Raw genomic sequence first — 71,710 nt, 5'->3', positions numbered from 1 at the left:
TATCAGGGGAAAAAATAAGCCTTGCTTTGGATTTGAATATCAGTGCTCTGGCTCTGCCCTGGGGTGGGAGCCAGAGCTGCCAGGGCTGCCACTACTGCTTGCAGCTATGCAGTCAGCACTAATCTGGTGAGTGTGGGTCAGGAACCAGGGTTAGGGTCTGGGATTAGGTGGCAGCACAGGTGGGTAGGGCAGGGGATGGGCAGCAGTGTGGGCTGGGGATTGGGTGGGAGGTAGAGTGGCAGCATGTGTTGGGATGAGGAAGTACAGCACGTTGCTTCCCTACACCCTGACCCCTACTGTTGTCCCATCCAGACCTGTGTTGCTGATCAGGCAGCAGTGTGGGTCAAGGAATGGAACAGCAGTATTCTGAGGATGGGGCAACAGCATGTTCTGCTTTTCTATCCCTTGACCCATGCTGATTCCTTTACCCACTTGAACTGCTCCTGCATCCCCTGACCTATGCTGCTGCCTGATTCCTCAAATGCACTGTTGTCAATCAGACACATGGGTAAGGGTGGCAGCATACGTCAGGAGATGCTGCAGCAGTACATTGGGGAATGGGACAGCAGCCCTGTGGGGGATGGAGCAGGGGCTGGGTTAGCAGTGGGAATGGATCAGCAACAGCAAGGGTTGGGGATGAGGGGGCAGGGGTTCAGGCAGGGGAGCAAGTGGCAGGGGAGATGGGCACAGGTGGCAGGGGCTCAGGTAGTGGGGGGTAATTATGGTGGTCAGGCTTCCTGCTCCCTACTGTGGTTGGGGACCAATTTATTAGAGGTGTACTGATACATCGGTCCAATATGGGATCAGTACCAATATGAAGAAACTGTCTATATTGGATATTGGCCCTATGGGGCTGATAAATGCCTGTGCTGTGCAGAGCTGCAGAGCAGCACAGAGCAGAGCTGGCAGCATGGATTCATAGATTCATAGATGTTAGGGTCGGAAGGGACCTCAATAGATCATCAAGTCCGACCCCCTGCATAAGCAGGAAAGAGTGCTGGGTCTAGATGACCCCAGCTAGATACTCGTCTAACCTCCTCTTGAAGACCCCCAGGGTAGGGGAGAGCACCACCTCCCTTGGGAGCCCGTTCCAGACCTTGGCCACTTGAACTGTGAAGAAGTTCTTCCTAATGTCCAGTCTAAATCTGCTCTCTGCTAGCTTGTGGCCATTGTTTCTTGTAACCCCCGGAGGCGCCTTGGTGAATAAATCCTCACCAATTCCCTTCTGTGCCCCCGTGATGAACTTATAGGCAGCCACAAGGTTGCCTCTCAACCTTCTCTTGCGGAGGCTGAAAAGGTCCAGTTTCTCTAGTCTCTCCTCGTAGGGCTTGGTCTGCAGGCCCTTGACCATACGAGTTGCCCTTCTCTGGACCCTCTCCAGGTTATCCGCATCTTTCTTGAAGTGTGGCGCCCAGAATTGCACGCAGTACTCCAACTGCGGTCTGACCAATGCCCTATAGAGGGGAAGTATCACCTCCCTGGACCTATTCGTCATGCATCTGCTGATGCACGATAAAGTGCCATTGGCTTTTCTGATGGCTTTGTCACACTGCCGGCTCATGTTCATCTTGGAGTCCACTAGGACTCCAAGATCCCTTTCCACCTCTGTGCCGCCCAGCAGGTCATTCCCTAGGCTGTAGGTGTGCTGGACATTTTTCCTCCCTAGGTGCAGCACTTTGCATTTCTCCTTGTTGAACTGCATCCTGTTGTTTTCTGCCCACTTGTCCAGCCTATCCAGGTCTGCCTGCAGCTGTTCCCTGCCCTCCGGCGTGTCCACTTCTCCCCATAGCTTTGTGTCATCTGCAAACTTGGACAGAGTACATTTGACTCCCTCGTCCAAGTCGCTGATGAAGACATTAAAGAGTATCGGTCCAAGGACCGAGCCCTGCGGGACCCCACTGCCCACACCCTTCCAGGTCGAGACCGACCCATCCACCACGACTCTTTGGGTGCGACCCTCTAGCCAATTTGCCACCCACCGGACTGTGCAGTCATCCACATCACAGCCTCTTAGCTTGTTCACCAGTATGGGGTGGGATACCATATCGAAGGCCTTCCTGAAGTCTAAGTATACGACATCCACCCCTCCTCCTGTGTCCAGGCGTTTCGTAACCTGGTCATAGAAAGAGACTAGGTTGGTCAGGCACGATCTGCCCGCCACAAACCCATGCTGGTTTCCCCTCAGCATAATCTGCCCTGCCGGGCTCTCACAAATGTGAGCCTTGATGATTTTTTCAAAGACTTTACCAAGGATGGAGGTGAGACTGACTGGCCTATAGTTGCCCGGGTCCTCCTTCCTCCCCTTTTTGAAAATGGGGACCACGTTAGCCCTTTTCCAGTCTTCTGGGACTTGGCCCGTGCGCCACGAGCGTTCGAATATTCCCACCAGTGGCTCTGCAATGATGTTGGCCAGTGCCTTCAGCACCCTCGGATGGAGCCCATCCGGGCCTGCTGATTTAAAGGCATCCAGTTCTTCCAAATGACTCTGCACCACCTCAGGATCTACGTATGGAAGTCTGGCGCCTTGCTGCTGCCTCTCTACAACCCCAGTGAGAGACTTGTCGTGCCCCTCACTTAGGAACACTGAGGCAAAGAACTCGTTGAGGAGTTCAGCCTTGTCCCCCCTATCTGTCACCAATTGTTTCTGCCCATTTAGCAGGGGTCCTATTCCTCCCTGGGCCTTCCTTTTACTCCCAATATATCTAAAAACCAATTTCTTGTTGTCTTTTACTTGGGTTGCCATCCTCAGCTCCATGGTAGCTTTGGCCCGCCTAACTGCCTCCCTACAAGCACGAGCAGAGGAGGTATATTCATCTTTAGTGATCTCACCCTGTTTCCACTTTTTATGTGCTCCCCTTTTGGCCCTTAGGCTGCCCTGGATTTCTCTGGTCAGCCATGGAAGCCTCCTGGCCCCTTTCCCTCTTTTGCCTCGCTCGGGGATCGTCTTGCTTTGTGCCTGAAGGATCGTTTCCTTTAGGCACAGACACCCTTCTTGGGCTCCCAACCCATCAAAACTCCTACTCTGCAGTGCTTCCTTGACTAATCGCCTGAGTGCATTGAGATCAGCTTTCCTAAAGTCTAGCACTTTCACCCTACTAGTTACCTTACCCACTCGCCGTCTTATGTTGAATTCTATTATAAGGTGATCACTGTCTCCCAAATGGCTACCGATCTGGAGGTCCCCTATCATGTCATCTCCCGTTGCCAATACCAGATCCAGTATGGCATTCCCCCTAGTGGGACCATGCACCTCCTGTGTCAGGTGGAGGTCCTCTACACAGGTTAGAAACCTGCGTGAGCGATGGGACCTTGCTGTCTGCGTCTCCCAGCAGATGCCCGGGTAGTTTAGGTCCCCCATGACTACCGCCTCTTTAGCTTTTATGGTCTCCGAGAGTTGCCTCAGGAGCCCCGCATCTATTTCTTCCCCTTGGTGTGGGGGTCTGTAGCAGACCCCTACCACCAAATCCCTTTCTCCTTGCCCCCCATGTAGCCTAACCCACAATCCTTCTACTTCCTCAGCCTCAGATTCCATCTTGATGAGGGTTGATGTATATTGCTCACTGACATAAAGTGCAACCCCCCCCCCTTTCTTCCCCGACCTGTCCTTTCTATACAATCTATAGCCCTCCATATGTACCGCCCAGTCATGGGATGAATCCCACCAGGTCTCTGTTAGCCCCACTAAGTCATAGGTGTTTAGTGCAAGCAGGAGCGCTAATTCATCCTGCTTGTTCCCCATGCTCCTAGCATTAGTATATAGGCACTTGAGCCCTGCGACTGGTGCCCTTGCCGCCCCCCTGCTCCGAGTCCCAAGGGGCCCTTTGATTCTTACCTTCTTGTTTCTTACCTGTTCTGTAGTGCTGGCCTCCCCATGGCTTTCAGGTTCCCAATGTTCTCCTTCTTCAGGCTGGGCTGTCCTTGTGGGTGCCACATGGTTTGGTGGTCCACAGCTTCCCCTGCCCTCGTACTCCCCTCCCCCCGATGAGCCTAGTTTAAAGCCTGCCGGAGGAGATCCGCCAACCTAGTAGAAAACACACGCTTACCTTTGGGGGACAGGTGAAGCCCATCCCAGCTGAGCATGTCCCTCGTCATGATGTGCGAGTCATTGTCCAGGAAGCCGAAGCCTGCCTCAAGACACCACTGCCGAAGCCGCCAGTTGGTCTCTCTGATGCAGTTCTCCTGCCGTCTTCCTCGTCCGGTCACTGGTAGGATGGAAGAGAAAACCACCTGGGCACCGAACTCCTTCAGCACGCCACCCAGAGCACAGTAGTACGCCATCAGGTGATCAGGGATTCTCCTGGCCGCATCATTAGTACCCACATGGACTAGGACCATGGGGTAATAATCGGTGGGCTTGATCCTGGCCTGGATTACCTCCGTCACATCCCGAATCTTTGCTCCAGGGAGGCAGCATACCTCTCGTGCCGAGGGGTCCTGGCGACAGATGGGTCCTTCCGTACCTCTCAGGATGGAGTCGCCTATGACGAGCACTCGTCGCCTCCTCCTCTGGGTCCTCGTGGATCTCTTGATCTGTTTGGAGTGTGAAGAACGTGGTGTTTCTTCTTGCCCAAGGGTTTCCTCCTCCCCTTCCATCTCCTGCAGGGTCGCCAGGGCCTCGTACCTGTTCGCCAGTCGGACTGGAGAAGCTGGTACCGGTTCGCTGCGTGCTGCTCCGGTCCTGGCTGTGACCGTCTGCCACTCTGCTGTGGAGGGTATTCCCCGGGGTGCTTCTTCCTTTGGTGCCTGGGCCTGCAGGGAAAGGAAATAACTATCAATTTCATCCTCCGTGGAGAGCATGGAGAGCTGCCTCCAGCTGGTAAGTCAGAAGGGGAGGGGGGAGGCAGATCAAGGTCCCCCACAGTGAGGGAGGGGGCAGGGGCAGGGGCAGGCACTGCCCAGCCAGGTTGGGGTGTGGGGGTGTGTGGGATGAAGTTGCAGCTCATAGGGTGGGGTCAGCTCCCACCACTGCTTACACCCTGGGAGGGCAGGGCCAGGGGGTGTGTGCCCCATGGGGCGCAGGGCAGGTGGCAGCTGTGGGGAGGAGCAGGAGCTGGCACTGCATGGGGCTTTTCTTGGTGGGGGCTGGTCTGGGAGTGGGCTCTGGCAGCGCTGGGAGGAGACTGCAGCCACCCCTAATTTTACTGCAGCTCCGCTCCCAGACCCATGCCACTGCCTGCCACCCAGCACAGCCCTGGTTGAATGCCCTGCCTCCACCCAAGCACTGGGAAAAGTCTCTGCTGTGCCGGGAAGTGGGTGGTGGTACGGGCCTGGAAACAGCTGTGGCAAAATTTGGGGTAGCTGCAGCCTCCTCCTAGTGCTGCCGGAGCCTGCTCTGAGTCCAGCCCCCGCCAAGAAAAGCTCTGCGCAGTGCTGGCTCTGGCTCCATCCTGCAGCTGCAGCCTGCCCCACAGGTTGTGGGGCACATGCCCCCACCTTCCCAGGGTACAACCAGTGGCAGGAGCAACCCCCACCCCACAAACTGCTGGTCCATCCCCTGCCGCCCCTTCCTGGGCAGTGCCTGCCTCTGCCCCCTCCATCACCATGGGGGACATTGATCTGCCCCCCATGCCCCTTCTCTCCCCCCTCCCTTTCCATCACACTGGACTTACCACCTGAAGGCAGTTGTATCAGATATTGGATAGATATTGGCCAATATGACTCCTTAAATATTGGCTATCGGTATTGGCCCCCAAAATCTCTATTGGTGCACCCCTAAAATTGATGACAACCCTCCAATAATTACATTCTATAAATGGTAAATTATAACAAATTTATAATTTTCCATTTATGGAGTTCAATTATTGGGTGGTTGTCTTAAATTTGAAGTTGTCTTGGATTCAGGTATATATGGTATTACCAAAACTACACAACCAAACTTGTTGCACAGCTTGTTGCCTAGCACTCTAACTGGCCACAGTTAAAGCAGGGGGACAATGGTGATCAGTGTCCTGCTGCTGCAAGCTTTGTTAAAATGCAATCAAGAGATCCAAGGAAAAGGGCCATGACCTCGCTACAGAGGAAGGCAAAAGCCACCAGGCTATATCAATGTGGCCAGGGGGTACAATCATGATGCAAAATGTTGTAATCACTATGACCCTGAGCAGAGAGGGGCAAGACTCTCTAGCTAGGAACATCTGGGTTTAAGTCCCAGCAGAAGCATTGGCATATGCCAGTCAAAATACCCAGATTTGGCTTCAGCCAACACCCAATGCTTCTGAAGGTGAACCTCTACTCCTACCACCTGGCAGCAGCGGGGGCATGGCTGTGGCAAGCAGCGTGCTCCCGCAGGTAGCCATGGTGGTCTCAGTGGCAGGGGCAGACCAAGCAGGGAGCTCCTGCAGGTGGCCACAGTGGTGTCAGCAGTGGGAGGGTGGCAAGCAGCAAACACCCACAGGTGCTGCTGGCAGTGTTGGTGGCGCTTTTTGCAGGGGGTACGCTGCTAAGCTCAGGGGGTGCATGTGCACCCGTGTGCACCCCCTACGCATCACCAATGCTTAGTTCCATCATCCAAATCATTACTGAAGTTGTTAAAACATACTGTACCCAAGACAGACCTCTGGGTAACCTTACTTAAATATCTTCCCAGCTAGATGTTGAATGATTGAGGACAACACATTGATCAAAATATTACAGTAGGTATTATCATGTGTGCCATGAGATATACATTGATTTTCACTATCCTGTCCTTGCTTTGCTTTGCCTTCCTTTTCCTGGCACAGCAAGAAAACCAATGAAGATTAACTGAGTTTCTACTTCATTAGGTATCTTACCTAACCTAATATAATTATTGATCCTTGCTAATAAGCATTTTGACATATCTCTTTTTCTGAAATAAAGAGCAATCAGTGAAACATTATCCACTTACAAGTGGATCCTCTTTAACCTCTGGCTGACATCCCATACCTTTGCTCCCATGAGACAGAACACCCTTCTGATCTTCTCTTATGTTGAGTCTATGGTGGGCTTGCTGCTTTTGCCTGGCAAGCCTGGCTTGGAGAAGGACTCTTCGGATTGGTGGAACATTTCTACCAATCAGGTAACAGCTGGGAGGGGCTTGCCCTGCCCCTGCTTGGTGGGGGGCAGGGGGATGGCAAGGAGACCCTGGACCTTTTTCAGGTCTGGCAGACTTCAGGGGTGGGGCCTCTGTCCCAGCTGCCTGCAGTGGGTTGGTTCGGGATTGAGAGAGTGGCCGGGATGAAAAGGTAAGAAAGGTTTATTGATCTAACAAACACGTAATTACGCAAAGCTTAACAACACAACAAAGACACACGTTAAATCTCCGAGTCGGCAACTTACCAGCAGTCCCCTTTTCTGCCTGGTATACGACAAGCCTCTCGAAATCCAGTGAAGTCAGGCATCCCCAATCTACACTGTCCAAAGGGGTACTGGGAAGGACCCTGGTATTCAGTCTTTGGGCTTCTCCGGACCTACCACCCCACCGAATCCAGGTCTGCAGTTTCTCTTTCACAATGATAGCTTCCTTTACCATGCTGTGCTTTCCTTCAGCCAATTTCTGGATGCACCAGCAAATTTATAGACTTTTTGAAGTACGCTGTTGGCTTGCAGCCAATTATAGGTTTTATGCTACAACTTTCCTTATATGACTAACCAATAGCAGTACAAGCCTTTGCGTTTTCCTTATATGATTAATTTGAGCTGCGCCATTGCTAATGAAGTTGGCTTTAAGCTATGGCAAAAGGCATTAACAAAATACAGGAAATGCTTAACTACAACAGCTTCCTTTTATACTCTTTCTTCTAGCTATAAGCATTCTGTGATACATAGAGAAGCAGCAGAAAACCAGGTTTAACCCTCAGAAAGCCGGTTTAGCTGTCGCAGGATGCCTCAGCAATCACTCTTTTAAGCAGACACTATTTGTTGTCAAGAGACATGACCAAGTCACTGCCACATTCTAACCCTTGCTTGTTGAAGCATCCTGGGACATTTACAGCTAAAATGTCAAAGCTACATAAACTTTATTAGGGAATGGGAGGGATAATTGGGGGAAACTTGTGGATACAGCTTCTTTTTAGTTGTAGTAAAGTAGGTACCATTCTACCACGCCTCTGTGTAGGTATGATTTACAAACCATGTCATAACTTTGTTCCAACCTGTAGCACACCCTCCTACCTGGTGGGTTTTACACCATCGCTGGAGACTGTTGTCAGCTATAGGAATGGGAGAGGGTAGATTTTTTCATGAACACAGTGGCTCGAGAGACTGAACAGATGCAGAATGCTCTGGTGGAGGCAAAGACTTAGGGATGTTAAGCTTAATGGGGTTTCCCTCAGGAAGTATGTAACAACAAATTCATAGACGAGCAGAGCTACAACAATTACTTTCTTTCCCACAGTTAGCCATTCCAGCTTTCATGTAGGGAATGAACTCAAGATAATAACCAGTGCCACAGGAGCACTGACAGTTACCACCTTGCTGATCAATTATTCTGTTCCTCTTGCTCAGTGGACAGGATTTTATTTGTTCCGGAGTGGTGGGTTTTTTCTAATATGGATACTGTAGCTGGACCACGTGAAGGTCATCGGAGCATGTTTCTGGGGGATGTTCTTCAGGGTCAGGCCACTCTTCTTAATCTTCAGGAGTAAGTTCATTAATATATGGATAATAGGAAGGGTAGTAGACACGCCCTACCCAAGAAACACAATAAAGCATTAGGAAGAAGAACACAATTATAACAGTCTACCCCTCCATGGTGCCAGCTGATTTAGACAGATAGGATAGGACTTGTCTTTAGTAGCAGGTTCAATTAGGAATGGCTACAGTCGTGCTTGCGGACAGATCCAATCTGTAGGAACAAGACAATAAGGAGCTTGGCTCCAGTTAGATGAATCTAACTTACATACCAACCAAGTATTATGCACACCTTTTGCCAGTAATGTTCCCTCCTATTTATCTCCCTGAGTATGTTTCACTACCACTTGATACCCTGCCTGGAGCTTTCCTGGGTCACCACCCCAGGTCGCTCTACTGCCGGCTCCCGCGGACCACCCAATCCAAAGGCCTGTTGCATAGGGCTACCTCCCGGATGAGGTCAGTTATTGGCTCAATTGATAGCTCAATCCAGGTGCAAGTCCCAGTCTTTGAGAGTCAGGCCAGCGGCCAACCACAAATTGTATTTGAGGATGCCCTTGGCTCACTCTATCAATCCGTTAGACTGCGGATGGTAAGGGATGTGATATGTCCATAACATTCTATGTTTTGCAGTCTAGTCATATACAAGATGATTGCAGAAATGAGGGCCATTATCACTCTGTAATTCAATGGGTGGTGGATATATGGCTAGCAAAGTTTTCAGTGCTGCACAAGTGTCCACGGCAGTAGCTCTTGCTGAGGCTTGGGCGAACGTTATTTCCGTGATAACTTCTATAGCTACAAACACGTGCTGTTGCAACTTGTTTTTGATATTAATAGATCTCATCCACGCAGGCCCATAACACCAGATGTCTTCTGTTAAGGCAGGCAGAGACAGGACAGCAGCCATCATAGCCGTTTCTTTTGTTTTTTTGGTGAGACACTGCACACCTAAATTGCCAATTTTCTTGCTCAAGGGCAAACCGCTGTCTTTTAGTACGTTTAGTCCCAGTAAGTTTGCCCCACTTTTAAGTATTACTGCTGCTGCCATTACCTTAGAGCCATTAGGTAATGCGAAGGTTGCTCGACTAGATATCCTGAACTAGAATTCTTGATAAGGGGTTCCTTTTTCTCTTTTCCAATTTGTGGAATCTAAAATGCAAATCTGGGCACCTGTGTTTAATAGCATATTGATTCACTTTTTGCTTTTACTTAATTGAATCTGTATGGGTATCCAAATTAAGGAGCCAATATTAGATGCCGGTCTTTGGCCCATTACCATCCCCATGGTGGCCCCTTCTCTTGGGGGTCAGGCCAGCTGGACTTCCTAGGCCAGGTGATTAGAGGAGGTAAGTGGTGGTGGCCTTGCATGTGCCTAGGAAAGTGTTAACAGTTTCGCCTTTAGAGCAGAAAATTCCTCCGGTGACACTGTTGGTGCTCATTGGCAGAACCTCCTCCAGTACAGTTACGACTTCTTCATCTAGTGTGTGAGTGCAATTTCCTGAACGAACGATGTCAGTCAGCGCTAATTGATATAAACAGTGGACAGCCTCCTCTAAATTGGCCCACGCCTGAATGGTGGGGTTAAGCTCTTCTTCCATATTACCACAGCTGTTGGTGGTTGCCTGTAGCACAGCAGAAACAAAGTAACATTTTCACCAGCTCCTGCAAATTGATTCAACTGGAGCTCAGGGCACAGAATTAGTTGGGCTGCCTCAGCACGACTCACAGAAATTGCTGAAGCCTCTTCAGTATACATTAGAACTAGCCAGTCTATTAGTGGCTCCCCCGCCTTGGACTTATGCTGTTCCTGTATATCTCGTATTTCTGCATGGGTAAAAGAATGTAGCTCTGCTTGGGGGTTTTCCCCTTGAGGCCCTGGGTGAGTTACTATTACAGGAAATGTCTGGCTGACTTCTTCTCTCTGGACAGGGACATACGGGGGCGGTTCAGCATAAGTTCAGCATCAATCTCCTCCCCCTCCTTTTCCCAGAGCTTTACTTCCTGTTTCTTATCATACAAGCACTGTTGTACTTTCTTGAAAGGAGTCTTCACAACCTGTGCTAACTGAGCCTTCTTCTGAAGGGAAGCAGCTGCCCATGCAATCATAACCTTCTCCTCCTTTTGTTCTAATGCCTCCAAGCGACTCTGAGCTGCTTTTGCTGCTTCACACGCCACACTGTTGGAATTCTTTACATCTTCTAGCTCTTTACTTAATTGGGTGTTCTCTTCCCAGAGCTGGACAATCTCTTCAGCCCCCAACTGCAGACACATGGCCAGCAGCCATGACAGACACATCTTCTTGGGTTTACCCCAGGTGGCAGAGGCAAACTTAGCCCACTGATCAGGTACGGTTTCTGGGTCACTCCAGGCAGATCTCACTTATCCGTATTCTACCCAGGATTCTCTGTTCCTGTTACTTCCTCAAGAAAAACCACCAACAGAGCCCACCCAACTTCCTCCATTTCCACCTTTCTCTCTGGACCAGAATCTCTCAATCCTGTTCATGACACCAATTTTTGTCCCAGCTGCCTGCAGAGGGTTGGTTCAGGATTGAGAGAGTGGTCGGGGTGAAAAGGTAAGAAAGGTTTATTGATCTAACAAACACGTAACTACGCAAAGCTTAACAACACAACAAAGACACAAGTTAAATCTCCGAGTCGGCAACTTACCAGCAGTCCCCTTTTATGCCCAGTATACAACAAGCCTCTTGAAATCCAGCGAAGTCAGGCGTCCCCAATCTACACTGTCCAAAGGGGTACTGGGAAGGACCCTGGTATTCAGTCTTTGGGCTTCTCCGGACCTACCACCCCACCGAATCCAGGTCTGCAGTTTCTCTTTCACAACGATAGCTTCCTTTACCATGCTGTGCTTTCCTTCAGCCAATTTCTGGATGCACCAGCAAATTTATAGATTTTTTTGAAGTACACTGTTGGCTTGCAGCCAGTTATAGGTTTTATGCTACAACTTTCCTTATATGACTAACCAATAGCAGTACAAGCCTTTGCGTTTTCCTTATATGATTAATTTGAGCTGCGCCATCGCTAATGAAGCTGGCTTTAAGCTATGGCAAAAGGCATTAACAAAATACAGGAAATGCTTAACTACAACAGCTTCCTTTTATACTCTTTCTTCTACTATAAGTATTCTACAATACATAGAGAAGCAGCAGAAAACTAGGTTTAACCCTCAGAAAGCCAGTTTTAGCTGTCACAGGATGCCTCAGCAAGCACTCTTTTAAGCATCTATTTGTTGTCAAGAGACATGACCAAGTCACTGCCACAGGCCTCCACCTGGGCAGAGATGGTGAGGGATGCTAGAGAGGGAAGAGCCTCCACTGGGATCCCTTCTTTGCTCTAGCAGTGTGCAGGCTGGTGCACGGGGCTCAGGCTCTGGGAGCTGCGTCAAGGCAGCTCAAGCCTGCATCCTTAGCATAGGGCTGGATGGAGCAGTGTGCAGACCAGCACAAGGAGAGCTGGCCCTGGGAGCAGCTTAAGACTGCTCGGGCCCCATGTGATATGTAAACCGGCACAGAGATCTGGCCCTGAGAGCAGCTTGAGGCTGCTTGGGCCCACATGGTGTGCAGTCTGGCACATGGAGAACCTGCCCTGGGAGCAGTTTGAGGCTGCTCAGGCTAACCCCAGCATAAGCCGGATAACCAGAGCCCTGCAGTGTGGCCCGGCCAAAGAGCTAAAAGAACCCCAGAGCCTAGAGCAGGGCCTGGGAAAGGGCAGGCCTAGGCATAAGGCTAGGTAAACCCAGCCACTAGGTTCCCCCCTACAAGACCTGGAAGGACCCTTAGTGCCCAAAGCGGGACACAGGGCCAGGAGGGGAGGTCTAGGAGTGATGTAGACAATGCTGGTGGGGCCTCTGATTGAACAAAGGGCTCTGAGGCCCAGTTGACGGATCCTTGAAGAAAACTGAAAGTTGCTGGTGGAGTTGTGTCCCACAGGGAAGGCATTCCTGAAATAAAACAACCTCTCCCCTCCCTGCTCCCCACCCCTGAGGGAAGCCCCAAGTGAAAGTTTCCCTCCCAGCTTAGACCCATAGAAGGGGAAGCACCCCTTGCTAGCTGGGATCTGGGGTAAACGTGCCTTATATTGTGTAAAACTGTGCCTCATATTTTGTATAATTTTTATCATTATTATGAATATGTTGTACAAAATGTTATGGAATTGGGTTAGTTTTGTATACTGGATTTTTAGCTTATCCTATTGTAAATATTTATCTGTATGCCTTTGGTGTTGTTAAAAGATATTGCTAAGAATATTTCTGGAAACTTTTCCTTTGTTACCTATTAGAATATTTACCTATATATATATTGAATAAGAAATAATATGTATATTATAATTCAATAAACTGTAAATAGTTAAGAGCATTGGCGTGGAATTGACTGTATAGAGGAAAAAGGGACCTGCGCTCAAATCACCGGTGTCCCTCTCACAGCACTGCCACCTGCCTCATCTATCTCTTCCAATTGAGGACGAGCATACCCTTGGGTGTTCCTGGGTTACAAGTCTGTTTATTCTTCTCCACAGTAAGTTCCCACCACTTCCTTCTCTATCTGCTTTGACTTGTCTTTCTTTCCACAAAGTTTGTCTTTTTGTTCTCCCTCAAACATTGTGCCAGCCTTCTTGGGCCCGAGTCAGTAATTTAGCTCTGTTCTGTCTTTCTTTTTGTCTTTTTCTATGTCTGTGGTTTATTAGTTAGTTGTGAAGTCTAGTCTATTCTTTCCACCATTATTTGTTCAAAGCCCTGCCTATATTCAGTCATCACCTTTAGTTACATTTCCAGCTTTTTCATCTTGTCCTTCAGGAATGCCATCAAGTGACATATATGGCTTATGCTAGGCATCCACTTGAGGATGATATACATCCTGTAAATTTCAGACCGTCATCCTTTCCCTCTTACACATGGAGACTCCTTGATTAGTGTCAGTGGGTACATCTAAACATGCTATAAAGTGACGCAATAAAATCGGCATGCAGTTAGTGCTGGAGTCAGCTACTTCCAGGCACAGCATATGCATGTGTGCCCAGGACTGCAGCAGTTTGAGCTGAGGTGGAGCAGCCCTGTGCTGGCAGCAGGCTCAGGAGGTCAGTCCTGGGCTTTGGATGGTGATGTTGAGCAGTAAAGGGGCTAGCTGGGGCACAAGAATGCAAAATTGTGGGGCTGTGTGGCAGGCAGCCCCTGCATTTTAACACCATCATGCCCTAACCAGCCCCTATCACCATCTACACATGTATTTTGGCTCAGTAAATGACTCCTCCATAAGACAGTACTGTCCCCAACATTTTACTGCGGAACTAATTAGTCAACTTGGCAGTAAAGTGCATGTGTAGATGTACCCACAGTTGCTTTCTTTTATTTATTGATAAAAGGAAATAAATGCAGGAGAATAATTGAGATGGCTTAGACAAGATGTTAGGGAAAATAATTTTTTACACATTTTTGGGCAAAGCACTTAGACATGAGAAGTAAACGGTCTTCATTTAATTTTTTAATTTAAAATGCTAGTGTATTTAAACTTCATTCTTTTATAATATTTACTCTGTGAGAGGCTACAAGGAAACGAAACTGAATTTACTCAGAAGCTGATTCTGTTCAGTTTTGTTTCTCGTCGTTGTCTTGTCCAAGTGAAATTTGACTCCCCAGAGTATTTAAGTTTCCTTTCACAGCAGTTGAAGATATCGTACAGCATCTAGCACTAGTATCTCAAAGAAAGCAAGAGACGAAATCTGTGGTAAGCGAACTTTGCTTTGTATTGTTGCCTACATTAATCAGTGCAGTAAAGTATGAAAAGAAATGAGGGAGCATTTAAATGTAAAAAGTGCCATTAAAATAAGTGATACTAAAGTCCACAGAGGGACTGAGGAAATCCTAAAACTTTTCAACAAATGAAAAACAAGACTGCAGTTTATCCAGATAAAATATGGGGTTTTAAATGTCTGCAGAATTTGAGAGATACTCCTACTAAAAATTCAGTAGGTGTTTTGGGCTCTCATGTCAGTGATCACTTCATTATGACTGCAATAAAAGAGCTAAGTGGAATTTTTTGGGTCATGGTGTAGCACAGTGTGCCATAAGATAAAAACAAAGGGGTTAAATACATTTACTTATACCCTGAGAACAAGTTAGAGAAGCACATAGATGATCAAATATTGCTACTGGATTTTTCAAGGCTGCTGGATAATTTTGACCATCAATAATAAGAGGTGGGACAAAACTGGGATCTCAAATCCCCAAATACTCAAATTGTGGCTACTAGGGGGCCAGCCTGAGGCACTGAGAATGGCCCCAGGCTGGCCCCCTAGTAGCCCACGTGGGGCTAGGTTGGAACTGTGCTCAATACCCCAGGCTAGAATGCAGTGAACCCTGCTGGCACAGAGCATGGGTAATGAGGGGAAGTGGATCGGCGAGGGGAGGAGGGAGGTGGAAGGCAGAGCAGAGCTTGGAGGGGAGGCAGGAAGGGGGACCAGAAGATGCAGGAGAGGGGAAGGGAGGGGAGGGAAGGGATGGGGAGGGGAGGGGGAGAGCAGAAGCTGGGGGAGGAGGGCAGAGGTGGGAGCAAACACTGGAGGTGAGGGGAAAGTGGGGAGCTGAGGCTGGGGAGGAGGAAGCAGAGGTGGAGGCAAAAGGGGGGGCCAAATCTGCAGGGGGGGCAGCCAGGGGGAAGAGATGGCAGGGGACAGGCATAAGTAGAGGGCAAGCTGCTTGACCTCCCCACACCACCTGCCCCCCACTCCCTACCCCCCTGCAGTGGTGGTGGTGGTGGTGGTGGATTAAAGATAACCCCCCAGTAATTAGATTCTGAGTCCATGTATATGAGCTAATTACTCAGGGGTTGTCTTAAATTGAGGGTCATCTTAGATCTGAGTAAATATGGTCTGAGAAGGAGGTGAGTTAGGAGAGATGTGCAAGAAAGGGGAAGAACAAACGCTGAGGGTGGATATAAAAGCAATGAGGTTGAAGCCAGAGCCCCTTGGGTGAGAAAATGAAGGAAATGTGTAACATATTAGAACAGGTGCCCTACTGGCATTTTTATAATAACATTATTGTGATGTAAGGGGCCTTGCGTGTTGTACTACCTGCCGGGTGTGTAGCCCCGCCTCTCAACTCGCTTGCCATGACTTGACGTTATTCTATAAAGAGAAAAATGGAGATCTTCTTCTTGGGAGGGCTTCCCAGGGAAACGGCAGTATTCATGATTCAGGTGTGATGTTACATGGGAATACACCTCCCCTACACCCCATCCACTCACCAACCGAATGGGCATCAGTACAATGGTGGTTTGGTCTTGCTGGCTCGACCACAGCTTGCCTTGAGGGGAATCCCACGTCTGAGTGGGCTCAGTTGGTATTTGTCCGGCCACCCCTCCTGCCTCGACGAGTAGCCTTCCTTTGCTCGAGGCTGGCCAGCTATATATGTGAAATGCAGCGCCTATCGTCGTGCATCTGAGTAGGGCACTTTGTTCTTATGTCTCTTCTCTATCTCTTTTATTTCCTTTTTTTTTTTCTTCAAAAGAAACAGACTCCTGGGGAGGAGAGGGATGTGGAGCTGCCTCCTTTCCCCCAGCCTCCTACAGGGGGCTCAAATGCCTCCCCTGCTCTGCCTCCCAGTGCTGCACCGGCTGCACTGCTCCTCTCCCATGCCAGAGCCTCAACGTGTGTGGTGTGCTCCATGCCAGCGCACTCCCTCTCCGGCTCCTCCACTCCCTGGGTTCCAGCGGGGCTTTTAAATCTTCCCGCGGTGGCCGGAACAGCCACCGTGATTTGTCCAGCTGTTCCCCGCCTGGGGAACAGCTGATTAAACAGCCGGCATAACGCTGGCTTGCACAGCTGTGGCCGCAGTCCCTTCTCCTCCTCTGACTGCCTGGGGGGAGGTAAGTTTCCCCCGCAGGGGGCTGTTTATGGGGTTTGGGGCCCCCAGGGACTGCATTCTCCCCTTTGGGAGCCTGTGGGGGTGCCTCGCTGCCACAATTACAAAGAGGGATAAACCAAAGAAAGAGGAACACAGGAGTGGGAGGCAGTGAAAACAAAATGAATCTTGCATGCATCTGTGTGTATCTGTATGTGTATGTATGTGCATCTGTGCATCTGTGTGCATCTGTGTCTGTGTGTGCGTGCATGTCTGTGTGCACGTGTCTGTGTGCACATCTGCGCATCTGTATGTGTCTGTTTCTCTATGTGTGCGTCGGTGTGCCTGTGTGCTTGTGTGCACATGTGCATGTGTGTGCATGTGTATATGTGTATCTGTTTATTGTAGGGAGAATGTGTTTGTTTGTGTGTCCATGTGCAGAGAGTGAGTGAGAGTAGAGTGCCCATCTGTGTGTGTGTGTGTGTGTGTGTGTGTGTGTGTTTGGGCTTAGCGGGGGAGGGCAGGTGGGGATAAGGGAGAAGAGGTGGGCATGTGCACCCCACCCCCAACCTGGCAGGGTCCACCCAGCCTTCCCTGTCAACACCAGGAGGGGAAGGGGCCCCTCCCAACCCTGCAGCCTAGCTCCCATTGGGAGAGGGGGCCTCCGATTTTATATTTGCCCAGGGCCCTAGTACACCTTAATCTGCCTCTGCATTTGTGAGGCATGGGGCATGGGGTAGGGAGGAATGGAGCCATGCAATTAGCCCATAAAGCAGAGACTACATGCATACACCTGGCAGGCACCTGAAAGAATAATTTAGGAAGCCCTGGGGCAGCTTCCCTCATTAAAATAACAAACATCAAGGCATGGCATGAAATTAGAAGGGGTTTGCTCAGAAAGTGGGGGCTGCAGGGACTCCAGTGGCTTCATAGCCACTCCTGGAAGGACACCCCCATAATCTGGGCCTGACACCCCTATAATCAGGTGCTGAGCTGGTCTCCTGCACAGTGGCAGAAGAAGTTGGGTGTCCAAGAAGAGTGGTCATTCCTTAAGGAGACGATCCTCCAAGCCCAAAGGGAGGTAATCCCAACATGGATCAAAGGGGGCAAGAGGGCACAAAAGCCCCCATGGCTCACCAAAAGCATCCGGGAAAGTCTCCTAACTAAAAAAGAGTCATACATTCAATGGAAGGGAGGGGCCACCACCAGGGAGGACTATACCTCTGTTGCTCGGGGCTGCAGGGGGGCAATCAGGAAGGCCAAGGTAGAGATGGAACTGGGATTAGCTACCCAGATCAAGGACAACAAGAAGTCCTTTTTTAGATACATAGGGGATAAAAAGAAGGTACTGGGTAATGTGGGGCCTCTGCAGGACACACTAGGAAATCTAGTCATCACACTAGACAGCAAAGCTAACCTATTTAACAATTTCTTTGCCTCCATTTTTCTGAGCAGGGACCGGGTCATCCCCCCCACCAGGACCCCCGTAGGCCCCAGGGGAGGTGCACCCAGGCCTAGGGTCAGAGAGGACCTAGTCAGGGAACTTCTGGAGGGACTGGACGTATTTAAATCAGCAAGTCCTGATGATCTCCACTCCAGAGTGTGAGGGAATTAGCAGAGGTCATTTCAGGACCCCTGGCACGGCTTTATGAGCACTCATGGTGCTCTGGCATTGTGCCAGAGGACTGGAAAAGGGCCAATGTGGCTCCCATTTTCAAAAAAGGGAGGAAGGAGGACCCAGGAAACTATAGGCCTGTTAGTCTTATCTCGGTCCTGGGTAAGCTTTTTGAGAGAATTATCATAGCGCATGTCCGCGCGGGGCCAGCAGGGAAATTATGCTTAGGGGCAAGCAACATGGTTTCATTAGAGGCAGGTCCTGTCAGACCAACCTGATGGCCTTCTATGACCAGGCCTTAGACGCAGGTGTCGTGGTGGACTTAGTCTTTCTGGACTTCAGGAAGGCCTTTGACACTGTCTCTCACCCCATTCTCATTAAAAAACTAGGAGACTGTGGCGTATATACCTACACAGTCAGATGGGTCACTAGTTGGCTGGAGGGCTGCACCCAGAGAGTGGTGGTGGACGGGTCTTATTCAACCTGGGGGGATGTGGGCAGTGGGGTCCCCCAGGGTTCAGTCCTCAGGCCTGCATTGTTCAACATCTTCATCAGCAACTTGGATGAGGGGGTAAAAAGCACCCTGTTCAAATTTGCAGATGACACTAAGATATGGGAAGAAGTGGGCACACTAGAAGGGAGGAATAGGCTGCAATTGGACCTGGATGGGTTACAGGGGTGGGCGGATGAGAACAGGATGGGTTTCAACACTGACAAGTGCAAGGTGCTGCACCTGGGGAGGAAGAACCAGCAGCATACTTACAGGCTGGGGAACTCCCTTCTCGTCAGTGCAGAGGCAGAAAAGGATCTTGGAGTCATTATTGATGCCAAAATGAACATGGGCGGACAGTGTGGGGACGTGGACAGGAAGGCCCACCGTACCTTGTCATGCATCCACAGATGCATCACAAGCAGGTCCAAGGGGGTGATCCTCCCCCTCTATGCGGCACTGGTCAGGCCACAGTTGGAGTACTGCATCTAGTTCTGGGCGCCGCACTTCAGGAGGGATGTGGACAACATGGAGAGGGTCCAGAGGAGGGCCACCCACATGATCAGGGGGCAGCAGGGCAGACCCTACGAGGAGAGGCTATGGGACCTGAACCTGTTCAGCCTCCACAAGAGAAGGCTGAGGGGCGATCTAGTGGCTGTTTACAAAATAGTCAGAGGGGACCAGCAGGCATTGGGAGAGTCCCTGTTCCCCCGAGCACTACCAGGAGTGACAAGAAATAACGGTCACAAGCTGGCAGAGGGTAGATTCAGACTAGACATCAGGAGGCGCTACTTTGCTGTCACGGCAGCTAGGATCTGGAACCAACTTCCAAGAGAAATGGTGCTGGCTCCTACCCTGGGGGTCTTTAAAAGGAGGCTGGATATACATCGTGCTGGGGTTGTTTGACCCCAGTTCTCTTTCCTGCCCATGGCAGGGGACTATTGAAAGTCTCAGTTCATCGTAGAGCTCGTAGGGCCACCCCGGTCGGGTGGCCGATGTCGATGCCGGCGCCCGGCTGGTTGCCGGACAGATGACGATGTTGGTAGCTGAACAACAAAAAAATTCTTCGGGGGCCGCCGCTGTTTCTATTGGGCGGCTGGGCTCCCGACATTTAAATAAACATTATGGGGGACAACCAAAAGAAAAACAGGATGTGCACGTGGGGGGGTCAAAGGTTCAAAAAGAGTGCTCCCCCGGGGGACAGTGATCAGAGCACCCCAGACAGCGCCCAACGGCCCACAAACTGCTTCATCTTGCCGGCAGCTACTGCCCAGTGGTGCTCTGCCCGGAGACGGGCACAAAGGACACCGAGGAAAAACGCCCCGAGGTGACCGGGAGCCTTCCTGGCCAGAGCCTCCTTCCTGGATAGCCAGATGACGAGCTTGGCCAGAGCCAGGAGGAAGTTGACCAGTTGGGGGGTCAGACTTGATGATCTGCTCAGGTCCCTTCCAAGCCTACCAACTATGAAACTATGAAACTATGAAACCCTGCCACAGCTACTTCTCAAGGAGTGGGTCTACACATGCATTTGATCTGGGAGCAGTTTACTTGTGAGTTAACTACTTGTGAGTAAACGCTCCTAGGCAGATGTTGACATGTGCAGGGAAGCTGTTTCTAGCAGCAAACCGCTCCCACTTCCTGGGGCCCTGCAATGTGCTCCTGCTGCCACCAGGGGGAGCTGGAGACTAGCCACAGCTGTCTACTGATGATCATCTTTAAAAGCCAGCCCTACTCCCTCCTCCCTGGCCAGCCACTTCTCTGGTCAGGAGCAGTGTGCACAGCACAGGGACAGCACATGGTAGCTCTTGTGCCCCAGCCTCTGCATCCCTGTGCCATGGCTACTCCAGCCCTTACCCCTGGCAGGGATGCCCAACTTATTGCATGGTAATCTGTGCTACTTGTGAGTAAATTTGCTATCTGCAAATGCAAGTACCAAATGTATTCATGAATAGTTACTGCACAGTAGCACATGTGTAGATGCCAGCTGGGAGCAAATTTGCTCCTGGTCAGTCCTGCCACAAGGGGACCAGCTTCAGGCTAGCCTCAGGGCTGGGAGCCTCTCCTCCCTAGAGCGCATGTCTCTGAGGGGCTGTCAGGCCAAATTCAGGATAATGGGGATGACTGGTTGGCACACCAGTGCCGTATAAAGTTCAAGGCCTTGCGAGAACAGTGGGTTGCCATCATGGACCACAACTGTTGGTTGGGGAGTGCCTGCAATCCATGTCCTTTATGTGGCAACTGGATGCTTATTGTGCACTAAACTATGCTACTGCATTGCCAACTGTCTCATGTAGATGCACCTAGGGTTCACTAAACATATATATATATAAAACCAGCAGCACAGAGTATGGGATACCTGGCATGAAATTGTTCTCTGTGGATAAAGATGAATATACAAAATCCAAATGGATCTTTTTACCATAACAACAAACGCAATAATAAATATACAACAAACAACAAATGAAAACCTTACAACCCCCCCATTATAAATCACACTGTATACATCTATACATTGCATGGCTCCCTGGTAGCAAATAAGATGCAAATAAACTCCTTGGTAGCAAATAAGGAAATACATTCCTTGGTAGGAAATAAACTTCATCCTCCTTGACGCTCCTTGTATTCTGAGTCTGGTGAGCAGCAGATTGAATCCACATGGCTGAGATAGTGGTGTTGATGTGAAGGCTTCGGTGTCTTTGACAATGGGTGGATGTTCTTGGGAGAAGGACTACTGTCAAGAGATGGGAGACATTTGATGAGAACATAAAACAGCATCTTTGTGCATTGTCTGGCCAGCCTAGTAAGGAGGGCTTTAAACTAGGTTTCACGGGGGGTGGCAATTACAACCTTCCAGCAACAGAGCACACAACCCAGAGGGGAAAAAACTAAAAGAAGCAATTCAATGTGGGAAGGGCTGGAGAGCTACAGGACAGAAGAGAAGTGAGAAGATCAAAATGCAGTACAAGAAGGGTTACAGATGCAATCTCCACCCAGCTCAGCCAGCTGAGGACCTTTGGCATTTCCTTGTACCCAGGACAAATGAGAAACTATACCATGTTCTGAAAGTAGGCTTAAGTACAGTTTCTTATCTGGCTATTTATATTCACATCACCTATTGCAGTGGTCTTCAACCTTCTTTAAGTAGATCACCTTTGGCATTTAAAAGCAACCCAAGATTTACTATGCGCTGCCAGCCCTCCCCACCCACCCAGCAGTTACGTTTGTGGGGAGGGAAGGGGGTGCAGATCAAGGCCGAGGGAGATTAAAAATTATTTGGGGGCGCACCTCCACAGCAGGTAAGTCTCACCCAGCCAGGTCCCCACTCAACTTACTCCTGCTCCTGCCTCTGCAGCACGGTCCCTCACTGTGGGGGCCTTGATCTAGCCCCTGCCCCTTCCCTCTCCCATGGACTGACCTGCTGGGCTGCGGTGTGTGTGCACATGCATGCGGGCACTCAGCTCCCCAACCCAGCCTTGGATCAACTCCAAGAGGCTCCAAGATCTACTGCAAGGGGCTCTGAGATCTACCGGTGGATTGAGATCCTCTGGTTGGTGACCACTGTCCTATTGGATGAAGAGCTCTCCCCAGAATCTCAGTGTAGGTTTAGGGCATCAAGAAGCACAGCTGACATGATCTTCACTGCTCACCAGCTGCAGGAAAAATGCTGGGAACACCACAAGCCTCTTCACAGTTTTTGACCTCATGAAAGCCTTTGATTCTGGCAACTGAAAAGTGCTGTGAAGGATCCTTTTGAAGTATGGATGCTGTCATGGAAACACACGCAGCATACTTTTGGGTCAGGTCAGCAGAAGCTTTTATTCAAAAGAAACTACAGCTGTAGGGGGGATTCCAAAGTGACATGGATTTCTCAAGCACTTGGAAGGGGTTCCCCCCCAAGAGCAAAATCAGGAGGCTTATATACTTTTTAACAGTCGCTTACAACTCACTTGATCATATAGTGAAATTAGCTAGAAAAGCAGCTATAAACATTACTTCATTACTTCTTTGCTGTAATCAAGATGGGAACTTATGGGGGAGGTGAGGTTAGTTCACAAACCTCCTCCTTGCGCCTAGAAATTAGAGTTGTACATACTTTTTGCTATTTTCAAAGCCGCAGTGAGCAAAGCAGTTGTAGAGGAGTTACAAAGAACAAACACTTTTCTACTATACAAAGCCAGCAATTCTCCACAATTCTCCACAAAGTGGTTATGTTATCTTATAACTCAAATGATCAAAGTTTAAGGCATTTATTTTTTTGATTTCACAATGCCCACCTACCTTTGTCACCATTCTTTGCCTGCTCCATGATGGTATGTAAGCGGTGGTTCTCAGTAATGGATCTATCACAGACTCTTTTGAGGTTAAGACAGGAGTTGAGCAAGGCTGTGTCATGTCTCCAATACTTCTCAATATTCCTTAGCTTTCAGACTACTGAATGGATGGTAAACTATTATAATCGCAGCTGTCTCTGTGCCAAAACCAAGACCACTCCAACCTCAATCATTGAGTTTCAGTGCACTGATGAAGCTGTAGTGTGCACTCACTTGGAAGCAGACCTTCATGTAATCACTGACATCTTTACTGAGGCAGACAAGAAAATGGGAGTGATGCTTAACATTCAGAAGACTAAGGTCCTTCATCAACAAACTCTTAATGAGCAGTCCCTAGCTCTGCAAATTCAGACTGATGGTGAGACTCTGAAGAATGTTAAGTATTTCCCATACTTCAGAAGCCATCTCTTGCAGGATGACATTGATGAAGAAATCCAGCATTGCCTCAAAAGTGCAACTGCAGCCTTCAAATGCCTAAGGAAATGGGTGTTCAGAGATCATGACATCAGATCCAAAACCAAGCTCATGGGTTATGAAGCAGTCATGATCACCACCTTACTGTATGGAGCTGAGATGTGGACAACATACAGGAGATACCTCAAGTCTCTGGAGAAGTACCATCAGTCCTGCCTGTGAAAGATCCTTTGAATCCAGTGGGAAGACAGGCACACTAACATTAGTATTCTTTCTCAAGTCAACCCCATGAGCACTGAGACTTCAACTTCTCTGGGCCAGCCACGTCATCTGGATGTTTGACTCCAGACTCTCGAAGCAAGTCTTATTCTCCAAGCTCAGCTAAGGTATATGCTCGAGAGGAGGGCAGAGAAAGTGCTTCAAACACATCCTCAAGGCTAATTCGAAAAAATGCAACACTGACATAACTTATGGGAGACTATTACCCAGCACCACCCCAAATGGAGGAAGAGTCTGTTGCAAGGATCTCAGTACTTTGAAACCTTATGATGACAACAAGAGATGGAAAAGCAAGAGTAGCAGAAACAGCATGTTGCAGACTGAATCAAGAATTCAGTCACCCACTAGAGGTGCACGGATATTTCAGTGGCATGTCGGATTGGCACCAATAAAAGGAAAATTAACATTATTGGCAATTGGGTTTTTTTGGTCGGTGTAGCTGATAACATGACTGATAAATGCCATGTGCATGTGCATGTGCACGGCCAGGAATGCACGTTGGCAGCTTGGAGAGCAGCATCTGGCTGGTAAGTCTGTTGGGGGGGAAGTAACATGGGGGAGAGAAGGAGTGGAGTGGGGCAGATCGAGGATCCCATGGTGAGGGAGGGAGAGAGTGCAGCAGGGGCAGGTACTGTCCAGCTAGAGTGGTGAATGAGACCCCAGGAGTGGGATGGAGCCACAGGCGGTTTGTCTGGGAGGCATGGGAGGGTGGGGAAGGGAGCAGTGGGAGCATTAGGAGGGGTGTCTAGGGGGTGGGCTACAGCCACCCAAAAATTCCCCATAGCCACCCTTCCCAGTGCTGCCACTGCCCGTCCTGCCCCCTCTTACCCCAAATGGAGCCCTGGCCCAGCCTCCCAGGCAGGAAAAGGTTGGTGCAATCCTGGGCCCTGAGCCTGCAGCGGGCAGCCTTTCCTCATTCCGTGCACAAATCCGGGGAGGCACATGCCCCCCATTTCTCCCCCAGGGATGCTTGCAGCAGATCAAGGGAAGTGACTCTTCTCTATTTGGCACTGGTGAGGCCACATCTGGAGTACTGGGTCCAGTTCTGGGTCTCCCACTGCAGCAGAGATGTGGACAAATTGGAGAGAGTCCAGTGAAGGGGAATGAAAATAGTTTGGGGGCTGGGCACATGACTTGTGAGGAGAGGCTGAGGGAACTGGGCTTACTTAGTCAGCAGAAGAGAAGACTTAGAGGGGGTTTAATTGCAGCCTTCAACTACCTGAAGTGTGGTTCCAGAGAGGATGTAGCTAGCTTGTTCTCGGTGTTGGCAGATAACAGAACAGGGAGCAATGGTCTCAAGTTGCAGGAAGGGAAATTTAGGTTAGATATTAGGAGGAACTTTCTCACTAATAGGGTAGTAAAACACTGGAACAGGTTACCCAGAGAGGCTGTGGAATCTCCACCCTTGGAGGATTTTAAGACCCAGCTTGGCTTGGATGATTTAGTTGGTCTTGCTTTGACCAGGGGGTTAGATTAGATCACTAGTCTCCAACCTTCTTATGGTGAAGATCACTTTTTGGAACTGAAGGCCATTCCAGGATCTACTGTGCCCCCCACTCCACCTGCCCACCCCCACCCCACTCCCTTCCCTGCCCCCTGCTCCCATTTCTGTGCCATGGCTGCACTGAGCCGTGCCCACCCAGCAGCCAGAAGAATGTGGTGTTGGGCCCCGGCCCAGCTGGGTCTTGAAGTCTCTACGATCCAGGGGCATGTGGGAGGCTCCTGCTGCTGGGCACATCCTAGTGGAGGCCCCCAGGGGCCTGTGGCCCCCTTCCCCCCCAACCTGTGCTTGGGACGAGGTAGCTGCTGCTGCAGGCTGACCATTGTGCCCTGAGCACAGGTGGGGGGGCATAAGCCCCCAGTGCCTCCACTGGGCTGTGCCCAGTGGCAGGACCCCCCACCCACATGCCCCTGGACAACCAGATCTTCCTGGACCTGGTTGGGCTAGGGCCATCCCCACGAGTCCCCACTGCTGAACTGAGCCATGCCCACATGTGGGCAGCTGCAGTGGGACTTGAGGCACAGCGGCAGCAGCCTCTGCTGCCTCTGCTCCTGTAGAGGTGGGGAGAGAGCCCCCCCCCCCCGAGCTCCAATCATTCTACCACCTGGCCGGGCTGGGGTCGCACTTACCTTCCCCTGCTCCTGGCTGGGCCACACGGTCAGCTGCTCACCACGGGGGCCTTAATCTGGCCCCCGCCCCTTCCCCACAGATTGATCTGCTGGGGCTAGGGTAGCAGGTGTGCACATGATGCATGCCCAGATGCCCCCCCAGTCTAGGATCTACCAAAAGAGGCTTTGGGATCTACCTGTAGATCAGGATCTCTGGGTCGGTGACCACTGGATTAGCTTACCTCCTGATGTCCCTTCCAACCCTCATTTTTATATTTCTATGATTCTATGATAGTTCAGAATAAATCTACAACTTCAGAATGACTACACCGAGACTAAAAACACTAGTAAGTAGGTTGACTAGATTTCATAGGACTAGAATTTATACGTACAAGAAGAGTAGAATGATTTCAAAACAAAAGTAGACATACTTGCTGGTGCTTTAATCCAAAGCAAAGGGTAAAAATCACAGGCTACATGCTAACTTCCTAGGGAAGAGAAGCCTGTCTTGAATACTAATTGGGCAGAGGGATAGATCACATCTGCATATTATGTATCAATGTACTGAAATGTCACTCAGACAGGATGCAGGGAATCTGCGAAGTTTACCTACAGCTTACACTATTTGCTCCTAAGCAGTGTGTTCAGAATAGCTGAGTAAGAAACAAAGATTCCTGGATTTCTCACTCTTCCTCTCCAGCTTCTGCTCTCAGTGCAGCATCTCAGGGGAGACAGCAAAGAGCAAAAGAGTCAGTGAGAAGGAGGAAGCAGTAAACACTGGCTGGGCCATCTGCTTCGTGACAGCCCATTCCCTCATTCACCATGGACTGCAGATGCCTATAGGGCACAAAACGATTTACATGCCTCAAGGCCTGCACCATCAGAACAACATCAAGCAGCTCAACCCATCAATTGTTCTAGCTCTCTCAGTTGCACCAGAAAATGGAAGTGAGGGGAATGACTGAGGTCTTGGAAAGCTGGTGAAATGTGTTAGAGAAACTAGAAAGCAATCCAAAGGAGGACTTTTTGATCCCTAGTATTAGGCACTGCAGTTCCTAGTTGCGCTGCCCCTTGGTTACCTTGTCCCTGTTACATACTTAGGTGGTCTATAACAATGAATGAGGAATTTGGCACCTATGAAAGGTGTTCCAAAAGCCCACACACTAAACAGGTTGCTGCCTGGAGCTGGCCAGCAGGAAACACTAATCACAGGGTTGCATCTGAACTCCCAGCCCTTTTCTGGATCTTAGGTGTGTGAACCAGGATCTCAGGTGTGTGAATCAGGACTGTAGGGAAGGCTCACTTGGGATCCAGCACTCTGAAGATAGGAACTCACAAGTGTTCTTTGAAAAGAATGATTAGGAAAATGTGGATTCTTGTTTGACATACAGAGTTGGTCTGAATTAGCAAAAGCTCACTTCTTCACACACACATCTACTTTAATAGCTATGGGCCTTGTTGCACATTGTACTTTGAGCCACACAAATGATGGTCAGCTTCATGTTAGCTTGGAGTGTGGAGCAGTCACACCTTTAGTCTAGAAACCCTCTGACTTTCCTCTACCAGCACCGCTGGGACTTGCCACTAGAGGCCTGGTGAGCAGGGAGGCTCCAACCAGCCCTACTTCTCTATGATTCAGTATACTTCTAAGGCTGCAGCTTGCTCCTTACCTCTCCTGCTAGGCCAAGAGCTCCAGCCCCACAGCTCCAGCCCTGCTTGTTGCACCTGATTCACATGCAGCGTGGCTGCTGTGGGGTGGGGGACAGCCTGTTGCCAGGGGAGCCACTGCTTCAGGGTGGGGTGGTTATGGGTGGATCTGGGCCATGGGCACCGAACAGTACTAGGAGATGTAGGTGGAAAGTTTCAAGGTTGTCTTGCTTCTGTCAGCTAGCATGAATCTGCATGGGTGACTGGTGCCTCCTGAGACTGGGGGGGCACAGTTTGTGGGCGGCAGTGTTGGCGGTGTCAGTGGTTGGGTGGTGAGCGGCGACTGCCTGCAGAAGCTGGCGATGGTGTTGGCTGTGTTGGAGGTGGGGGGGTGGCAAGCGGTGACCGCCCGCAGAAGCTGACAGTGACAGCGGCAGGGTGGTGAGTGATGATTGCCCACAGAAACCGGTGGTGGCCAACCTCAGGGGGGACACGTGTCCCCCTGTGCTCCCCCTACCAGTCGCCTATGTGAATCAGGACCCCACCCCCACCCTCTCTCTCTCTCACACACTATCTCCAGGGGTAAAAAGAGGCTGGGAGAGGCACTTTCCTTCTCTTAGCATATCACAGTTCAGGGGGCATGTGGGGCTTTCCTGAGCCCAGCTCACTACAATGAATCTTCAGTGCTGCCTGCTTTGACCAGATGCCTCAGTCTCCTGGCCAGTCTGGATATTCCTGATGCTCACCAAGGCTGTTGGCTGAGAGGGGAAACTTGAGCAAAAATAGCCCTCTGCTCTGTCCCTGATTGGAGCAGGTGGCACACGGCAGGATGCAGGGGAGAGAGTGGGCTTGGAAAGGGTTTGGAGGGGTTGGATTGGCAGTCGCTGGGTGTATGTGTGTGGCTCAGATGAGCTCTCATTAAAACCTCTGGGCTGCATAGCTGTTTCCAGCGAGGAGAAGTCTGGCTCAGCACTGAGGGAAGGGAGGAAGAGGAAGGGATGTGGAGCATGCGGGGCAAATAGGAACTTTTATGGGAGCAAGGGATGGCAGAAAGTCTGGCAGGAAAAATGCGAGGCACTGTAGTCACCTTTTGAGGAACCCACAAGGATGAAGGTGGTAAGAGGGGGAAAAGAGGGAGAGAGAGAGAGGAGGGATCAGCTCTGCCACACACTGCCCATGTGGTGCTGGGCTGATTTAGAGGTGGTAGAGGGGTGATGCAGAATCCACACAGAACAGGTGTGTGCAGGAGGACCACTGCATCCTGCAATACTGGAGGACTTCAACTTGGGTGACACATCTGTTGGGAATGGCTACACATTAACATGTGGATCAGAGAGAATCCTGCCCTGGAGTGATGTAACTTTGACCTGCATAAGAGAGCTTTAAGCCGTTTAAAAGTGATAATGCACAAACAATCCAGGGGTTAAGAGCTCCAGGAGCTGCTTAAAAGTAACATGTGACAAGGCCCTAAGAGTGAGGGAGATGAACTTCTGGTAATTTCTCCCCCCACCCTCCCCCTTTCCAAAAGATAAGGATAGAAGTACTCTGCAATATAAGTGTTAGACAGAGGAGATACAGAGAGATCTTTATTCAGTTTCTCAATTAGAATGGAGATGAAAAAACCCTTAAGTTTTGCTCTGATTAGTAGACTGTACTGCCTCTTGGATACCACACTACTGTCCAGTGACATTTTTTTCCCTTTTTGCAGGCTGGCTTTATTCCTTTGGTAATCCAGGAAGAAACAAGTTTTGGTAAAAAATGGGTAAGTATAAACAATAGGAAGACTCATTGTAAAAAAGACATACATGCTGAAGTTGCCAAAGGAGGATATTCTTGCTTAGTCAGCCACAGGAAATATTAGGAATCTCACTGGAGAGAGCCTGCTGTCTTGCAAGAGTCTTTCTGGGTGCATCAACACAAGACGCTGACTGCATAGTAGCTGAAAAATGCTGTGCAGTAGCACATCACAGCAAGGATACTGCTAAAACACTACCATGCAGTATTATTAGACTTTGTTCAGTAGTGTCACCTAAAAGACATTCGCCAGCACTACTGTGCAGTAACTCTTATTATTGTGCATTTATTTAGTGCTTGCTAATACAAGTACTAAATAAATGCATAGTAATGACTGCACAGTAACATCTTGTGTAGATGCACCAGATGTGTCAGATAAGGGTCAGATAAGCTGTGGATGAAAGCTTCTGTATACTTTTCCATCCCACTTCTTTTGGATTGTTGTCTGAAGCACACTGAATGATTGTAAGTGAATAAGAGAGAGTCAAGGTTGGACAAACCCAGAAATCTAGCACATTATGAAAACTTCAGACCATGAAAAATGGGAGTTATGAAACCTGATGGTATCAAGCTAATGTAGGGGGCTGTGCTAACACAGGAGCAAAGAGTCAGAAAGAGTGAATTCATGCTCAAGAGAGAAGATCCAAATCTTGTAGTAGTGTCCCTTTCATTTAAGTAGCCCTGATAAAAAAAGTTCTATTAAATTTAATAGAAAAGATGCCTCAGGCTCTACAGAAATTACTCAAAAATCCTACAGACATTATAAGGAATAAAAGTCTAAAGAAAGACTTTTTGCACAATCTACAGAATTTCACAACTGCAATATAATGTTATATGATCACACTCAAAAACTGTTGAAAGGGATAAGGGGACAAACAGAGCCCGTGAAATTAGATATTAGGTGTTAATGAGAATTCAATGGTCCTGAAAAGAGAAAAGGGACACTGCAGTGAGGGAGGAAGGGAACAAGGGTATGCACATACAGTCCCTTCCATGTGGAAGGAAAAGGGAGGACCTTGGCATAGGGAAAGAAAAGGCCATGCACAGACTGCATGTGAAAAGGAGGTGAACACAGACTCTGCTATGGGGAATGGCAGGAATGGAGGGCACAAAGGGAGGGAGGGTAAAGCCACTCAGAACTGCAGACTCACTTGGGATCCAGATGGATGAAGAATGAGGTATCCTACTATAAAAGATACAACAAATGTGGGCTACACAGAAAGTATGTGACCACAACCCCTCAGTGGACAATTTAAAGATAAAAGGCCTTCACTATATCAGTGTTTTGGAGCTTCAAGTGCTTGCAGCATATCTTATGTCTTTCTCGCTTTGCTCTTATTTAGAGGAGGAACATTCCACCCTTATCATTTACGTGAACAACCAAGTTTGGGATAATATTAGTGTCACAGTTAGTGCAAGGCCACTATTCAAGCTGCTGGATGGAAACGTGGTCTTCTTCTGGTTCAAATGGCTGTCATCCTGGATCACAACAGGGGTTCGTCCAGGGCAAACAAAGATAGTTAATACAGTGACCAGCTGGAACTTCTTTACTCACAGTTTGGGCAAGCATGGATGGTGGCTTTATTCTATCCAGGTATCGAAAAATAATGGTGAGACTGCAAAGTGTCTGACACCTCTTCATTGTACCTGGATTGTGACTACAGATGGGATCTACCAAGAAGAGGACCCTGAAAACCGCTGCAGATTTAAAAGAGACCATGATGAGGCTTGCCTATCTGTCTAGGGCAGTTCACCCTGATTCACTTGCCATGCCTTGTTGTAGTAAATAAACTGATGGAAAAATACAGGAGGCTGCCCAATTAATGACCCGATGCCTAGGGCATTATACACAGGTCTGACCTTCCCTTACCATGTCCCATGCCTTGGCGTCCAAATCACTACCAGTAGTACTCCCCTGGCTCCATTGCTGGGCCACACTTGGCCTCTGGCCCAAACTTGGCCTCAGGCATACAAAGACTTACCTTGGCCACAGGCACTCTCACCAGGGCCTCAACTTGTACGTGCTTTGCTAGGGCCTCAACTCACACGTGCATTCTGGGCTCAGTGCCTCTCCACAGGCTTATATCACTGTGGACCCTCTTATATCACTGCGGCCCCCATTCCACAGACCCCTTACTGTGGTCACTACTCCACCCCCTTTCTGGGGCTACAGGGCATTTCACCCCATGGGACTCAGGTGCCTGTAGATGTGCCTGGACCCCACTATCAGCCTACAGCCCACTCAGGCCTCAGGCATCTACATACCTGACATACCTGGAACTCCCTAGGCCTCTCTCTGATTAGGCATTGGGTGTCAGGCCCTCCTGGCCTCCATGTTGTTGCTCAAGCCTCACTCTCAGGTCTTAGGCCCTCCTGGCCTCTGTGTTGTTGCCCAAGCCTGTTGCTTTTCTGTCAGGGTGTGCTCCCTTAGCCTTTCCCCTCCATATGGTCACCCACAGGGTAGTGGAGGCCAAGGATTTATGGCACCTCATTCTCATTGTTCACTAGGGAGGTACTGGTGGGGCATTTCCTGAGGGCTGCCCTGCCACCAGCAGCCCTACCACACCATCCTCCCCAGCAGAGTGTAGTTTTAGGTCATTCCCCAGGACCAATGCAAGCCTACCTGCCCTGGTCTTTCTTCGCCCCTTCAGGCTCCTGGGTATTCTCCCTGAACTATGCACTCTGGGACTCTATTGCAGTCTCCCTCTGCTGGCCTAGTCTCAGTCACTGGCTCAACTTACTCTGACCCCCTTATTGGATGCCTCCCATGCAGAGGCTGTATTTCAACCTCCTTTATAGGAGCCCACATGCTGGCTAACCCCTACTCTCTTTAGGCTGTGATGTCCACCCTTGAGGGGATCTTCAGCGTCTTCAAGGCTCTGACCCCACCATCAGGCCAGTTGGGGTGCCAGATCACTCTCTGTAGCCCTGGCCTGACCCTTGCGGTGGGCTCAATTGCCCTTCGGCCTTTCAGCCCTGGCCCCTTTACATTGACCAATTGAGGGGGTCAGAAATTCAGCCTGGCAGCTGCCGCCTTCCTACTCCAGAGGGGTCCCCCCTAGGCCCCAACATAAAGCAGTCACCCCAAGCTGGGCTGGCCTAGAGCTCCAGAGATTTTCATGAGGCCCATTATTCAACAGGGCTTACCTGAGCCCCTGAATTCACCCCTGCCTGTTCTAATTAGGGGCTTGACTAGCCCCTGTGTAGACCCACCATTCTCAGCCCCTTCCCTAGGCTGACCTAGCTTTCCTTAGGCCCAGCCATCTCTTCAGGTCTTGAGACCCCATTGGGTCCCTAGGAACATCTTCCATCCCCACAGCTCCTTCTCTGAACCTCCAGATTGTTATACGAGCAGCAGCTTCAGCTGGGTGATGTTCTTTCTCCAGTTCCTTGCAGCAACTGCTAGCTTTGCCTCTCAGGGCATACTTTTATGCCGAGTCTCTGCAGCCAAGCTCCAATCAGGTGGCCAGCTGGCTGCCCTATGACTCCCTGATGGGCTCTGCATTCACCTGCAGGCTGCCTGACAGCCTGCTCAGGCCCTTAAAGTGGCAGACACCAAAGGTTCACTGCCCCCAATTCCCTCTTGAAAATGCACCCCAATGGTGCTCCTCCACACAGACATATCTTAAAAGTTAGAGATGGAAAAGCTGTATTAGGTCTCACCTTGAATTACTTCAGCACAAAAACTATAACGGAAAAATTAATATAGATATTTTACATACAACTGTTTATACCTTTCCAGTTTCCCCTCCTCATGATAGTTACAATTGGAAACAGATATAAAACCTACAAAAACTTACCACCACCACCAAAACCAGAATCTGCCATTTATAACATGTCTTTCTGAAAACATGAACAGATACTGGAATACAGAGAGATATGTGTGTGTCAAACTGAAACTACTCTATATAGAATTTTTAACTGTGTAGTAGTAACTAAGCTACAGTGCAAACTCCTTATATAACAATAGATAGATAGATAGATAGATAGATAGATAGATAGATAGATAGATAGATAGATAGATAGATAGCCATTCTTTTGGTCACATCTGTTAGAAATATTGTCATTAGTGGCACTTTTTGCCTTTCTGGTATTTCTCTGACCTGTGTAGGTCACTAATAGAAATAACATGGAAAGAAGTGTACACCAAAGAACTGAACAGACATTTCTGAATATCCCCAAAAATCAGTAAGGAGCATTTTTTTTTTTTTGCATAGTCATGTTCAGATTAGAACTGCACTTAACTTTAACTGTTTTACTGATAGAACCTTAATTTTGTGGAATATCTTTTAGAAACAAACTTTTGGACCCTATACTAGTAACTTCTGGTTTATTTTAGGTGAAACTTGCCAAATAGAATAAAAATATTTGGCCAAATTATTTTATGTCTTAGTTTTTCCATTGTGTTCAGTAGCACTGGAATTTTTCACACAGGTAAAATAATATTTTGGGGGACTTAGTACGAAATCTAGAAATTTTTTATAGAATGAATTATTGTATCAGAATATTGCTTTCTATTATGGCTGTTTTATGCGATTTTTCAGAGCCAAGATACTAATCACGTTTTTCAAACTAGACTAACAAACATAATTTATTTTTTTTATATTCTATATTGTCAATTGCTGTTAAAAATAGCAAAAGTATATAAAAAGATATATCTTGACTTGTTTTCTGTTGTTATATAATCAATATCCAATGAATGGTCATAATATTAATTTTGTATGTGAAAGGTTTGTTTGTCAAAGCCTGAGATCAGCTTAAAATATATTTACATTAGGATACTTGGGGTGGCATTTTATTTCTTTTTTGGTAATCTAAGTGCCCAGTTCTGGTTGTTTATATGGAATTTTTGGTCATCTAAGTTCCAAAAATGTCATGTACACACAGGCAGGAATTCAATTCCTGGATACTTAAGCCTCTCCTTGTAGACAATTAAGTGTGTACACAGACTGAGCATAGGAAAGTAGAGTTGCAAGCAATTTCTTGAGGTCATCCAGTCTAGCCCCCTGCTCAAGGCAGGATTACCCCGATTAAACACACCCAATCAAGTATCTGTCTAGCCCACTTTTGAAAGTTTCCTGGGATGGAGAGGCCACAACCTCTCTAGGTAGCTTGTTTCAATGCTTAATGTCAGCCCCCTCACTTCCTAGAAGAGCGCTCCAATTACTATGCCAAAAAACAAACAGCATATATTGACTTTTATAGCACTGCTTTTGACGCTGAGCCACTGCCTTTTGCATTTATTTGTCATTGCAAAACATGCCCCCCCCCCAAAAAAATACCAACCCAACAACAAACCAAAAACAGACAACAGACAAAGAAATCTTTGGCCCTAATGTGGGCAAGGACCCAGACTAGAACCCAGGCCTTAGCCACAGAGCTCCTGAAGGCAGAAATAAAAAGGTCTTTCTCCTTCTAGAATCCCTGTAGCCAGACATTTTGGATGACTACATCTTCTGGCCTTAGATGCTACTATACACCCAGAAGAGGCAAGCATACCTGCCAAGTTATGTATGTAACCAGTGTGTAGTCTACTGTGGATTCAAGTGCATAGGCTACACAGACAAGAGCAGAACTTCTACCTGCGCAGACATGTTGTTTTTGGCACTTAGATGACCACAGATGTCATGACCAGAAAAGAGATAGAAAGCCACACCTTGGGCATTTCTATATGTGCTATTAATGCACAGTAAAATTAATGTGCATTAAAAAATGAAAGGGTCTACATGTGCCCTGGGTTGGGAGCAAATTTGGTCCTAACTGGAGCAGGTGAGACCCAGGATATTCCTGCCCTGCTGCCCTGCTCTTCCCCTTTGCAGCAGTCAGGGGGAACTCCAGACTCCCCCAGATGCCAGCCAGGGCTGGCAAGGGGCAGGGGGCTGGGCTGGTGGACCGCTGAGTCCCAGCCACCTGGGGATTGGACCCAATCCCCAGGTGGCTGGGAAAGGTGTGTCTGTGGGGACATTGTGCCCAGCAGGTGGGGATACCTCTCCCTACCACTAGACCCAATCACCACCTGGCTGGGGTACAGCAGTCTTGGCTGTTACCTTCCAGCTATGTGAGGATCAAGAAGTCCCAATCCCTATATGGTGGCGAGACAGCCAAGTCCTGGAGGACTGGAAAAGGGCCAACGTGGTCCCCATTTTCAAAAAGGGGAGGAAGGAGGACACGGGCAACTATAGGCCAGTCAGTCTCACCTTCATCCTTGGCAAAGTCTTTGAAAAAATTATCAAGGCTCACATATGCGAGAGCCCGGCAGGACAAATTATACTGAGGGGAAATCAGCATGGGTTCGTGGCAGGCAGATCGTGCCTGACCAATCTAGTTTCTTTTTATGACCAGGTTACGAAACGCCTGGACACAGGAGGAGGGGTGGATGTCGTATACTTAGACTTCAGGAAGGCCTTCGATACGGTATCCCACCCCATACTGGTGAACAAGTTAAGAGGCTGTGACTTGGATGACTACACAGTCCGGTGGGTGGCGAATTGGCTGGAGGGTCGCACCCAAAGAGTCGTGGTGGATGGGTCGGCTTCAACCTGGAAGGGTGTGGGCAGTGGGGTCCCGCAGGGTTTGGTCCTTGGACTTAGTAATTGATGGAAGTCACTCATCGTGGTGTCCTGTGACCAGTGGGGTCCCCCAGGGCTCTGTCCTTGGACCCATACTGTTCAACATCTTCATTAACCATGTGGACACTGGAGTCAGAAGCGGACTGGCCAAGTTCGCCGATGACACCAAACTTTGGGGCAAAGCATCCACACCAGAAGACAGGCGGGTGATCCAGGCTGACCTGGACAGGCTCAGCAAGTGGGCGGATGAGAATCTGATGGTGTTCAACGCCGATAAATGCAAGGTTCTCCACCTTGGGAAGAAAAACCCGCAGCATCCTTATAGGCTCGGCAGTGCTATATTGGTTAGCACTATGGAAGAAAGAGACTTGGGGGTCATCATTGACCACAAGATGAACATGAGCCTGCAATGCGATGCTGCGGCTAGTAAAGCGACCAAAACGCTGGCTTGCATCCATAGATGCTTCTCAAGCAAATCCCGGGACGTCATTCTCCCCCTGTACTCGGCCTTAGTGAGGCCGCAGCTGGAGTACTGCGTCCAGTTTTGGGCTCCACAATTCAAAAAGGATGTGGAGAAGCTTGAGAGAATCCAGAGAAGAGCCACGCGCATGATCAGGGGTCAGGGAAGCAGACCCTACGATGACAGGCTGAGAGCCCTGGGGCTCTTTAGCCTGGAAAAGCGCAGGCTCAGGGGTGATCTGATGGCCACCTACAAGTTTATCAGGGGTGATCACCAGTATCTAGGGGAACGTTTGTTCACCAGAGCGCCCCAAGGGATGACGAGGACGAATGGTCACAAACTACTACAAGATCGTTTCAGGCTGGACATAAGGAAGAATTTCTTTACTGTCCGAGCCCCCAAGGTCTGGAACAGCCTGCCGCCGGAGGTTGTTCAAGCGCCTTCATTGAACACCTTCAAGATGAAACTGGATGCTTATCTTGCTGGGATCCTATGACCCCAGCTGACGTCCTGCCCTTTGGGCAGGGGGCTGGACTCGATGATCTTCCGAGGTCCCTTCCAGCCCTAATGTCTATGAAATCTATGAAATCTATGACTTATACTCTTTAATGTCTTCATCAGTGACTTGGACGAGGGAGTGAAATGTACTCTGTCCAAGTTTGCAGATGACACAAAGCTATGGGGAGAAGTGGACACGCCGGAGGGCAGGGAACAGCTGCAAGCAGATCTGGATAGGTTGGACAAGTGGGCAGAAAACAACAGGATGCAGTTCAACAAGGAGAAATGCAAAGTGCTGCACCTAGGGACGAAAAATATCCAGCACACCTACAGCCTAAGGAATGACCTGCTGGGTGGCATGGAAGTGGAAAGGGATCTTGGAGTCCTAGTGGACTCCAAGATGAACATGAGCCGGCAGTGTGACAAAGCCATCAGAAAAGCCAATGGCACTTTATCGTGCATCAGCAGATGCATGACGAATAGGTCCAGGGAGGTGATACTTCCCCTCTATCGGGCGCTGGTCAGACCGCAGTTGGAGTACTGCGTGCAATTCTGGGCGCCGCAATTGAAGAGGGATGCGGATAACCTGGAGAGGGTCCAGAGAAGGGCCACTTGTATGGTCAAGGGCCTGCAGACCAAGCCCTACGAGGAGAGACTAGAGAAACTGGATCTTTTCAGCCTCCGCAAGAGAAGGTTGAGAGGTGACCTTGTGGCCGCCTATAAGTTCATCACAGGGGCACAGAAGGGTATTGGTGAGTATTTATTCACCAAGCTGCCCCCGTGGGTTACAAGAAATAATGGCCACAAGCTAGCAGAGAGCAGATTTAGACTGGACATTAGGAAGAACTTCTTCACGGTTCGAGTGGCCAGGGTCTGGAACGGGCTCCCAAGGGAGGTGGTGCTCTCCCCTACCCTGGGGGTCTTCAAGAGGAGGTTAGATGAGCATCTAGACCCAGCACTCTTTCCTGCTTATGCAGGGGGTCGGACTCGATGATCCATTGAGGTCCCTTCCGACCCTAACATCTATGAATCTATGAATAGGCAGTACAACTCTGACTATATGGGGCTTAGCCAGGCAGTAGTGGATCCCCTGCTGCCTGGGATGACCAGGAGCAAATTGCTTCTGACCAACATCTACACATGCCCTACTGCGCAGTAGCAAATGCACAGTTAAACTACTACCTGTATTTTTAGGTAGTAGATAACTGCGCATTAGCATATTTTACTGCACAGTAGCCTAGCACATGGTTACAGAGTGACACCTCACTGCACAGTAGATTAGTCCCTTTATAAAGGAAATGTATAATATTTAAATAGTAGTAGTAGGCAACTGTCAGTCCTCTGGATCATGGTGTACTTCTGGGGCAAGCGGAGGGACTTCTGGTGAGAAAAATCAGGGCCTAGGGGGCGGGATTTCTGGTCACAAAATGGTGACCAGGGGCTGGGGCACTTGTGAAGGGGTGGGGCTACCCTTGCGGCCCTCGACAGCTCACCAAAACTCGTTAAGTGGCCCTCCAGCTGAAATAATTGCCCACCCCTTGTTCAATCCAATGTTCAAGTTGCTTTTGTTTATCAGTAATGACATTTCCATTTAAATCTTTCAGCAGACTTGTTTTCTTCTTGACTGGACCAGTTGCCCATTTGATGCCTTCATACGTTCTATGGCCATCACCTGTGTCAGCTGCTTTTTGAATATTATCACAGAGTTTAAGCTAAGAATCTTGGGCACACCTCTTAGCCTTCTTTCTCTTCAAGCCTTTCTCAGATTTTTCTAGGGTTATGGTGTTGGAAGATGTGTTATTGTTCATTAGCACTGTTCTTTTGTTCTCAACCGTAGAAAGTCAGGTTAAAAAATAGAAATAAAAAAGAAACAAATAAGCAAACATATCAGTATTGAATGGCTGCATGTTATGGAGGTTTACAGCTTCCTCTGAAATGTTCTGACCACTGTCAGATGCAGGATATGGGATGACCATTAGTCTGAACCACTCAGCAATTATTGTGTTCCTGTATTCTTTTATGATTCTGTCTCTAGTGAAAACTATGCTTAGACTAATTAGAAAGAGCTTCCAAAGTCCAGATAATAAGGAAGTTCATTGTTGTTTTTTGAGCTGGATGGAACACAGCAGACATGCACACATGCACTTGGAGCCATTCAAAGGGGAGGGGGCCACTTTTGCTCCAGAGTAGCAGCTGTTCTGTTCTAGTACTTACAACTGTTTCACCCAGTTAATTGGAGCAGTTCAGCTACATGTGTCATTCCTAGCTTGTCCGCATATGACTGTTAGCACATAGCACTTGCTGCTCATTCTCAAGCAGTAATTTCCCTTTTGAAATTTTCCACTTTTGAAATAGCTTCAAATGCATCCATACTTAGGCTGACTGTAAGGAAATCCAGGACATCTGGGACACTGCCCCTGTCCCCTCTGTTTTCCCAAGTCAGGGGGGCTACTGCTGTTGAGCACGATGATAGCACGAGATCCATTGTGTTTCTATGACACCTGTGATCAAAATACTGTGTAACCCGGGCGGTACTCCAAGAGGTACCCCCTCTCCAATTGAAGGGATCAAAGCAGGTGCACAAGCGCTGTGGGAGGTGTAGGGACTCTCCTCCCCCTATAGAGCAGAGCCAAACCACCACTGGGGACTTAACCATATACCTGTTAATGAAAGAACAGTACTGGGAATATAACAGGCATAAACCAGGGGGTACAGGGGACACTACAATGCCCCAAGGGGGCAGGATTCAACAAAGGTTAGACACTTACAATCATTGACAAAAGACAGGATTAACAAAATAGAAAACATATGTACATATAACACAAACAGCAGAGCAAACAATACTGGTTGGTGAAAAATAGAAAGGCACAAAATACAAAATGTCAAATAACAAGGAAATTAGGGCCTAGGTATCTGGAGGGGGAGAAGTGGGGGAAAAAAACACAATGGCCCCTTTCCACTGCAAGACAATTTGCTCCTTGTTAGCTCACTAACCCCAAGTCACCCCAGCTGAGACTTAAACTTGGATCTCCCACTAGATAGGCAGAAACACTGACATACAGCCACCAGTGCTGGCACTACTCCAATCTGCTAAGGGTCTTGACCTTCCCAAAGCCTCAGCCTTACGTCAAGCTGCTGGGCCTCTTATTGAAGGAGCTGGAAGCAGGAAGTAGGGCTGGGAACCTCTCAGGTCACTACTCAGATCCTTGCTGGATCTGGGGAGCCTCTCCTGCTGGCCACAGCCTCTCATAGGCAATCCTGGAGCCCAGCAGGAAGCCTCTCCTGCTGGCCATATGCCACGCTGCTGAGGGTCCAACTGCTGCCTGCAGGTCCCACTCCTTCAGGCTCTTCTGGGGCAATTGCTCCTGCCCCGCTGGCCCAGCTCTTTGAAGCTCCTTCCTTGTGGTCCCTCGCTGGTCTCCCTTGAGTCAGCTGCACTGCCCCTTTTATCCCCCTCCAGGTGACCCAAGGGGCCAATCAGGGGACACGGAGGGTGAGTCTCTGGGGCCTGATTGGTGAGGAAAGGGAATCCCAAGTCCTCCAATCATCTTTTACCCCTTCAAAACCCCTGGGCCAAATCATTACCAGATTGGTGAGGAAAGGGAATCCCAAGTCCTCCAATCATCTTTTGCCCTTTCAAAACCGCTGGGCTAAGTCACTGCCCGCTAGCCCATCACAACTGTACTGAAGGACAAGTGTCTTGATAAACAAAAGTAAATCTTTAACTGAGGTGAAGAGATAGCAGGCGTTATAGACAATGTTGCTCTGCACTGCTTTGCCTTCCTGCCCACCTGCACACCAGGCCCCTGCTTTTACTGGATGCTCTTTTTAATTCTCACCAGCAGGCTGGGTTCAGCTTCCAAAGTCTGGGACTGTCCCAGCTAAACTGGGACATAAGGTCTTTCTATCCATACTCCAAGTCTGTTTGGTAGCTGTCTACTGTAAATAGAGCACAGGTCTTGCTGCTGAGAGCATGAGGGAGGCTCCTTGCATTTGATCATTGTTGACAGACAGTTAACTGCTAAGCCTAAGCCAAAAAGCAGGACTTGGAGGAAAGGTTTAGAATAGGGGTAGGCAATGCTTTTTAGGCTGGAATGCCAAAAAAACCCATAATGTCTATCTTGTAAAGTGCCAGCATACCAGGAAAACAAAAATGGAGTGGGGGAGGTGGGGAGGAAGGTACATGGCAGGATGCACTGCATATTAACATCGGCAAACTTGGCCAGTGAGCTTCTGACACCAATGTCCACATCATTGATAAAGATGTTAAAGAGAACTGGTCCAAGGACAGAGCGTTGGGGGACACCACTGGTCACGGAGTACCATAATGATTTGCTACCATCGACTACTACTCTCTGGGTCCGACCTTGGAGCCAATTTCCCAGCCATCAGAGTGTGGTGTAGCCAAGGCCATAGTTTGCCAATTTTTCCATGAGGGGATCATGGGACACCAGATCAAAGGCTTTTTTAAAGTCCAGATATATGATGTCAATCTCTTCTCCTTTGTCCAGGTGATTTGTCACCTGGTCATAGAAGATGAGATTGGTCAGGCAAAACCTACCCGTGACAAACTCATGCTGTCCCTCAGGATGTTGCCATCAACCAGCTTGTCAAGAAGGGGCTCTTTGATAATTTTCTCTAGAATCTTACTAGGGATTGAGGTCAAGCTGATTGGCCTGTAATTCCCAGGATCTGCTTTATGCCCTTTCTTGAAGATGGGTACCACACTGGCCTTCTTCCAGTTTTCAGGTACTTCACCTGAGCATCACAAGTTTTCAAATATTTTTGCCAATAGTTGGGTTATGAAACCTGCTAGCTTCTTGAGTACTCTAGGGTGTAATCTGTCAGGACCTGCTGACTTGAAGGTGTCCAGCCTCTCAAGGTGATCCTTTACTAGGTCTGCACCAATGCTGGGTATAAATACACCCTCACCCTGGCTGTCCCGCATCATGCTAGGCAGGGCGGTCCCTTTGGGCTGATGAAAGACCAATGTGAAGTACCCATTAAGCAGGTTGGCTTTTTCCTGGGTGTCAGTTATCAGTTGTCCCATTTGGTTTAGCAGGGGTCCAATGTTACCCTTGCTTTTTTTCCAACTCCCTACACATCTGAAAAAGGACTTTTTATTATCCTTGATACGTAAGGCCAGATGGAGTTCGGTAGCAGCCTTGGCTTTCCTGATCCATTCCCTGCAGTTACAGACAAGTGCTGAGTACTCCTCCTTGGAGATCACCTAGTCCAAGCCCCTGTTCAAGGCAGGATGGTTCCTATGTAAACCGTTTTAGGCAATGCTTTTTTACAAGGATCCCTAAAAATTCTAAGAACAACTCCCATGCACAACTACTAGGCATAATGCCCAAAACATCAAAAACACCCTTTACCTTGCTACAGGTAAAGCAGGGGGATATGGGCACAGTCCAAGTCCTACTGCTCCATGGAAGTAGTTTGTTAAAATATGCTTGAGGGATCCAGGGAAGAAGACCCAGCTCTCCCAATGCACAGGAAGACAAATCCCCCCTCCTTGCTGCTGTCAAAGCCAATTTGATCATGGGGTAAAATTCTTCTGAGTCTAAATGTAGCAATCGATCTAATTTTGAGAGGAAAAGCAAGACTCTCTAGCCAAGAAGTTCTAGGTTTTTCACTCCCAGTAGGAGCATCAGCATACTCCAGTCAAAATCTCCAGCGTTCATTGGAACCAATACCCAATGCCTTCAAGAAAGGAGAATAAAAACCTCTGACACTTCCAGCAACTGGAGAGGAAAAAATTCCCAGCCCAACATGGCGACCAGCAAAACTGAGAAGCATGGGATAAGCAGATACCCTGCACTCTACACTGCAACCTGCCATTACAACAAGGGCTCTTAATCACACAATGAAGGTTTCTTATAGCTAATGAGATCTAGTCTGGAGAAGTCAGGATGAGGAATAGGAAGAAGTAAGGACAGGTGATCACTTGAGAGGCACTGATAACTATAAAATATGAGATTAATATTGTTTCTCTATTTCTCTCTCTGGATTTGCTGAAGGGAAGAGCCTTAGGCTAGGAACATGTTACATTTGTCCCTGGACAGCTGTCTGTCCTGGGGCAGAAAGTCCTAGGATTAGCATATACAGGCAGTCCTTGACTTACGACTGTTGACAAATGACACTTAGGACCTTTGTAAATTACAATACTGTTTTGACTTTAGGATGCTGGACACATCTGCTGGGGCAGGGCAGGGCAAAGCCACGTCTTGTCCAGGAGGTGTGGGGAGGCAAGGGCAGTTCCGGCTGCTTGTCTGGAGGCAGTGCAGTGGCTCCATTCTGCCCTGGCTGGGCAAGCAGCAAGAAGGCATAGCTCCTGCTTCCAGCACCTTCCGCCACCCACCTGGAGCACAGCCCGGTGCAACCCCGGCCCTGCCTATCCCAAAAAGATCTGGGGGCACGTGCCTTCCCCCCACCCCCCTCCACATCCTCCTGGACTAGCAGTGGGAGTAGTGGCGAGAGCCTTTCTGAAGGGCAATTTTTCCTCAGTTACATGATTTATATTAGTATAAGTGTGTAAATTTTTACCCCAGAACTCAATTTTCACTCCACAGTGAAGTCAAATTAGTTCTCTCTGGGCATGTCTACGCATGCTATTAGCATGCAGCAATAAACTTTGGTACATATTGTGCCAGATTCATTGCTCTGGGGTGCACTATTTGAACGTGTGCCCGGGACCGTAGCATGTCAAGCTGGGTAAAAGCAGTCCCTGTTGGCAGAAGGCCCGGGGGGGGTCAGCCTGCCAGGCTGGGGCTGCTCCTTCCAGCTCAACGTGCTGTGGAGGGGCTGGCTGAAGCAAGAGGGTGCTTCAATGTGGGGCTAGCTGGCAGGCAGACCCTGCACTAAAGCAACTTTGCACCCCAGTCAGCCAGGTCAGTGTCTACATGTACGCTGCTGCACATGAAAAAAATCCGCAGCATGATATTAATTGTATTTACAAGTACTACACTGCTACAAAGTTAATTAGTTTCCTGCGGCCTAATAGGGCTGATCGTGTAGACTTGAGATATTTACTGTGGAGCTAATTAGTGTACTCTTCAGTAAACTACACACAGTAAATGTGTAGATGCACCCAGTAAATATGTTGTATGTCCACATCCTAAAAGACAATTAACACAGGTAGAGAAATACCTTTATGGGGGGGGGCGGGCATAGTTTAAGTACCCAAGTAGAATAAAATGGACGCCAGGATATTGTTTTGACAAAGTAATTTTTATAGTAGTATTTTACTTTTTGGGATTAACAGCCAGTACATCCCAAAATACAAAACTTCCAGGTTAACATGATGAAACTTATTTATGATAATGACAGAAGACAGAAACAAATCACAATATGATAAATCATATAGGAAATCAAAATGAGTGTTGAAGTGAGGGTAATAACATGACAATTCATGGATTACACACATACGCAAAAGGCACTGCAATGACAGAACTCATGGCCCTGTAGACAGGATGGGTGAGTTTGCAGCTGTAATTTACAATTTCCTCAGCTAGTTCACTGATCACCAAATACTGTCTGCACTGAGCAGACTGAGATAGGAACCTCTCACCCTCTCTCTGCAGGGGGTGAAATTGGTTTAACTGTTTCCAGAGACTGAAGACTACTTTCAGCATGCAGTCCAGCAGTGACACAGAACTTTACTCAAACTCATCAGCCAACCAAAGCTGCGCTATTACCATTAGAATGTATTATTTCTTAGTGCTACCATGATCCCATCCTGCCCTGAAAACCTGTCCCTAAGGAGGAGAAGTTGAAGAGATCACTGTTACCTGCTGAAAGGCTCTGCACTTATGAAACTGAGCTTAGACCTTGGAAAATCTGGAGTCTTCTTACAGAGGTCCCCAATGAAATACTGCTACTCTTCTCCTGCCCCTCTGCATGATAGATGCTATGTCTTTGTAACAGGCATTATTGCTTTATTTATTGAAAACTGTTATTTGTCTTCTGCTTTTCACATATTACACCTGAATTTATCACAACTTGGGATTTGGAGATGCAGGAACTGGTCCCAGCCATTTCTCTCCTGTTGAGACAAACAAGCATAAAACATTAAATGTTAATGTGCAGAGAGTCTAGCATGAAGAGCAGCACTGCCTGCAGCTAGATGATTCTGTACCTGCTTTTCTCGGAAAAAAATAGCTGTGATGTTACATTAATATTGTCATTGGGACACAGACCTTTTATAGCTGGTTTACTAGATTAAGCTAGCACAGGTATGCATCAAAGAATGAAAGGACAGCTAAATAATTCTGTACTTTACAAGGTCTCCAAGCTCTAGTCATGATATAGACTCTGTAATCAAACCTTGTACCCTCAGCTAATTTCCTCAAAGACAATGTTGAAATGGCATGATAACTACAGTTGGGCAAAATACTTTTTTCTCAATCTCGCAAGCATTTTTTATATTTTTACCATTTCACATTTCTGAAAAGCCAGGGCTTGGGGCGGGGGGATAGGAAGAAGAGGTGAGTTTGACGCTTAGGATACTTATCTGGTTCAAGTTCCTACTTTGTCCGATTTGGAGCAAGCACTTGATACAAGGCCCCCCCCCACCCCCATCCCAAGGTGCATGTCCTACTCATCAAGACTACTGGCAAAAATGGAATAACTCATCACTCTAATTTTGACCACAGTTAATATCATGGACCCAAGAAACCCTTCCAGACAAAAGTTGTGTTAAACTCAGAATCATAGAGAAGTAGGGCTGGGAGAGACCTCTAGAGTACATTCCTGGAAACAGCTTTTGTTGAGTCAGACCGACAGTTTCTCCTGACAATTTTTTGATTAATTTTTCAACCATTTCCCCTCGCATAATTGATATCCCTCTCCTCACATGCTGCCAAATATGAAGTGAAATTTCTATTTCTTTTTCTCTAACTAATCTAACAGTTGATAACATTGTCATCAGCACCTCCCCGTTTTTTATTAAAAAGTACAGTATAGTGAAATTGGAGAAGGGAGAAATTCCCAGGGTACAAATTTGCCCTCCAATTTTACAGCTCTACACACTCAACATTCTTAACAATCACTGTACTTGCTCTCCTCTGCAGACCCGATGAAGAATATCTTGCATTTGAAAGCTCGTCTAACTTTATCCCAGCAATGCACTTGGTCCAATAAAGGTATCACCCACAGAAATTCTTGTCTTTTGTATAATTCTTGGATCATCACAGCAACAAACTCATTAACATTACCACATTGTGGTATATATTTCTATCAGGCTTAAAATGAATATAACAATAAGGCTAGAAATAGACTTTGCATTTGTCCCTGGACAAGTTGTACCCGGGCCTGTTTTAGAACAGAAATATCCTGGGGTTGGCCTGTACACACATCAGCCTTCCAATCAGGGTTTAGTGAGCAGCTGAATGGATAGCTGCTTCCAGCCATTGGTTCAATGATGTAATCCCAGGATAACTTTTCACATGCACTTTGTGATATCCCAGGATAACCTATTAGTACTTTGTATCTTGTGAACCATTTTTAGGATTTATTCCAGGACAAAAGACTTGGATGAAGGATTTCACTTTGTCCCAGACAAAATGATTTATCCTGGGACAAAAGGAACATCTGTCTGTAGCCTGTTACACCCTGAATTAAAAAATCTAATGGTTTTCCTAGCCTTATAGCAAAAATTTAAAGTTCACTATTCTCCTTTTTGTGACAGCTTTTTAAATATTTGAAAACTACCATCATGTCCCCCTTAAACTTCTTTTCTCCAAACTAAATGTATCTAGATCTTTTCTGTTAATGCAGCCAGAATTTGCATTTACTTTTTTGTGATTGCATCACACTGTTGCCTCACACTGAGTTTGCGATACTGCCTTGAGTGGAGGCTGGACTAGATGACCTTGTGAAGTCCCTTCCAGCCTTGGTTTCCTATGATCCTGTGATTCCCAGATCCTTTTTAAGAGCACTACTGCCTAGCCAATTATCCCACCTTCTGCATTTGTACGTTTAGCATTTGTTTTTCTTCATTAAGTGTAGCACCTGACTTTTGTCTCTGTTAAATTTCATTTTGTTGTTTAGTGGCCAAATCTTCAATGTATTAAGATCTTATTGAACTCTACTCCTATGTTCAAAAGTGCTTGGAGCTTCTACCAGTTTTATGTTGCCATCTGTAAACTTGAGCAGGAAGGTCTCTATTTCTACATCCAGGACATTAATAAAAATGTTAAACAGCATTGGATCCAGAACAGACCTCTTGCAGCAGCTTGGCAGTCTGCCAGCTCAAGGAGCCTGGGGGGCAGACTTAACTCAAGGGGCCTGGGAGCAGTCTGCAGGCTGGTAAGGACTACAGCTCAGCTAAAGAAAGTGAAATATGATTGCAGGCTGCCTACAAGGACTGGGACAACTGATCCAGATAATAAGCTTGTCCACAGAAAGAAGGCTCCTGGGGAAAAGAGCCAGGGAGAGAGACACTCTGCGGCAAGGAACTGCAGTGGGAGAGTTAGGCTTCTAGAGAGAGGAGCTTGGGACAGGAGGACAGTTGGGAAACAGAGCTGAGCAACTGAGAAGCTGGGAGCCAAGAGGGAGAGAGTTGATGGGTCAGCAGAGCAGTGCTGGGAGACCCTGCCTGGAGTGCTTTTCTCTTGGAAGTTGGCCAGAAACTGTGAGTCCGTCAGAGACTGTGTGTGGCCTATGTTGTGTTGACTCTTGTTAGGAGGGAGATTGCCCTGGAGGAGTAAGGGCAATTACCAGAGGCTGTGAGCCTGTAAGAAGAGAATGAAAGACTGTGTGTGGAGCTAGCTTCCCTGCACCTGCTACACCCCTGAAGAACCCTACCATCAATCTCCTGCTTTCCTGGCAGTGACCCATTTGTAGTCACTTCTTGCTGCTGACATTCAGCTAATTTTGTACTGTAACTGTAATTCTATTAAGCACATTTTGCTACCATATTTACTTGAATACAAGATGATTTTCCCCCTAATCAATGTGGTAGGAGAGGAGAGGAGAGGGAAGAAGCCTTATCTTAGATTTGAGTACCAGCCCAGGACAGGTGGCAGCTACAGCCCTGGCTTCAGGCCTGGGGCTGAAGTTGGAGCTGAGCCACCCCCTGCCCTGGGCTGGGGTGGCTTATGTGGCTGGGAAAGGGCCCCATGGCTGGGGAAGTTGGATGGGGGAGACTTTGCAGGGGGTGCGTGTGGGACAACACAGTGCGTGGCTGGGGAGGGAGTGCAGGGCAACTACGAAGCTTGCCCCACTATTCTCCCCTAGCCACTTGCCCCCCTTCAATTATTTTTAGCTCTGGCTTTGGCTCTGCCCCTCACCCTGATGCCTAGCTGGGCTGGGTTGGGGATGGCACCACTGACTTGCCTGGAACTGAAGTCAAGCCACCACAGAAGGTAAGCGGTGGAGGGGGAGGGGTGTGGGGGCAAGTGGCCAGAAGGGGGCATATGGCAAGGGAGAGAGGCAGCAGGAAGTCAGGCACAGGTATGGGAAAGGCAGGGTGGCAGGCATGAGGCAGCAGGGGAGTAGGCACAGGCATAAGGGGCAAGGGGCGTGGAATTGGACAGAAAGTGTCGAGGGGGCAGGCACTGGGGATGGGGGGGTACAGGAGCCAGGCACAGGCAAGGTGGGGCCAAGGTGTGGAGGGTCAGGCAGTGGAACAAAGGGTAGGAGTTTGGCTGCCTGCTCTCTGGCTGACATTTTTTCCACCCAGGAGTGGTGGGGCGACGGACTTTAGATGACCTTCCAAAAATTACATTCCTTATGTGGAAAATTGTAACAAATTTATAATTTTCCATGTATAGAATCTAAATACTCGGGGGGGGGGGGAGGGGAGATGGATGGGTTGTCTTAAATTTGAAGTTGTGTTGGATTGGGTAAATAGGGTAGTTTGCTTACAAGGTCACGTGGGACTGTATCAAAAATCCCACATTCATTATGCCTACTGAATTTCTTTCATCCACCAAACTGGTTACTCAAGCAAAGAAGGAAATAAAGTTCATTTGACAGATTTGTTCTTATCAAATGTACATTGGTTGCCCTCTCTCTTGCAATTCTTGGCACAATCTCTTCAATATTTTTGTATTAATAGTCTACCAGAAATAATATAATCATTGATGATCCTTGGATGATAGACTGATGCAATTCTTCAAGTGGGAAGAAAATTCTTAGTCTCAGACGCTTTCACTTTTTCCCCATTATATAACCGATTACAGCAGGTAGCTAATTGTTAAAATACACACCTAAAACAGAACTCAGCAGCTCTAGGCGATCAGAACCAAAGAAGAGTTGAGGTTCACCATTAAGATGGATCACAACAGTTGGCATCCCGAATGCCTAATGCCATCATGAAAACAAAACAGGGAGAGTCACAAAGAGAATGAGCCAAATGAATGTAACACCAATTTGTACTGCAAATTCTCCAATGAAAAACTGCTTTTCCTTCCCTCCCTTCCATTTTTTATCTTCATTTTCCTCAATCTCAAACCTAGGCTTTATGCACAAAGCTTGAGCCATACAGAACCTCCAAAGCACCACCTTCCCTTGCTAGTAAGCAAACCAGTCAAACCAGACTTCTATACATAGCAGTAGAGTGCTCTGGCCCCAGGCATGGGCTTTGAACTCCTTAGCACTCCCACCTGTTAACACCCATTTGGAATTGGGCAGGAATCAAACCTGTGTTTCCTAAATAGGATCACAGAAACTAACTCTGGGGTACTGAGTCAGTTTCCAGAACATGAATTTAGAAGGTAAACTAAGAGAAAGGGATAGAACCATTTGTATTTTGTCATCATCCCCTTCATCCTCTCTCACCTTATATATTACAGAGAAAGCATCCACAGTTCTAACACTTTGCAGCAATAGGAGGTTCTCACCCCATATTTTAGTGCCTCTTCTGTTACCTCCTTTAAGCGATTCTTTACTTCAGGGGACAGTATCATTTCTAGTAGCTGCTGGGCCAGCTCTGAGGACAGCCCAGCCTTCCTTGCAGCCTGGAGAGACAGAGAGAAATGTGAATCAGGGCATCAACCACTTTCATGCTAGTGACACAATAAACAAGTGCATCTTCAGTCTTGATTGCTTGAAGGTTTATTACTGAAAAATAACAAAATACTCCTCTTAAATAATTTTCTGGCAGGATGTTTAGGGCCTCGCTCACACTTGTTGATTATACCAAGGCACTTTTTAATAGATTTTTGAATGGAAAGCAGAATAGATATCAACTTCCCAGGTTCAATATTTCCAGGCTTTTTTGCGCAGCTTTTACATGGAGAGGAAAAAAAGGGAAAGGGAGAACTTAGTCTAAGTGAAACATTTTCAACCACAAAAGGCAGAGGAAAAGTGGAATAAGAAGAATTGTAAGGCGTCTAGGCAGAAATAGAAGGAGCATGGCAAACATATAAAGAATGGAATTCAGAGTGATACTATGATAGAAATGGTAATTTACTGAAAGCTGCTGGGGTAAGCTTCATTACTGGAAGGTTGGTAGAAATGGGTAGCTCAGCCCCCAGCTCCATCAATATACCTCTCAACTTTTGAATTTGCTAATGTGTGATATCAGGTATCTAAACAGGCAAATAAAGTGTCCTAGAGATCATCTATGTTGTATGATATCACACCAAAATTTGCAGATTAGTTTTTTTTCTAAAGGATGCTGTTTCCTTGCCTGAATGAAAAGGATCAGTCCTTTTTAAAGAAAACAGAACAACAAGTTCCATCACATATAAAGGGCCAGATTCTTGCTCACCTATAAATGCACCTCAGTACCATTGGGCAATTCTACTGCAGCCTTTGTAAGTCCTTGAAAGTCCATTAATTACTTTACTTCTGGAACACAGTGGACTGAACATTTGGTAGACAAAATTAGAATACTACACATCTATGATCCTGAGTTCCATTTGTGGTCCTGGAGGAAGTACAGTATAGGGACTAGAGACAGAACTACACAAAACTCATATACTTGGAATATAGATTCTGAATGATAGCATAACCACATGACTAAGCTGTGGGTCAGCCAGATTAGAAAATTTACTTCTACTGCTAACACTGCCTGACAGATGTGTACAATCCTTCTGCTAATTTGTTTGTAAAATTAAGATGGAGAATAATACCTGATTAATCTTTTATGCCAAAGTCTTAATTTGGGGTCATCTGATATAAATGGTGGCCTTCAGGTAACCTTAAACACAAGCTTAAAGGACCAACTGATAACTAACTCTGATTCACAACTCAGAAAACAAGACTGGAAGACACCTTCCAGTCCATTGAGTCCTCATCATATACATGATGTCCTCATCATATACATCATGTAATCTCTTTTATAAACCTATTCATTTTAAAGATAGTTAGGGTATTTGCTCCCAGTCTTCCTACTGGAAGGTTGTTTAATGAACCCCATGGTTCTAAGGGCTGGGAGGCCTATTCGAATTTATTCAGAGACAGATTACACCCATTTGTTCTTGTGCCATCACTATCCTCAAATTTAAGGAGTTGTTCTCCCTCCCTGGAATTTATACCTACTCTCCTCCCAACCCTAGTCCATCCCAACATAATTACTAACAACAAGTTTATCACTCCAAAGTCTTTACTTTGCTAAGCTGAAGCCAAGCTCTTTAACCTCCTCTCATTTGATCAGAGGAATGGAGAGCTTATTGTCCATGAATGCAAGGATACAGAATACACTGATGACATTCTAAGGCAGTACAAAACTGGGAGAGATTGAAAACTCTTTAGAACAGCAGTAGGCAACCTCTTCCATCTATGGGCTAGAACAACACACCCTGGGTCAAATGCAGGTGGGAGGGAGCCTGCTAGGACCCAGTTGCCACCATTGCTGCTTTTCTGAAGCAGCACAGGGAGAGCTCCTGCAGCTAGCACTTCTCTCTGTGGCAGCATGAAAAGAGTGTCCACAGCTGAAGCCTTTGCTGCTAAATGTTGCTGAAATCCCATGTCCACAGGCCTGATCCAGACTGTGGGCAGTAGGCTGCCAACATGCCAACCAGCTCTGTAACAGAGAAGTCACATCTTGTCACATGGCCAGAGAGCAGTAGAAAGCTCACAGATAAACAGAAGAGGACAGAATGCAAAGCAGAGTGGAACAGCAGCTGAAGGACAGCCAGCATAGTTCATTGTACAAATGCAAGCATGTTAACATTACTACACAGTAACTTATTGCACTAATAAATAAACTGCTGCTTAATCCAACAGGAATAAAACCACTACAGGATTTTGCTGGTTACATAATTCTTTTAATGCTACAATCTGGATTACAATAGCGTAAATTGCCAAGATTTCGGGAAGCTTTGGGCTGTGTGTTTTTGTAGCATGGCACAGCCTAGTTTCACACAAGCAACTGAACAAGACACAACATGAAACTGTCAGCCTGTCTTGCTGAATAAAGGTGGACAGCCACAGATTTTCAAGGAATGGCTAACCTAGGCATGGGTATTATGTTCATTTTTTGAATTTCTGTGGACTCTTGTACTTTATCTTTAAAGTAACGGCATGACTGGAAACTTTGTGCAAACCCTTTTTTGCAACCATAAATGTTTAACCACACCTATCAGGCACCTCTTGAAGACAGAAACTATAAACCAGAAATTTTGCTGAGATTCTGAAAAAGAATGTGTTTAAGAGATCTCATTGGACATGGGATCTTGCCTTTAAATAGACCGTGAGTTCCAGCAATTAGAAAATACTAGGGAGGAAGATTTCTATCTAAAGACAGAAACAGCTATGTTCTGACTCCAGAGATGGAACCATTTGGAGACTGTGTGGCTAGGCCCCATGACAGCAATTTGGTGAGTAGCAAAATGGGACCACCCAGCCAAATGCTGTCAACATTTTTTTTTCTCAGATACAGCTAGAGAACTGAAAAATAGAAGAAAAAGGAGAAAAGTATGTACAATTTTAGAGCAATTTAAAAGAACAGCATAAATGAGAATAGAATCTAGATATACCAGCACTACCACTGAATGCTTCAGCTTCTAAATCACAGTTTATTTTAGTTAGAAACCTTCTATAGAAACAAACAAACAAAAGAAACCTCAAAACCTTCCCCTCTCTCTGGTGAGCTATTAAATGTGGCTTATGTTTTTCCCCTCCTAGTGTTAACAAAATGCAATGAAAAGGGTTCCCACTGTCCATTCTAGGACATCCTCCTAGGGAAATTAACCCAAAAATGTATAGCGGCATAAATATTCACCTAAGCTTTATAAAGAAAAAAAAAGCTCCAACCAGAGTGTCTTGGGAAATCATGTCCAAGGTCTTCATAACTCCATGTGATCATCTAACAAATGAAAGCAGAAGCAATAGTGACAGCAAGAAACTTACATCCAAAATACTGTCTGGCTGGGTGATATCTTCATCCTAACGAGAGGAAGAAAGCAAATAGTTAAATGAATAACTAGTCTGTTAGGAATAACTAACTGTTAATGAATAACTAGTCTGAAAGTGCACTTGAATCTGTTTCAGCTTAAGAAAAAGGGAATCAGAAAAAAAATAACCCCCACCCTAAAGGTAGGGATCTTGCTGGCGAATCACCCACATGAAAGAAAAAGGGTTACCATAACTCAAATTGGAAGCAGATTATGAGCTCTTTGCAATGGGTTCCTGGTAAAGCAACCATGCACCAGAAGAAAGGGCAATTGAATCGGCATGAAAATATAGCACTTCCCTTGGAGCAATCCTTGAGCCACTATAGTCTTAAGCTTCCTGCTGTGACATTTCCAAGTGCTTTCTGTCTGTACTCTGTGTTTGACTGAGGGCACGTGTGGAGCAAGAAGATGGGAAAAGGTGCTGGATGTGGAGCTTGTAGAGTACTTACACGGGACCAGATGCGCATCCATAGCTCTCTCGACATAGGCTCTAGAAATTGTGGTTGTATCATATCAACAGCTGTGAGAAAGCGCATGGCAGAAAGGCTGCCTGGGTTTGATAGGGAGACAAAGACACATACACTGAGAAGATGAACAGGATCAGCAGTGACTACTGAAATTTGCATTAGTGTTATACCAGGACAGGGTGATCACTTTGGCATTTCCTGGGAATGTACCTCAAGAGCATAGAAGGTAACCTATGAAGGTTTTGACCATGTTAGAGGGTCACCTCTACATGTGATTTCCCTAAGACTGTCCAACACAGCTAGCTCTTCAAGTCTACAGTAGGGCTTAGTAGGGATAGAGCTGAGTGAGATTTACTTGGGATACTCAAGAGAATGTCTTTAGCCAATATGGGCCACACTAATTTCTGACACAGATGGGAGTGTAATGGACACTTTATCTGGGTCCAAAACAACAGGCCAAACTTTTAAGACTGGCTTGCAATTTTGGTTGCCTCCATTAAGATCTCAAATAGAAACAAGTGAGACCTGATTCTCAAAGTTCCAGCAGCTTCATCTGATTTCCATCAGAGCTGTGGGTCCCCTGGCACCTCTGAAAAATCAAGCACTGGCTCATTAACAGCTGCATAGGACACTGCAGATTTTAAATTCTGTGTAAGGGCTAAGAGGTAGGTGCACTTCCTAACCTAAGCACACATTTTGCCAGTTATACACATATATGAAGGGAACAGTTTAGGAGGTTTTAATTCTTGTTCTGTCCTGATTCTCCCTGATGTATTTATTAGTTCTCGACAAATTAGAACACCTGTACATGGAAACTGCTTTGCCTTTTAAGTTGTTATCTTTTCTTGTTTGTTTTCCTGTTTTGTAAGTTATTCTGTTCACTTACTGTAAGCTGCCTCCGTAGGGAAGGGCAGCAGATGAATCGACTGAATAATCAATAAATAACCGAACCACCTTTTAAAAGAAGCATTATAACAAACATACATCACATTTGCCATTATGAATTTTTTGGTTGAATAATATTATGAGTTAACATCTGAGATGTTCAGGATTTGCAAATATTTCTTAGGAATTTCTGCTGGCTGTCCAAATGGTCAAAAGTAATAAGACCCTATGAACAGCAGGGACTGGAGCCCAGTTCTTCTAGCTGCAAACAAATAGGATATTTCTAAACTCAGCTCTGTGCCTCATGTAGTTCAGTTCACCATCAGCTTCTACATTTGCTTGTGGGTATTACTCCAGTTGTACCTTGTCATTCCCTAGAGCCAGGGCTTCAGTTTTAATTAGCAGCCTCTCCTAAGATGTTCAGTTTATATTAAACTAGGCACTGGCTTCCACAGCAGTCAGAAACGTGGGAAGACGATAAGGATTATCAACTCATCTTAACCTAGAGCATCAAGGAATATATGAAACTAGACTTCCACCACTGTAACGTCACCCACTGGCCCAGATGCCTCCTTTACTCACCTTTTTTCACCATACTTTCAAAGAAATCCTTGGGAATCTGGAGCGGGACTTGATAATACTTTGCCATCCTCTTTATGTCTTTCATCATGTACTCCCCACGTTTGGGCAACATAGCTGGGGCCTGATTACCTTTTTAGGAGGGAAATTTCAAATGGGAGATTCCAATTAAAACTTCAATTAGACTTATTAGGTCTGATCAAGCACAGGCTAGCATAACTCAAGGTGAGGTTTTATGTTCATCTAAGAAAACAGACGTAACTTTGCTCCTTTTCATTTTGCCTGCATTAGTAAACTTTCAGATACAAGCCTAAACGAATATACCCAGCTGTAAATCAAGACAGCAATGTCTACCCAGGGTGTTGTACTGGTTTGACTATCTGTTTTTAATACTCAGTGGTTGCAACTCTTGTGAATAGTCAGGCCCAGAGAACAGAGCACTGCATCAAAGAGGAAGGATTCTGAGGTTCAGATGATACAGTTACAAGGGATAACTGTGGTATCTGTAACATAGGATACAGGCTTTCCTTGTATTGTTTTGTGTCTGGCCTAGAGCAGTTCAGAAAAAACAGGCAGATGTACTGTAAAGTGATTATTACTCCAAATTGAAAGGTGGGAAACCAAGACACAGAGGGCATGGGGTATGTCAACATGGCAGTCACTGGCTAGCTCAGGAATTGGAAACAGTTTGGCTGTGACCGTATAGAACTTGGAACAAAGTTATTCTCTTTCTTGAAATAGTTCTGCAGCCTGTGCTGATCCGTAGGTTGCCACAATTATACTGTTATTGGGACCCCAGATAGTCAACTTAAAGGCAGTTCAATTATGTCTACACTGTTCTGCACTTATTGGGAGAAGCTATGTACTGTTTCACAGCGTGTCCTGCCAATGTGGGAATGCTCCTCTAATAGCACAACTTCTTGCAAAACAGTGATTGGCTAGAGCAGTGGTTTGCAACCTTTTTTTGGCCACATACCCCTTTACTAGCAAGATATTGCTGCACATACCTCCTACACATTCATTCCTTAGGAAGACTGTTGACAGTAACATCAATGCATTGCAATGCCATTATTCATCATGCATTGACCAATCCAAAGTTCCAGTGCCATTACTGAAATTTAGAAACATACCCCTCAGTAAAGGGCAATGTATCCCAGTTTGAAAATCGCTGAGCTAGAGCATCTAGATGGTCTCTCTGTAATGCCCACCTGTCTCCTTCATTATACCTCCAAGGACAGCAGGACGCAAATGTAGATCAATGTTCCAAATGTGCTGGTAGCGACATAGTGCCTGCAATGGGAAAAGAAGCAGCAATTAATAATGCTTTGTACGTCAAAGAAAGCCATGGATCCAGGGCTGAACAAGAAACCGCTCAATGAACCAAACGCATCTAGCAGATAAAACCTTATCTAGAGCTGCCTGAGAATATTAAGAATCTCTCCTGGAATCTGATCTTCATGCTGGGAATACTTTAGGGAAGTTTATTATTCCAGGTCAAGAGATCCAGGGTTTGAAGTGCTGAACAGCCCAGGCCATCAGTGAAATTTACTCCAGTGGTGCCCATGGAGGTCAGTGCAGTGCTAGGTTGGATAAAAATAACACAAAATCAAGCAGGAATGATACTTTCAGACCCTTAAGATGGGGACCTCCAGTGGAGATGCACGTGAACATTTCCCTATGACCTGTCCCTCCCATGTGGACCAGTTATCTTCCCCAACTGCCTAAAGGAGGTTTCTTTTTTGGTCTCATAATATTAGAAACAACTTGTGTTACATATCAGTGAAGAAAAACACTGATGAATAATTATAAATTACAAGAGCCAGTGCTGAGGGAAAAAGAGAATCGTACTGGAGTCCTAGACTTGTGTCAAATATCATAGGGACCACTGAATCACACAATGGGTGCATCTACATGAGATGCTAACTGCACAGTAGCTTAATAACAGTGTGCAGTAGCATGCTGAGCAAAATCCATTCTATCATGCTACTGCACACTAAATTTTAGGTGATTGTGCAGTTAGCATCAATAAAAAAACATGCGCTAGTGTTACTGACAGTAGTGCAAGTTACTGTGCCTTTAGTACTTGGTTATCAAAGTACTAAACTTCATGTGCAGTAACTGTGGCACATTAATGAACGTGTAGACACACCTAGTATTTCCCATATTCCACAAAATAAGCCAGTGCAGATCTCTAATTCTGCTTGAGTATATGCCATTCAAACCTATAGGACACTGAAAAATGTAAGGTTTTCTTCATGAATGAACTTGTCCTCATGACCTTTTACATAGCCATTTCTCTTTGGAGCATAAAAAGATGCAATATATCAGATTAACTTATTTTTTATTAAAACAGTCTTTGTTTTCCTTTAAAGGGCCTGGCATGTAAATGAGATTCAGCTCCTCTGGCCTTCTCTGCAAAGAGATCCTCTCCCTATTGCTGCTCTAATCTGTTCCCACCAGTATGAGATTAAGATACAGATGTGATAGGGCCAGCCCCTGGAACTGAGAGACGGAAACAAGATTTCAATTCCCTCTTAAAAATAAGACTAACTTTACTCCCTAAGCTGAGTGGAACTTTTATTTTAGCAGCTGGGATGCAACACAAGGCTCATTTTTTCCTCAGGAGTTTGCCTGGAGGGTATATATATTTTTCTCATTTAAAAAATCATTCATTGTGCTACATTTTTTCATGCATCCTGGAATTTGATAACATGATTTTAAACATTTACTAGCATGCAAGATGCTTCATACTTTTGCATCCTTGTCCACTATTGACACCACCCTGAGTTTCTTTCAGTCCATGACCACATTCTGACTGCTGTGCTCTCACTGGTATCAAAATGGCTGACTGAAACAGAAGAGAGGAAGGGAGCAACGTGCCAAACTCCTGTGAAGCTTTTTTTTTTTCCTTCCTCTCCGTGTCACAAAAAAGAGGGAAGGCTAAGAGCTGGCATTTTCTGAGGGGTGCCTTGAGACTAAAAAAGGTTGAGAACCACTGGCCCAGGGAGTGGGAGTCTGTGTGGGCAACAGATAAGATTAGTCTGCAGGTGCTCTCTGGATCCAGGAATAGAAATCACGGGAAGTCATAGACAAGTCCCTCATGACAAATTTTACCTGTCAACCTGCTGGCTTTGAACTACCATGGCCAGAGTGGTCCCTGCTAAGCAGGCTTGGGACAGGTCAAGGCCCCTGTGCAGCCAACCTTCACCTCTGGGGCCAACGCCGGATTCAGTCACAAGCTAAGCAAGCTACAGCTTAGGGCCTCACATGAGGGGCCTCTAAGCATCAGCTGCTGGACTGGATGTGACTGCGGCCTGGCAAACTATGGCCCCACAGAGCCAGGCAGAAAGGCTGCGACTCCTCCCACAGGGCCCACAGCAGCAGCGGTTGGGGTTTGGGCCACCCCCTGCCTGGGGGGGTGGAAGTAACTTTACCTGTGTTTCGGCTGTAAATACTGGCCGCCGGGCCCTGCAGTTGGTTAGGCTGCAGCCACTTGCAGCCTGGGCCGTGGCACAGAGAGTTTGGGAACCCAGAGCTCAGGGCCCCACCATCACCATCCAGCCTGGCTGGGGCCTCAGCACTAACCCACTAGGCACTGGAGAGGCGCAAACAATGCCACGCATCCAGGAGCATCTCCTCTACCAACTAAGAGGTGGATTAATAACTCTGAATTTAGGGAACGAGGAAGCTATTGCTTGGCTTCCCACATTTGGAGTCGCTAAATACATTTAAATAAATAAAATTAGCCTATGGCCGCAGACTGCATTCATTTGACCTTGATCGAAAGTCCTGCACGTGACAGCAACACCAGGTGCACCCTGCCAGGCCAAACACGCACACGGGGGGATTTTTATAGGGATGATTTTCCCAATCACGGGAAAAAAAACCCGGGGCTGGGTCGCGCCAGCCTCTCGTCACGGGAAGCAGCAGCAGCGCGGGGAAGACAGCCCAGGCCCGGGGGCAGCGCCCACCTCGAAGGCGAGCCAGGAGTAGGGCGACACCACGTCGTAGAACAGCTGCACCCGCCGCACCACCGCCATTGCTCCGCTCCGCCTCGCCTCGCCTCGCCTCTTCTCACGCACTTCCGGGACGGCCCCGGCCCCACCTTCCGGTGGCGTTCGGCCCCGCCCCCTGCCGCACATGGGAGCCTGCCCGGCCCCGCTCTCTAGCGCACATGGGGGCCCGGCCCTCGCCTTCGCCGCGCTGGGGCACCCTCGGGACGATGCTGGCTGGTGGTGGCTAGACGGCGTTAGGTGTCGCTGCAGCTTCCCAGGGCCCCTTCCCGAGCACTGTGGCTCAGACCTCCTTGTCTGCCGCACTCGCGTCTCTCCACTTCAGCTCTGCCCCAGCTCCCAGGCAGCGGCTTCGCGGGAAGCGGCTTTGCCAGCCGAGCTGCGCCACGCGCAAACACGGAGGCTGCTAAGCCCAGGGGAGGCGGCCCCGCATGGGCGGCAGAGTGCGGCACTCGAAGACGTGTTGCCTCTGGGTGGATGGTGGGGAAGGGGCCACAACAGGGACCAGGCCGGCCTCTTTGTGGCTCCTCTGCCATCTGCCCCTGGCACACCAAGGTCTTCAAGTTGAGGTTGCAAAACGTTGCCAACCCCTGAGCTAAGCTGACCTGTGATGATGAGTCTGTTGCTCGGGGTGCGGGGAAACCTGGGGGCTTGGAAACAGAATCTGAATCCTTAATGTAGTGAGCAGAGCTCAGAAATGATTTCCTGCTAAGGGCCCTCTTGAAGGCTCAGGACAATCTTAACCTGGCAGCGTGCATCTGTGTCCAAGAAGGTAGTTTTCCTGAACCGCACCACAGGACAACTGCTCTTCTGGCGTGGTTCAGCACCCACCGAGGTGCAGCGGCTTTAAGCTCAGTTTATGGGAATGGGAGTCTCCTCCCTTGCTTGTTCCCAGGGCCTCATGGCTGAGGGCACACAAAACTCGGGAGCATCTGAACCTCAAGCCTCTGGGCTTAGGCCTGCAAGTAGGACGCCCGTCAAAGGTTTTGGAAACATCTGAAGCCCCAGGTGTGGATGGAGGATATTTGCCAGTAGTAGGGCCCCTTACAGTTCTGGATACAGACTGGACCATGGGTATAGATGGCTATACCCTGTACAGGAGGGATTGTGTAGAGAAAAGGGGCGGGGGGGGGGGGTAGCTCTCTATGTTAAGGAAAGCTACACGTCCCTGCAAGCCGATATTGGTGACCAGCGTGGACGGCTGGAGACCCTCTGGGTTAAAATCTGTGGGGAACACGGCACAGGGGACACAATGGTGGGAGTCTATTACAGACCTCCCACCCGAAGTCCTGAGCTTGACCAGGAGTTTGCCCAGGAACTGGCTGAGGCTGCATGCTCCAGGACTATGGTTGTCATGGGTGACTTCAATTACCCGGACATCTCATGGGAGGATTGCTCAGCAAAATGTGAGCGGTCGCAGAGCTTCCTCTTGTGCATGGATGACCTCTACCTGACTCAAGAAGTCTATGGGCCAATGAGAGGCAAAGCGCTGCTCGACCTGGTGCTGGCTACTGGGGACGACCTAGTCGGCGACCTAGTGATTGATGGGAAGCTGGGTGACAGCGACCACAAGCTGATCACCTTCACCATCCGCCGAAAAGCTGGCAAATCAGCAACACAGAAGTCCTTGACTTCAGGAAAGCTGACTTTGACAAGCTCAGGAGGCTTGTCAGTGAGGCCCTAAGGGACCATGACCACAGGGAGAGGGGAGTTCAAGAAGAGTGGTTGCTCCTCAAGGGAGCGATCCTCAATGCACAAGCTAAGTCTATTCCATCTCAGAGGAAAGGCAGCAAGAGGGCACAGCAGCCCCCCTGGCTCTCCAGGGACCTAGCAGACCTCCTGAGGCTAAAAAGAAAGGCCTACAAAGGATGGAGGATGGGAGTCACCTCCAAGGAGGATTATTCTGCACTGGTCTGGTCCTGTAGGGAGCAGACCAGGAAAGCCAAGGCTGCAACTGAACTCCAGCTAGCTTTGAGCATCAAGGACAATAAAAAGTCCTTTTTCAGATATGTGGGGAGCCGGAGGAAAAGCAGGGGCAACGTTGGACCCCTGCTGAACCAGATGGGGCAACTGACAACTGACGCTCAGGAAAAAGCCAACCTATTAAATAGGTACTTTGCACTGGTCTTTCATCAGTCCCATGGGACGCCCATGCCCGCTACGGGACAGGGAAGTCCGGATGAGGGTGATCCCCTGCCCTCCATTGATGCTGACTTTGTGAAGGAACATCTTGAGAAGCTGGATACCTTCAAGTCAGCCGGCCCTGACAATCTTCACCCCAGGGTACTCAAGGTGCTGGCGAGCATCATAGCCCAGCCTCTAGCGCGGATCTTTGAAAACTCTTGGCACTCTGGTGACTGGAAGACTGGAAGAAGGCCAATGTGGTGCCTGTCTTCAAGATAGGGAGGAAAGTGGATCCGGCTAACTATAGGCCCATTAGCCTGACTTCTATCCCGGGGAAGGTCTTAGAAAAGTTTATCAAAGAGGCCATCCTTAATGGACTGGCCATCGCCAACATCTTAAGGGATAGCCAGCATGGGTTTGTTGCGGGTAGGTCTTGCTTGACCAATCTCATTTCCTTCTATGACCAGGTGACCTATCACCTGGACAAGGGAGAAGAGACTGATGTTATATATCTTGACTTCAAAAAAGCCTTTGACCTGGTTTCCCATAATTACCTCTTAGAGAAACTGGCCAATTGTCGCCTTGGGTCCTCCACAATCCACTGGCTGGAAAACTGGCTCCAGGGTTGGACCCAGAGGGTAGTAATTGATGGAAGTCACTCATCATGGTGTCCTGTGACCAGTGGTGTCCCCCAAGGCTCTGTCCTTGGACCCATACTGTTCAACATCTTCATTAATGATGTGGACACTGGAGTCAGAAGTGGACTGGCCAAGTTTGCTGATGACACCAAACTTTGGGGGAAAGCATCCACACCAGAAGACAGGCGGGTGATCCAGGCTGACCTGGACAGGCTCAGCAAGTGGGCGGACGAGAATCTGATGGTGTTCAACGCCGATAAATGCAAGGTTCTCCACCTTGGGAAGAAAAACCCGCAGCATCCTTATAGGCTCGGCAGTGCTATGTTGGCTAACACTATGCAAGAAAGAGACTTGGGGGTCATCATTGACCACAAGATGAACATGAGCCTGCAGTGCGATGCTGCGGCTAGTAAAGCGACCAAAACGCTGGCTTGCATCCATAGATGCTTCTCAAGCAAATCCCGGGACGTCATTCTCCCCTTGTACTCGGCCTTAGTGAGGCTGCAGCTGGAGTACTGCGTCCAGTTTTGGGCTCCACAATTCAAAAAGGATGTGGAGAAGCTTGAGAGAGTCCAGAGAAGAGCCACGCGCATGATCAGAGGTCAGGGAAGCAGACCCTACGATGACAGGCTTAGAGCCCTGGGGCTCTTTAGCCTGGAAAAGCGCAGGCTCAGGGGTGATCTGATGGCCACCTATAAGTTTATTGGGGTGACCACCAATATCTGGGGGAACGTTTGTTCACCAGAGCGCCCCAAGGGGTGACGACTAGGTCGAATGGTCATAAACTACTACAAGACCATTTCAGGCTGGACATAAGGAAGAATTTCTTTACTGTCCGAGCCCCCAAGGTCTGGAACAGTCTGCCACCGGAGGTGGTTCAAGCGCCCACATTGAACACCTTCAAGAGCAAACTGGATGCTCATCTTGCTGGAATCCTATGAACCCAGCTGACTTCCTGCCCTTTGGGCAGGGGGCTGGACTTGATGATCTTCCGAGGTCCCTTCCAGCCCTAATGTCTATGAAATACTTGGATTTGGAATTAGTTTTGGCTAATTTGGCTGGAGATACAAATTAAATAATTTTTTTTTCTACTAATGGCCTTATTCAAGAAACCCCATGTCATTGAAATCAGAGAAAAGAAAATCAGAAAGTCAGACGGGATCTACAGTTTCTTTTACAATTGTTCAGAGAACCTTTGTTACTAAATTATATTGCAAATTGGGGGTGCTTAATGACCAAAGAGGCATCTGTTGTATTATGTGAAATACCAGGAATACATGAGTAATATGTACACTTACATCAGGGGTGTCCAACCTTTTTGAATGTGGGGCTGGACCATGAACTTTTTATCACCCAGTGGGCTGGCGAGCCATATTCAAAGACGTCACAGGAAGTGGTATCATATCAGGAAGTGATGTCACGTGACCTTTGACACCAATGAAGTTGCAGGGGTTGACATGGTGCTGGTTGACATAGCATGCATGCCTGGGTTGACAGAGCTACAGGAGCTGCTTGGCTACAACCGGCTTGACATGGTGCTGCAGCACCCGCCTGGGCAGAACCAGGTTGGCACCGGCTAGGAAAAGCAGCATGCAGCTGAAGCTGGCTTCCCATGTGCTGCTGGGGACAGGAGCTCTGTCCATGTGCTCCCGCGGGCCAGATAAAATGGCTTGGTGGGCCGCGGGCCATATGTTGGACAAGCCTGACTTACATCTTTGAAAACGTACGCAATTATGTCTGTCAGATTCTTATTGCATGGGCAACATTTATGTTCCATAATATGGAGGATCTTGGGTCAAATCTGAGACCTGGCTTTATACAAGTATTGGTGAAGTGGCCTTTTCCATGGAAATACTTAATTTCATGATGGTCAAATCATAACATTTTAGAAGTTTAACAAGTCCATACAAAAATACACATTCAGAGTCCCCAGGTTGTGTGTGTCCAACCTGAAGCTATTTCGGGAAGCTAATTTAGGATGGGGCTTCCAAGCATTATTAATACGATGTTTACAGCTTTTATGATTAAATCCTTTGGGAACACAGGATTCCATATAGACCAATTCTCATGCTGTCATTAGCTGTATCTTAGAGACATAAAAAAGGGCTCTTGGTTCTTAAAAAAACAGTTGGATAGGGCATGGGGCTTGACTTCTTTGAGTCACTCCTCATGTAAATTTTGGTCTAAGAATCATAGCACGCATTTTCAAGGACAGCACAAACATGGCAGAGCAGTAGAGCACCAGCCAGTAGAGGGAGAATGTTTGTGCTCATCAAATAAATGTAGGTAAGCTTGACACCATGTTAACCTTAGTCTTTTCTTGTCTAATAAAAAGAAAACATAAACAGCACATGTTATATTGTGGATGTGTGCTACATTCATATTACTGTGTTAAATAAGAAATATGCTTATTCAACAAGAAGAGGCAAATGGAAGATCTGGTAGTTGGGAGCAGGTTAATGGACTAGCTGGTCAAATGTTCTGCCTCTGGCTTTGGCCATTAGAAGCAACAGAGGACAGTAAACTTCTTATTTGTGGCCTGGTGTCCTTTGTCACCAGAAAGGGAAAGGTTCGTGTCCACTTTTGCATGAAAGTAAACACCCCAAAAACCCTTTAAAAAACACAAAAAATAAAGAAAGCATTCTTCTTTTAGTTTCTGTTGTAACATTCATCCTGTAACATATAAATACAGTCCTGGAAGGGCTGTCCTGGGCTATCAAATCCAGTCCTGGCATCTCAGAACTTATGCATACTACAGGACAATTCCTGGAGCCCTTAGACAAACAAAACTTCCAGAGACTCCAAGCAGTGTTTTGCCTGAATAAAAGTTTAATACTGACTGCAAGACTTTGAGCTCTATATTTTTTTTCGCTATCCATAGAAAGCTCTAGACATGGAGATACAATAAGCTGTAATGAAACATGATTGTGTATTGATGTTATTCTTGCCTGTAGTGCCACATACATGTAATTTAAAAATGATTTTTTCTCTATATTGTATCTGATTTATTTTCATGCTTTTAAGATTTTGCCAGTAAACTATCAAAAACTATTTTTGTTTTGAATTCCACATCTTTTAAATACAGAAAGGCCATTCCATCTCATTTGAATAGCAAAGGGTATCATTATTGTTGTGAATTAAAATCATTCCTTTTCTGAGGTGGGGATGATTCTGCCCTTAGCAAGGGTTTGCACTAGACCTCTTGAGGGCCCTTTCAACCCTATTAGTCTATGGTTCTTTTGATGGCCTTGAATGGACAACTCACTAGCAGCAACATCCAGCCATGCATGTGTTGGGTAAACTTTTATTTCTATGGACTTGACCGTAAGCCTTTTCTATCCCTGTATTTTTTTCTGTATCTTGTTTTGTAATACAAATGTTTCTAGAAGTATCTCAGTGATGGGCAAAAACAGTGATGGGGAAGCAATTAGGGTAAGTAAGCATTTGTATCCCTAACAACTGTAATCGATACTAAATAAGAAAAATGCATTGAACAGAAGGTGTTAAATATTAGAATGGAATTTGCCATTTTGTGGTAGATACTTCATTGGGACATCCACTGACATGACTTAAGTATGGTAGAAGGAAGCAAAAATAGAACAAGAAAAGATATGATTGAACGGTCTATTACTACAAAGTATAGAGGAGAAAAAGTCTGCCTCTTCTTTATATGTTGCTTCTGACTACAAACACGAGAGCCTTGCTACACTGCTATATTCAGAAAGGATCAGAGGGAACATACATTTTTCTAGCTCCTGGCTAGCCAATAGGATTGAGTGACTAAGGATTATTCTTAGTCTATCCTTAGAATTCAGAAAGTAAATTTTTTTAGAGGCATGGGACATTTCATAAACAGTGGTTGCGTCTACACAAGACATTGACTGCACAGTTGTTACTGTGCAGTCATTTGGTACGTGTATAAACAAGTACTAAATAGCTATGAAGTAACCTGAGTTACTGTGCAGTAGCGTTGACAAAGGCTTTTTTGTAATGCTGACTGTATAGTAGCCTGAGACTACTGTACTGTACTGGGCAAGACAGTCAGCAGTAATATTTAAATTTGGAGTAACTGTATACTTTTGTGGCATTGCTTCAGATATACAATGTGGTAAAAGAAAATACATGTAAATATAAGAGCATTCTTTATGAAGGATTAGTATACCTGAAATTTTACTCCCTAAGCTTAACTGAACTTGTTTTTTTTTGGTGGTTGGGATGTGACATAAGGCTCATTTTTTCCTCAGGAGTTTGCCTGGAGGGTATGACTTTTTTTTTTCATTTAAAAATCATTCATTGTGCTACATTTTTTAATGCATCCTGGGATTTGCTAACCAACATGCATTATTGATTTAAAAAATTTACTAGTATGCAAGATGCTTCATATTTTTGCCTCCTGATTCACTACTGACACCACCCTGAATTTCTTTCAGTCCATGACCACATTCTGACTGCTGTGCTCTCACTGGTATCAAAATTGCTGATTGAAATAGAAGAGAGGAAGGAAGCTGTATGCTGAACTCCTTCCAAAGTTTTTGTTTTCCCCTCCGAAATCCATTCAGTGGTTTTGCATGGTAATGCATTTCACTTTATATGTACTCCAACTATTGCAGAGAAAGCAGCATAGAAGACTGATGGGGAACCAAACTACTGTGACTGAATTCATCCTCCTGGGTCTCTCCAGTGGCCCAAAGGTGAAGCTTTTCCTTTTTGGGCTGATTTCTGTCATCTACGTCATCACTCTGACAGCGAATGTGATTATACTGGTGCTGATCTGGCTGGATTCCCGACTCCACACACCTATATATTTCTTCCTGAGGCACCTCTCCATTGTGGACATCTGTTATACATCCAGCACTGTCCCACAGATGTTGGCCAACCTTCTAAATTCAAGGAAAACCATCTCTTTTGCAGGGTGTGGTGTTCAGATATATCTATCTCTTCCTGGCTTTAGGTATTACGGAATGTGTTCTCCTAGCAGTCATGGCATATGACCGTTTTGTAGCAATATGTTATCCTCTGTCTTATACTCTCATCATGAACCGTAGGGTCTGTGTGGGGCTGACAGCAGTTTCTTGGACATGTGGTTTTCTTCTTGCCATGATCCATGCTGTCCAGACCTTGCAGATGCCATTTTGTGGCCCCAATGAGATTAATCACTTCTACTGTGATATCCTGGCACTTCTGAAATTAGTCTGTGCTGACACCCACCTCAATGAAATCATTGTGTTTGTGATTGGTGTTCTTATTCTCCTCTACCCTTTCGTCTTGATCCTAATCTCTTACGTCCGAATCCTAGGGGCCATCTTGAGGATTCACTCTGTTGAAGGACGGCGCAAAGCCTTTTCCACCTGTGCTTCCCACTTAACTGTAGTAGCACTATTCTATGGCAGTGCTATGTTCATGTACATGCGACCTGGGTCTACACGTTCTGCTGATCAGGACAAAATGGTTTCTCTATTCTATAGCATCATTACCCCCATGTTCAACCCCATGATATACAGTCTGAGGAATAAGGATGTGAAAGGGGCTTTGGTGAAAGTGCTGATGAACATCAAAGGGACGTAAACTAAAATTCCTGTTGAGTATTTGTTCTTTTACCCTGGTATGTATCCCAGGGTGGAACATGTCTGCCACTTCCTACTGTAAACTATGAACTTCCCCAGGTAATGTATTGTGAAATCTGCGGCCAATCTCTCTCCTTGTAAATGCAAAGTAGGGACAAAACTGACTCAGATCAGTTGGCTTAGTCAATGATATTCTGATGAATATAGGACTGCAGAAAATAATTTTCAAGGAGAAAGGAAATATACTAAACACCTTCGTCCAAATGCTGAACAAAAGGGACGGATTAATAATAGCCACAGAAATACCTGGCGACATCCATAGAGGGGGAGAAGAATGGATATGAAGGGAAAAAGTGTTTCTGTGTGTGTATACATACCTATACCTATACATATATGTGTATGTATAAATATACACACACAGATAGATAAATCTATCGACTGATCCACTATTTTAAAAAAATGGGATGAAATTAAAGGTTAAGTTTTATATCGGGCCTTACTTAAGTCCTCACTTTTGGGGGTGTAGGTATTCTGGCAAGAGAAATGGAGGTCAGTGTTTGATAATCAGTATGAGTTTAACGGTATATTCCTGTTAAACACCTAACTCAGGGGTGTCAAACATATGGACCAAGGCCTAGATCCAGCCCATGCCATCTAGCCTGTGGGGCTCTTAGAAGGGCCAGGGATATGAGGGCAAGTTGAGCAGAGTTGAGGTCCATCATCAATATCTGGAGTGTGGAAACCCACTGAGGACGTGCCACCACCGGGGATGAGCGACAGCTATGTTAACCTCCATGACTCCTTGATATCACTCACCCCTTAGCTACAGGTGTGTCCAGATCTAGCTTACAAGGAGCCCTGCACTCCAGATTTGGCTGGGGGACAGGGTGGGGCTGGGGCAAATCAGCTTGACACCCCTGACCTAACTAGATTAATGGGTTGAAATTGAAATATAGAACATTTCAGCTGAGCAGTAGAGTAATTTCACTGACTGAGCTGTATTGAGGTGTGGAAATGGATACTAACATTAGCCATCATGTATGAGTTTTGAAACTGGACTTGCAAATGTATGGAATCCAGAGAGATGGATCTGATGTTTTAGTAGCCCATTTCCAACATTAGTATCTATGATTCTGTTTGTCAAGGAAGATAGTTTGTTTTTGCAAGTAATTTTATAAAAACTGAATTTTCCTGCAATTTTGGAAGCAGTGGGTGCTAATATGCTACTGAGCAATATTATTAGGCTACTCTGCAGTAGCATCACCTAAAACATGTTCGCTGGTGCTACTGCAATGTAACTCTGGTTACTGTGCATTTATTTAATTCTTGCTAATACAAGTACTAAATAAATACGCAGTAACAACTGTGTAGTAGCGTCTCGTATAGATGCGTCCAGTCATTGTCACAAAATACGAGATTCTTGTAATGTAATTGTTTGGACTATAGTGAATTATCCAAAGAAATCTGAAAAATATTCTACTACTCTGTGAACGTCTTTATTAATTAACATTTTTTTTTCCTGCTAGCATGTACAGAGTGTATAGTATGGAACAAACATAAAAGTAAGGCACAAAGAAATGCAGTGTATATGAAATGATTACAAAGTGGGTTTATACTGTTTGGAAAATTGTGCTTAAAGAGTTATTATCAATGTTAAACTGGGAGCAGGTGACACGTGGGGCCTCTCCTGGGTCTGGTAGTCAATTAGGCTAGAATATAGGCTGCCTAACCTACTACATGTTTTAGATTGCATTAATATATAACTATACACCTATATGGTCACAATGCACAGATTATCTTCCAACTCTACAAAGCAATGCGATCATTATAATTTTAATATTTTCTCAATCAAGGTTTTAAATCTTTATTAGTGGTCTGGGGTTTGCATTGAGTTCACATGTAAGGCACACCTTAATTTCAGGTTTTGGCATTTAAACAGAGTTTAGGACTCTTATTTTGTTTTATGGCAGTATAGAATCAGCTTGAATGAGTACCTGTGGAGGACAAAGGGGAGGGATAGAGACTAGGAAGAGAAGATTAATTCTGACTACTTAATTGTGACATCATAATTAAAGATTGATCAAAATTTGACAAATGCTGTATCCCTTATTCTACCTCTATCACCTGTTTCTGCAACTTCTCTTTGTTAAGCTAAAAAAAATGATATCCTTGGGTTCTCTTCTTTAAGGCAGGTTTTCCAGTTCTTATTCATGTAACTGTTCTATGAATTTTCTCCAATTCTTCAACATCTTTCTTTACTTGTCGACAGAAATACTATCCCAACAGTGGTTTTACTTGCACCAAATACAAAGGTAGCATAATTTCCTTACTCTGTAATCCTACATAATATTTACACAGCCAAGGATTCCATTAACTCATTTGGCCCCAATGTCCTAGTAAGAACTCATATTCAGGTGATTATTTGCTACTTTTTATCTCAATTGTCACTTTTGGGGCATTAGTAAAATGTTCTTAAATAGTTTCCATTTATTATTCAGAATATCAAGAAGAAAAGGGTTGCTCATTGTTGAGTCTTAGCTGTATTTCCTACTTGCTAACAATGTTCCTTGCTACCAGGCCATGGGCTAAGCAAAGGTAAGAGCACCCTTCACTTTTCCTGTTGAAGCTGGCCTACTAGGCAGCCGAAGAGGGAGTATGGCTTGGTGAGTTGGGCCCTTCCCTCCATGGAAGGAAAAAAGGGCCTTGGATTCTGGTCTCCTATCCTACCACAAATACAGCAAAAGCCGTGTTATCCGGCACTATACCAACTGGAAAGCTCCACTAACGGGCATCTATCATATTGCTGAGGGATGCGGCAAAAGTGAAACTAGAAGTCCCACTTCTGGTTTTGCCGTTGCAAGCAGAGTTCTTCTTCTTCACTTCTTCCTTGTGGACCATGGCCCGGGGCAAAGCAGCCTGCATGGGGCCCCCATCCCTGTCCCCCGGCACACTGATGCCAGGGAGTGCACCGGATGGTGCATATTTGATTAACTGGCATATTCGATTAACCAGCATCCCCCATTCACAGGGGACGCTGGATAACAGAGCTTTGGCTGTAGTGTTTTTGCATTTTATACAGTATTTAATAGCTATTGGCCAAAATGGATAGTTATCAGTGGTATAGCTTCTGCCCAGAATTGAGAATGCTCTCCTTTCTATCTTAGGAAAGTCGCACTCCCTTTGACTTGTTCTAAAGATATGAATTAGCAAAATGAGACCATCATGATGGAGCAGCAAAGGAGAAACACGGGAAAAGTGTGGTTATAGCTGGTAGGGCTGTGCAAAGCTTCAGTCCTGGATTCAATTTGGTGGAGATTCGGCCCAGTTTGGCGGCTGAATGTCTGAATCCGAATCAAATCAGGAGACCCTTTAATCTCTTTGAATCAAATCGGAACTCTCTGAATCAATTCGCAGAGATTTGGAAAGATTCGGTGATTTGGACATAGACACAGCTTTAAATGTTTTTTCTACATACCCCTAGGTACCAGGCAGCTCATGAATGCTGACATGCTGGGGTGGATGGAGCATCCTACAGCAGCATTGGGGGGTGGGGTGGGGAGGGGGAGGGGTGTCCCCAGTGCACTCGGCAGCAGATCTGGAAGTGGTCCACTGGGGAGTGTGCGGGGGGGGGGCTCCCCTATGTCCGCCTAGTTTGGCAACTGGTGCCTCCTCAGTCTGTAGGGGCACCTGAAGTCCCCCCGTGGCTGATCGCTGAGCCGGGGGCGGTACGGGGGGCCCCCTACTGCATTCTCTGAACGACCCAGAAGTAGACTAGAAGTACTTCTGGTCCGCTTCCAGGTTCTCCGTCAAGAACTTGAGGGGGCCCCCCCACGCTCCTGTGGGATGCTTCATCTGCCCCAGCATCACAGCATTCACGAGCCATGCCCGGTACCTCCAGGTATGTAGAAAAAACATTTAAAGCTGTGTCTATGTCCGAATCGCTGATTCTCTGAATCAGCATTGAATCTTCAGATTTGGATTCGGCCAAATTGAATTGGGGACAGTGATCCGAGTCAACAAATTGAATCGCTGTCCCTGATTTGGGCTCAATCCGAATTGAATACGGCCCACTTTGCACACCCCTAATAACTGGTAATGTTCTTTTAAAAGTAACAGATGATGAAGAAAGGGGACAGCCTAGAGGCACATCTAAAAGAGGCGTTTTACTGTGCAGTAGACTAATTTACTGTGCAGTAAAGCATCATTGTCTACACATGCAAGTGCTTACTGCACAGTCATTTATTCTACTGTGCAGTTAGTTTACCACCTGCAAATGCTGGGGCCTAGGGGTAGAGCAGCCATTGCACACTGGGCACAGGCTCTGAAGACAGTGTCACAGAGGGCTGTGTCAGCACACTGCAGACTGCTCTGGGCCAGAAAAGCAGGTGGCCAGGGAGCACCACATAGGCCTGCCTTTTAAAAAGAGTGCCCCTGGTACC

The 71,710-nt window shown here is 47.0% G+C and overlaps 1 protein-coding gene, 1 long non-coding RNA gene and 1 pseudogene across 4 annotated transcripts; 2 read left to right on the top strand and 1 right to left on the bottom strand.

The window, feature by feature from the left end:
• Positions 1-14,245: 14,245 nt before the first annotated feature.
• On the top strand, positions 14,246-30,930 carry LOC102559982 (uncharacterized). The gene is made up of 3 exons (XR_363804.4): positions 14,246-14,332; positions 29,040-29,093; positions 30,469-30,930. It is a non-coding gene; the product is annotated as an uncharacterized LOC102559982 (long non-coding RNA).
• A 12,936-nt stretch (positions 30,931-43,866) lies between these two features.
• On the bottom strand, positions 43,867-59,011 carry GSTK1 (glutathione S-transferase kappa 1). 3 transcript variants are annotated; one of them, XM_019481975.2, is made up of 8 exons: positions 58,904-59,011; positions 56,141-56,222; positions 54,936-55,064; positions 53,451-53,551; positions 52,958-52,993; positions 49,528-49,617; positions 48,868-48,961; positions 43,867-44,699 (listed from the first exon to the last, which is right to left on the bottom strand). In XM_019481975.2, exons 1-8 carry the CDS (start codon positions 58,970-58,972, stop codon positions 44,650-44,652), a joined length of 651 nt encoding a protein of 216 aa, XP_019337520.1. In that variant the 5' UTR covers positions 58,973-59,011; the 3' UTR covers positions 43,867-44,649. The 3 variants fall into 3 exon arrangements, with proteins under 3 accessions (XP_019337520.1, XP_019337519.1, XP_006277895.1); XM_019481974.2 differs by having other exon boundaries at positions 49,501-49,617; positions 56,159-56,222; XM_006277833.4 differs by having other exon boundaries at positions 49,501-49,617; positions 58,904-59,010.
• A 7,319-nt stretch (positions 59,012-66,330) lies between these two features.
• On the top strand, positions 66,331-67,272 carry LOC106740230 (olfactory receptor 2A5-like; annotated as a pseudogene).
• Positions 67,273-71,710: the final 4,438 nt, after the last annotated feature.

The sequence above is a fragment of the Alligator mississippiensis genome, chromosome 4, assembly GCF_030867095.1.
Source record: "Alligator mississippiensis isolate rAllMis1 chromosome 4, rAllMis1, whole genome shotgun sequence".
Lineage (NCBI taxonomy): Eukaryota > Metazoa > Chordata > Crocodylia > Alligatoridae > Alligator > Alligator mississippiensis.
This window is presented reverse-complemented; position numbering and strand designations above follow the sequence as displayed.

Excerpts from the sequence above, each read along its gene's own strand:
- GSTK1 (XM_006277833.4), bottom strand. The coding sequence starts at position 58,972 with ATGGCGGTGGTGCGGCGGGTGCAGCTGTTCTACGACGTGGTGTCGCCC. Across the intron at positions 55,065-56,140 it reads AGGTATAATGAAGGAGACAG|GTAATCAGGCCCCAGCTATG; the intron begins GTGGGCATTACA and ends CCTCCTAAAAAG. Across the intron at positions 53,552-54,935 it reads TGAAAGTATGGTGAAAAAAG|GCAGCCTTTCTGCCATGCGC; the intron begins GTGAGTAAAGGA and ends TATCAAACCCAG.